The following is a 72,089-nucleotide window of genomic DNA, read 5'->3' as shown; positions in this document are numbered from 1 at the left end:
GCAAAAATGCCCTTAATAAACTATTAGTAAATCAAATCCAATGTTACTAAAAGTAGATAATGTAACATGTCAAAGAAGGACTTATTTCAGAAATTCAGTGTGGATGAACATTTTAAAATCAATTTATTTAACCATATGAACAAAATAAAGGAGAAAAACTCCTTTATCAAATTATCTCAATAAATGCAGGAAAAAACCCACAACAATGTGACCCATTCAATACATATACCAAGTAAAGTATCCTGATGGATTAGAAAAAGAGGTCTGCGATGCCTGGGTGGCTCTGTGGTTCAGTGTCTGCCTTTAGCCCAATGCTGGATCCTGGATACCTGGGATCAAGTCCCACATCGGGCTCCCTGCATGGAGCCTGCTTCTCCCTCTGCCTGTGTCTCTGCCTCTCTCTCTGTGTCTCTCATGAATAAATAAATTAAATATTGAAAAAAGAAAAAGAGGTCTTTCCCAAGCTTATAAAGAACATCTAATTAATTATCTATTGCTGCATAACAAACTACCAAAATATTAGAAGATTAAGTCGGTAGTTACTTATTATCTCATAATCTCTGTGGGTGAAATGTGAGCAGGGTTTAGTTGGGTCCTCCACAAAGCTGTGATCAAAGCCTTGGCTGGAGCTGGGACATCATCTGAATGCTTGGTTGGGGAAGGATTCAAGTTGTCAACAAAGTTAACTTCTTTGCCATTGTAAGAATAAGGCCTCATTTCCTTGTTGGTTATTTGCCAGAGGCTGTGACAACTTTAGATAAGGAATTCTTTTTGCTGCCATTATGCTGACTAGATGGTCAAACTATTGGCAATGGTCCAAGAGTCTATAAAAAGGCAAAGATGGAGCTAATTATTGGCCAGAGTACGAAGATGACTGCTTAAAGTCTGAGAAATTGTGCCTATCCTGTATCTCATCTGTGATTAGAAATGTCCTGAAAAGGGACAAAAAGCAACTGCTCTGAAGAGTTCTATCTTGTACAATGGTAGGGATGTTGTCTTTAAAGTGTAAACACTCCCTTTCCTGTACACACTTGACTCCAACTGCTCCAGGATTATCCAAAGGATCCAGGAGAGAAGGAACTCACTGAACACCATGGTCTCTAGCAAGGAACTGAAGACAGGAGAGGCCACATACTCCTGCAAGTGGGATATACCAGTGGGCTCAAGTTAAGCTTTATGTTGTAGCAGGGAGGCCTCAGTAACTGCCTTAATCTTGGGGGGTCCTGCTTCCATGACACAAGGCACAGTAGGCAGCTAATAGGGTGTCATGGGACTAGGACTTGTGAGAGCCCCTATTTTAAGGAGACTTCAGTATACACTGCAGTTATTATCTCAATGATGGGTAGTCTGGAACTGAGGAAGGTAGTTTCTTGTACTAGAAGTTCTTGGAAAATAATGGCCACCTTTAGAGAACCAGAGATTCTAAGATTCTAAGACTAATGAGGTTGCCAAAGCTTCTAGAATGAAGGACTCTCTGGGAGGCACTAACAGGACAGCCAGTTATATTATAAATTGGGCAGATTCAAGAAACTCTTTTTAAGAAGTCCCATTAACAATGGGACAAATGAGTCAAAGTATAAGTTGGCTTAAGCAAAATCAAAGATATATTGCTTCTAGAGTCCCCAAAAATCTATAAGATATTACCTTTCTTTTAATATTGTGGGTGCTAAGATGATCAATAGGTATTTCTTTATAGTGGTAGGGATAATTCAAGATGGTTTACTAAATAATCTTCAGAGGTGAGATCTTTTACATTTTGGGAGATAATGGTCCACCCTCTTTTTATGGGCTCCCTTATAAATGTTTGTATGGTAGAAATTAGTCTGTCAAATGAATCTCCTAGAAGAGGACATTTTAACTACAGTATCATAGCTATGTTTGCAGAGAGAGATGAATGCAACTAAAATCTTGCCTGAAAAAAATGTGTAGGATGGCAGGGCTGTTGGGACACCTGGGTGGCTCAGTGGTTGAGTGCCTGCCTTTGGCCCATGGTGTGATCCTGGAGTTCCAGGATTGAGTCCCACATTAGGTTCCCTTCATGGAGCCTGCTTTTCTCTGCCTACATCTCTGCCTCTCTTTCTCTTTCTCTCTCTCCCTCTCTCGAATAAATAAATGCAATCTTTAAAAAATAAAAAGGATGGCAGGGCTGTTGAGATACCCCAGGCATGGCGAAGACAAAGTGAATTATATCCCTTTAGAGTTGAAGGCAAACTGCTCTGAGAGACTATTGAAATAAGCACTGAACAGAACATATTAGCCAAATCTATGGCTACAAAATATTTAACAGTTGTTGATTGACTGAGTCAATAATTTCAATAACGTTTCCTGTGGTGGCTTTAATGAGTGGGACTATGGGATTAAAGTTGTGGTAATATCATGACATCCATATTTCCAAATAAAAGCACAGGTCAAATTGTGTTTCAGGATGGACAAGGGGTGTGGATTATCACCAGTTCTCAAAAAATGTCTTGTATAATGGGCTTAAATCCTTGGCGACCTTGTTTTATATTACGCTGGGCTATTTGAACTATTTTAACTGTGTGGGTACTAGGACAAACATGTCCCCTAAAAGTGTATATGCTGAAGCCCTCACCAATGTGATGGTTTTTGGAAATGTAGAGTTTTGGAGGTATAGTAGTCAGGGGTCTCCATCACAGCAGAATCAATATGATAAATAATGGTACAGAGATGATGATAGATGATAGATAGATAGGTAGATAGATAATAGATAGACATAAAGACATACATAGAAAGGAAAAAGAAAAGTAAAGGGAAACCTTTTTTTGTAGCATTTGATGATTTCCATGCTGTAAACATCCTCACTGTTCTTAGTTGAGGGAATAGTGTTAGAATCTATCACCAGTGATCTGCTCTAGAAGATATACTAAGGCGGTTCTTCAGAAAGAAGGAAAAAATATAAGAGAGAAACTTCAAAAACATGTGTTTGCGTGCATGTGTGTGTGTGCACACAGAGTCAATTGAGTACACCTGAAACCAGGGAACTTGGAATAAGACCAGTGGTTGGATTCATGGCAGGATCCTGGTTATGACATTAACTTATAATTCTGCAAAATGTTGCTATTGGGAGAAACTGGGAAGATTATAAAAGGGAGCCCTTTGTATTATTTCTTATATTTCATATTATGAAAATAATATATATTTATTTATATATTATGAAATATGAAATATAATATTTCATATTATGATCTAGTTTTCTTAATTTAAAATATTAGTAGGGGATGGAGACATCTGCTCTTTCTTATGCCTGCAGTCCCATTCCCTGACAATGCCAGAAAACTGTCACATACATTCTACCATAATATTCTTTTAAAGAAGCAAGAGAAATAAACATTTATCTGTTACAGCAAAAGAATTACATAAATCTTACATTTGAAAAGAAAAAAATGAATCCCAATAATCTCAGCCTCCACATTGAGAACAACAGCTTAGAATTTTGGAGGGTGCTGGAATTGTGCCTTAATGGTGTTTATGATTATACAACTTCACAAATATGTTAAATCTTGTGGAACTTACACTGAAAAGAATATTGTTTTGTATGTAAATTTAACATTTACTGTATGTAAATTAAAAATAAACTTTAAAATGCTACCAATTAACAGTCTTCACTAAGACTTTACATATGGCTTTTTTTTTACATATGCCATTTCCCTGAACTCCTCTAAAGAATATATTTTATCCGTATTAAACAAACAACATCTCTTTTTTTAATTTTATTTTTTAATAAATTTATTTTTTATTGGTGTTCAATTTACCAACATACAGAATAACACCCAGTGCTCATTCCGTCAAGTGCCCCCCTCAGTGCCCGTCACCCATTCACCCCCACCCCCCGCCCTCCTCCCCTTCTCCCCTTCCACCCTCCTAGTTCGTTTCCCAGAGTTAGGATTCTTTATGTACTGTCTCCCTTTGGATATTTCCCACACATTTCTTCTCCCTTCCCTTATATTCCCTTTCACTATTATTTATATTCCCCAAATGAATGAGAACATTCACCATGACAAACAACATCTCTTGGCCACTCTCTTAAGAAACCTCTTCCAAGATCAGCCTGCATATATAAAAATAGTCTCAGATACTGAAAGAAGGTCTGTTTTGCTCCCCAGAGGTGACTCTTTTTTTATTATGGACATTCTTATGTACTCAATCAATAGACCCTGTAGAAGGGGAGACTCACAGACAAAGATGGATGATAGAACAGAGTATGTGTGGTGTTTATGTGACAAATATCACTAAAATATTTGCGCACTACTGCTAAAATAGTCCTTTAAAGACAAGAAACAGAAGCCTGTCAAGACAAGAGGATGAATGATAATTCCTTGTGAGACCATTTGTAGCTACTTAGCAGGCTTTATCTTAAGGATGAAATATTAGTTACAGGAACTTATCGTTATGGTGATATGGATGTTCAAAGGAAAGTTAGATTGAACCATAACCATGAATCAGCACTGTTAATCATAAGCTCTTCACCTAGTTTTCCCTACTTCAGGATACTGTTTCAAATAATGGTAAAGAAGTCACATTCTAAAAAAAAAAAAAAAAAAAAAAAAAAAAGAAGTCACATTCTTTGTAAACCAAGTGATAAATTATATCTGCAAAGCCACAGATTTAATAATAATACTTTAAAAAACGATTTATTAACTTATTTGAAAGAAAGTGCATGTACTTGCAGTGGGGAGAGGCAGAGGAAGAAGCTGGCTGCCCCCTGAGTAGAGAACCAAAGGTGAGGATCCATTCTAGGATCCCAGAATCATGACCTGAGCAGAAAGCAGACACTTAACCAACTGAGCGACCCAGGTACTCCTTAACAATGTTTTTCAATGCCAAAATGATACAGGAATGGCAGCAAAGCTGATGAGAGAGTGAAATATTTTTTTAAATATAAAATATTTGTGAAGAAACTACTTGCAAATTATCAAATATCTGGCATATGATATTATAAGAGCTTAACCTAGAGAAACATACAACTCTTTGTTTTAAAATATTAATGGATGATTCCTAGAACTTTTATGGCACCGTAGGTCATAGATCCTACATGGATCTCAGTGAACAAAAATCAAAGTATGGGCAGTGCTGCACTTCCTTCTACAAGCTCTAGTGCAGATTCCATTTCCTTGCTCAATTAGGTTATTGGCAGAGTTCAGTTCTCTGAGGTTGCAGAACACCCTGTCCCTTTGCTGGCTATCAGCCAAATGTCATTCTTAGCTTCTAGAGGTCACCAGAGAAAATAGGCCACATACCACTTTGTTTTTTGTGTTTTTTTTTTTGTTTTTAATTTTTATTTATTTATGATAGACATACAGAGAGAGAGAGACAGGCAGAGACACAGGCAGAGGGAGAAGCAGGCTCCATGCACCGGGAGCCCGACATGGGATTCGATCCCGGGTCTCCAGGATCGCGCCGTGGGCCAAAGGCAGGCGCCAAACCGCTGCGCCACCCAGGGATCCCCACATACCACTTTGTGACTTAAAGTCACTATGTTCAAATCTTTTACATATGGTCTAAAGACACATGCATTTCATGTGTCATATATAATTCTTTGATAAAATAACCTTTTAAAAAGTAGTTTTTATAAAATATAACCACTACATTCTTATAGGTAGTTGTGTTTCTTAATTTTTTAAGTGTTTTCTTCAGAGGAACATTATATCCAAGTTGTTATTTTGTTGAGGAAAGAATGTATAAATAGCCTTGGGAAGAGGGAATCTTTTACATATGACAACCCTCATCCAAAATGAATTTAGACAAGAATGTTTATGTTTCCTTTTTCATTAAATATATATTGTCAATGACGTATTTACTGCCTAGGCTATTTTTTAAAGAGTTTGAAGATTTTATTTATTTATTCATGAGAGACACAGAGAGAGAGGGAGAGATAAAGTGAGAGGGAGAAGCTGTCTCCCTGCGGGAAGCCTGATGCAGGACTCCATCCCAGGACCCCGAGATCATGCCCTGAGCCAAAGGCAGAAGCTCAACCACTGAGCCACCCAGATTCCCTGACTCACCTATTTTGAAATAATGGAGAATCTAAATCCTCAGCAATTGGTACAAGCCATGTGTTGCATTCTGCATAAATTGGGTGGCCAGAAGTCAGTAAATGATGCTATCTAGAAGACTGGTGCGATATAAAAATCAGAAAAAAAAAAAAGGAAAGTTGCATAAGAATAATTTTTTGGTCTCTCTTTCAAAAAAAGTGTGCAGCCCTCACTAGCGATCATGGCCTAGTTAAAGTGTATGTTAGTTAGTTCATGTTGCCCATTAGTTAGTTGGTTCAGATGTTAATTCAGATGCCCATTTTCATGAACTATATCATGATTTCTTTTTATTATTATATTATATTATTTTATATTTGAGGGAGAATAACAGAGAGAGAGAGAGAGTGCAAGTAGGGGGGAGGGAGAGAGAGAGAGGGAGAAGCAGACTCCCAGCTGACCAGGGAGCCTTATGCAGGGCTGGATTATAGGACCCTTAAGACCTTGACCTGAGCCAAAAGCCAATCTTTTTTTTTTATAATAAATTTATTTTTTATTGGTGTTCAATTTGCCAACATACAGAATAACACCCAGTGCTCATCCTGTCAAATGCCTCCCTCAGTGCCCGTCACCCATTCACCCCCACCCCCCGCCCTCCTCCCTTTCCACCACCCCTAGTTCGTTTCCCAGAGTTAGGAGTCTTTATGTTCTGTCTCCCTTTCTGATATTTCCTACCCATTTCTTCTCCCTTCCCTTCTATTCCCTTTCACTATCTTTAACTGACTGAGTCAACCAAGCATTACTCACAGTTTCTTTTTAATCAGCCTCAATCACAGTAGCTAATAATGGATAGCAAATATAATCAAGTGAATCCAAGAACTAATTTCTGCCTCATTGTGAATTGACACACTGGGAAGACAAGGGATAGGGATACAAAAAGAGAAATCACAAAAGTCTCAAGGAATTTTTTAAAAAATATAAAGGAAACCATAATCCTATAGATGTTAATTGGCGCTGAATTCATAGTGATATAAAGATGCATTAATGTTTTATTTGAATAGTAAGAAATATTTAGCTCTGTTCCATAATCTTTGTTTAGAATAGCAAAGAGTTAAGTAGCACATTTTTGAAAGACTAACCATAAATGAAGTAAAGGAATATTATTCCTTTTAAGTAAAAGGAATGCATTCCTTAAATGTATTTAAGTAGATTTTCTTCTCTAGGTAGTTCATATGAAGGAATGTCCATTTTTCTCAAAAATAGCACTATATTGATTATATCATATTGATTGAGTATAAACACAACACAGCTAGTGATTTCACTAAGAATTATACTGAAATACAGCCAACACTTCCATTTTTGGTGCTTTAAACCTTCCCAAATGCTTCTCTATGCTAGGTGGATACTGATTGACCTTTACAATAATCCTAGAAATTCACAGAAAATAGTATGTTTTCTTTTTTTTTTAAGATTTATTTATTTATGCATGACAGGCACAGAGAGAGAGAAGCAGAGACACAGGCAGAGTTACAGACAATACAACAAGCTCAAAGTAGAATCACTTATTCTAAGTCTCACATCACCAAACCAAAACGTAGCTCCAGTTTTGGGTCTCCCAAGAATGAAATCTAAAACCATGCAATCCAGAATTGCCTGGTTAACATTAGGTATGTAATATACCTGATTCCTCCCTGCCATGCCCTGTCAGGAAAGTAACTTTGCAATAACCAATATTTTTGCCTAGGATAACTTCCTTGTTCCTGCTCCTTTCTGCCTATAAAACCCCTTGCCTTGTGTAGCTCTTCAGAGTTCCTTTCTACCTGTTGGATTGGATGCTACCTGATTCATGAAGTGCTGAAGAAAATCCAATAAGATCTTTAAGATTTACTTAGTTGGATTTCTGTTCTTAACAGAATGTACTGAAAGAAAGTGCTTAATGAACTGCTTAAGATGTTGATAAAGAGATTTAAATTGAGTTATCTGAACTCCTGGGATAGCACTGTATCTGTGACATCATGATTCCTGCTTTACTAAATTTCAGAAACAGCAAACACCACCACTACTATCTTTATCATAATCATCATCTTTATCATCATTATCATCACCACCACCACCATCATCATCATCTTCATCATCTTCAGCATCATCATCATCACCATCATGGTCTTTATCATAGGCATACATAAATTTCTTATGTAAAACATTGAATGAGAAGGGTATAAACATGTATATTTCCAAGGATAAAATACAGAAATAAATAAATGAGGTACATTATGTTAGGTGGTAGAGGATGTAGATGGCTTGATGAAGTAAAATATAACCATCTAAAGAATGGGAACTAACATTGTCATATAAGCGTATGTACAATTACAGCTAAAACTGCAGAATGTCATAATTGTCAAAGAACTGCTAATAGATGTTCTCAGGGACAGATGCACTAATCATGTCTTCATGCCAGTGACTAATGTGAGAACCTGGAACTGGGAGGATAGGCACTAGTGGTTCTGTTGACAGGTGTTCATTTTCCCTGATAAAACCAGTTCAGAGGTTTAATAATTTCAGACTCTTTAGAAAGGGTTAAAGGCATGAAAGTTTAGGCACCCTGTTACAGCTATGTGGACTTTGAGTAGTCCTGCAAATAACTTCTAACACATTCCTTCACTTTCCAACTCATGGATATTTTATTTTCAAAATATGAAGTGGCAAGGAGTAGCTATTTGGAATGCTATGAAAGAAGTAGTGAAGTAATCCAAAACAAATTACTTTGGGGCCAAAATTGTTAAGTTAAATACAGAAGGATGTTATTAGAAAAAGAGCTAAGTGAATGTAAGATTTTCTTTTGGTGTGATGATTAGAATAATTCCACATGGCTGCATAGTAGGTTGCACTTTCAATTTTTACTGATGCTCTGAAATCTCTTGATTTTGCCAGGAGTCTGTGATGTGTCATGACAATATTCATTTATCCATTAATTTATTTGGTAAATTCATTAAATTCATTCAACAAAACATTTATTGTTTAGCTGCTATTACCAATCTCTGCCTATAGAATCAAGGAATCAAAGAATGTTAACAAATACAAGTGTGAAGATTAGGAAAGCATTTAGGTAAATAATTTATATGTATTTTTTAGTATAGTCAAGCCAAAAATTTTAATAGTTTGAGTTCTGTTTTACATGATGTTTTTAAAGATTTTATTTATTTATTCATGAGAGACACTGAAAGAGAGGCAGAGACATAGGCAGAAGAAGAAGTGGGCTCCCTGTGGGATGTCTGATGTGGGACTTAATGCCAGGATCCTGGAACCTTGTTCCAAGCCAAATACAGATGCTCAACCACTGAGCCACAAGCATCCCTAGTTTATATAAATTTCATTTCTATTCAAATTTCATATGAAATGTGTGGTGCATATTAGTATTTTATTCATGAGGCAGGATTATTCTTTAAGCTTGGGCCACTGAAGACAGATTAAATTGCCTGATACATAACCAAGCACAATAAATTGTAGGTTGGTATTTAGAAGTAAGTAGAAGTACATCATAAGCTGGAAGTAGCTAACTTCTTACAAGGGAATGTAGAAATTAGAAATGTTCCTCTGATCAATGTGTGGCAAGCAGCTAAAGCATTTACAATTAATCTCATCACACTATTTTTTTAAGTAACAGTCTTCTGAGTGCTGCAATCACATCCTTGTTCCTAAGGCTGTATATCATAGGATTAAACATTGGAGTCACAATGGTATAGAGAAGAGACAACATTTTGTCAGTTCCAGCAGAATGAATGGATTTGGGCCTTAAGTAGGTGATGGTAGCTGATCCAAAGAATAAAAGCACAACAATGATATGGGAAGAACAGGTGGAGAAGGCTTTAGACCGGCCCCTGGCTGAGGACAACTTTAGGATGGTGGAAATGATTTTCACATAAGAGCCAAGTATAAATAGAAAGGGAATCATTGCAAATAATATAGCAACTACAAAGACACACATCTCATTAAGTGAAGTGTCCCCACAAGCCAGCTTGATCAATGGGGGGATGTCACAGAAGAAGTGGTTAATTTGATTAGAACCACAGAAAGGCAGCGAGAACACCTGACATGTTTGTCCTATCTGGACTGGAATTCCACTAAGCCAGGCACCAACAGCCAGTTGGACGCACATCTTGTGGTTCATGATGAGAGGGTAATGCAGAGGGTTACAAATGGCCACGTAGCGGTCATAGGCCATCACAGCGAGGAGGAAACATTCAGTGGCTCCCAGCATGAGGAAGAAGCACATTTGAGTGGCACAGCCCAACCACGAAATGCTTCTGTCCTGAGTCCAAAGGTTCACCAGAATCCTGGGGAGGGTGACAGACACATAACAGATTTCCAAGGAAGAAAAATTTGCCAGGAAAAAATACATAGGTTTCTGGAGTGCAGCATCAAGATTGGTTATTATTATTATGAGGCTATTTCCAATTAAGATAATAACATAAACGATGGAGAACACCCCAAATAGAAACCCTTGGAGGTTTGGAAGGTCAGAAAATCCCAAGAGTACAAATTGTGTTATTGTGGAACCATTGTCTTCTGCTCTCATCTCTTCAACGTCATCTGTGGGAATGATTGAATCAGAAGTCCAAGTTACTCTGATTTCTTTGGTTCTTGTTTTCTTGCACACAAACAGGATGGCTTACCTGCCAATTTTTCCCATCCTCTGTTAAAACAAATCTGTAATTACCAGCACTGTAAAGTGTGGTGAAGTGTATCTTTCATTATTATTAAATATATTTGTAAGAAAAAAAATCCATGTTTTTTTCTGATATGAATTATCATATTGCTTTGCTTCTGAAGATATGTGATTATCATTTTGCTATCCATAGGAATACTCAAAAGTACAAAATCTGAATTTATGTTCACCTGTGACAAGGATTCCATTCTTTCACCTCCTATGTTTTCTCCCCACCCCTCAACTCTGTTTTCCACTATTATCAATTCAAAATAAATCTCATTGCACAAGTAAACATTTTGTAAGCCTCCTAAATTAGCTTTCGGGCTGAATACAGTTCATTTTTAAAGTAGTGGGGTTTTCTGGGAATTTGTAAGTCTCTTGAGCTTTGACATTCTGCATGCTTAACTATTTTACTGTAAAACAAAATCGATGAGCCGAACACTAAATATTATGGGGTGTTATTTTATCTTTAAAGTGTGTATTTTAGTGTAAGATCCCTGAAATCAGCAGTCATTTTTTTAAGGTTTTGCAGAGGGAAGAAAATGAAGTTTAAAATGGTGTATGTGTCCCAAAATACCCAAAAGTAGAAGGCAGGCTAACACTTATGTTCAAGAAAACAATCCCAATTACAATGTACACCCCTCACAAATTTACCTTATAAAAGAAATATCAACCAAAACTCATCTTTGAGACCTTCCTAAATTACCCAGATCCTCAATAACTGTTATCATTCTGATGATCCCATTAATCCTTTCTCTCTTTTCCTTCCACACATATGTGTCTATGTTTATGCACATGAGTGTATCGGGGTGAATGTACTTTTCTCATTGCTATCAGTCAATTATAAACTTCTTTTGATATTTTCTACATCTTTCTATGCAATTCATATTATATATATATATTTTTTTCACATTTTCAAAATGTGATTTACTCACTTCTTGAATAAATTACAAATGAGCCAAATTGGTAGTTCTTTGCAACAGTCTTAGATGCTTATACCTTAGTGTAAACATGAGTTCCTATAAAATGCAGACGTCCCCCACTTCTCTCCCTCTTATAGATCAAGCATGCCTTCTGTGGTTTTAGTATGTGTTTGAATTATACTCTTTTCATTCACTCTTGTGGAAGTAGCAAATTGCTTCATTTTTTTCAATATGTCTAGATAACTTGCATATTATGAGTTAGCTATTTTGGAAGCCAATAGAAACTAACTGCAAAGAGAAGATATGTCTGTAACTATATTCTAAGTGTGTTTTATATGGACAATGGTCAAATTTAAGCTAAAAACATAGACTCAGGGCAGCCCTGGTGGCTCAGCAGTTTAGCGCTGCTTTCAGCCCAGGACATGATCCTGGAGACCCGGGTAGAGTCCCACGTCGGGCTCCTTGCATGGAGCCTGCCTGTGTCTCTGCCTCTCTCTCTCTCTCTCTCTCTTTCTCTCTGTGTGTCTCTCATGAATAAATAAATAAAATCTTAAAAAAACAAAATACATAACTCAAAAGGGGCAGGAACAACAGTCCATGCAAACCTTGAGCATCCAATGATTTCCTGTTGGCTAAGAAAAGGAAAAATTAATGCTAATTTCTTTTACAGTCTACAATATTCCAAACTACATATTAAAGTAATAAAGGTATTTAAATTTTACCCCACTATTAAACAATTATTTCAATGGAAACTTGGTTACAGAGAATGTAAAAATGCTATAAGTGAGTGTAAGATGGTCAGAAATTAGCAGCTGATAGGTGTTATACAACACTACACAACCAAGGCTGTTTTTCGCTATACCATCCTACACACATTTACTATGCTTCATTCACCTATTTAATTTGACATAGTGTCCAACATATGCACAATTACTCAAATTATTTGTTGAATTAATCACTGCATCTTTCTAGACTAGCATGCCTCATGCACCCACATTTGATGAATAAACCATTGCTCTCAGAAACTGCCATTCTATTTATTCTCTTTATTGGATCTGCTCTTCATGTAAGCTCTTCTCTCATTATTTGGTTTCCTTTACATTTTTTTCTTACTGTTCCAATGGACTAGTACATTTGAAAAGCAAATCAAAACTAAGAAACTAACAAACAATTAACAAGGGGAAGCAGCATCAAAACTTGCAATCAAGAATATAATGTTCTAGAGGTGCTTGGGTGGCATCTGATTCTTGACTTTGATTCAGGTCATGACCTTAGGGTCATGGGTTGAGCCCGGCATCAGGCTCAGAGTGGAGTATGCTGAAGATTTTCTTTTCCCACTCTTTCTACCCTTCACTCCAATTGTGCATTCTCTCTTTCTCAAACAAATAAAATATTAAAATATATATATATTATATATATAATGTTCTATATTTACTGAAGCTTTTCTGCTTCCCCTCCACTTTTCATTTGTAAAATGGAACAATAATTTCATGAATATCTGATGGAATTCTCAGTGTAAAACCATTTATAGAGTAAAGAAGGTTTTAACAATTAATATTTAATAATGATTAAAATAAATATTAAAATATTAACTGAATCATGTGCTTATATTCTGAACACAACCTCACCAACAAAAGCATCCTCAAATCTTGCAGCATAGCCCTAGTTTTTCTGACTTCTGGAAACCTTTAGATGCTCTACTTATACAACTCAGAAAATACTATATCATGCAGGTAAATGTCAATTCTGCTTTTGTTCAAATATTTTGTTTGTTTTCTCTGGTCTTCCACTGAAATAATTTTTTGATGTGAAGATTGGGTTTTCAATCTATCATCTGAATGTATAACATGCTTGTATTCAAAACAGGTATGTAAAATCAAATTGAAGTTAAGAAATAAAAAATCAGAATTTGGTGGATGCAATTCAGAAGGCTTTTTCCTTTAGAAGTTGCTAAAGTTAAAAAATGAAAACATGCTGACATCTCTTTAGCATCTTTAAAATCATTTATCATGGAACCTAACTCTTTTTTTAAATTTATTTTATTATTTTATTTTATTTTATTATTATTTTTTTGAAACCTAACTCTTAACAAGCAAAAATTACCTTTGGTAATAGCTGGATGCTAACCCATTTCAAAAAGGTCCACTTACTATCTTGTTCCTTAGTTATATATAATTAAATTTTCAGGAGATATGATCTTCAGATTTAGTACTGCAAACTACTTAACACATAGTAGTTATGCATGTTAGCACCAAAGATGGTGACAGTGATGATTATCTTGATGATAATACAGATGTCAGTAATCTTTGATATATTGGTCTATTATGTTACAAAGTACTTTATATTTTCTTTTATGTTATAATTATAAGTCAGAAAAATTAAAAGGCAGTCTGAATCAGTGTTTTGAAGTTAAACCAGAGTAACAATACTGACAAAAGATCCCTTTTAAAATTTTCTGTAAATAAAATTTGTTCAGTTCTTTGCTGATAACCAAAAAGATGATTGTTAGTAAAGCTAAATTTGGTATTAGACAAAAATTCATGCTTACCTATTTGGATAGAGGTTAAATACAATGCTTGCCTTTATTGATTGAAGAAGACAGAATGAGAACTGTATTTTTGACAGGTAATTTACTTTTATTTGAAACAGAAGTTAATTCCATTCTAAAATATGTTCACACCTAGTGCTCTTTATAAGGAAATATCTTATACCCTTGGGATCAGCTCCTTTCCTGTGTCACTTTCTAATTAAACTAAACCATTCTGTCTGCCAATCAAGAAGTTTGGTATAATAACCAAAAACACATCTGGCCATACCACTTTTTCTCTAAATTCTCTATGCCTCTTACTTTTTTAAAATGATCATTAAGAAATATAAGCATTGTAAAATCAGAAATTTATGGTTACATATTACTTATAATAGAAACTAAGATGTTCTAATAAAGATGCAAGTGTGTAGTGTCTTAAAGTTTATTTCTCTCTCATTAAAAATTCAGAGGTAAGAAATCTAGGGCTGTTGGGGGCAGTGATGTCACCTTCAATGTGAACCTGCCATCATCATGTCCATGTTAGTCAGGTAGTCTCATCATTTCCCACAGGATAGAAAGGGAGGAGGGGGCTGAAGGGGAGCACTCACTTATTCCTTTTTAGAATAAGAAGGAAACTAGAAGAAACAGCATGCAGGACTTCCAAGCATAATCCCCTATGTCAAATTTAGCCATAAAACCCTCCCTCTCCAAGCTGGAAGAGAAACTAGAAAATACTTTTCTAGGTACTGCCATGCAACCAGCTAAGACTCTATGACTATCATCAACTCCTCTCAAATGACCAAACAAAAATACCAAGGAGTTATGGCACCCAGTTCCCCGCCAAGTATATTTTCAGGTTAACTGTGGTTCCTTGCGGTGTAATAATGATAAAATAAGAGAATTTAGATATTCTAGATAGATGTTCAATTGTTCCAGTGTTGTTTGTTAAAATGAACACTCTTTTTTTTTTTTCCACTGAAAAGGATAATACATATTGTTCAAATGAAATTGATTCCAGGACTGCATATTTGGTTTAATATCTAGAAATCAAGATGATGCACCATTTTACCTGAACTGGACAAAAATACATGATTATCTCAATATATGCAGAAAAAGCTCTTGACCAAATGTAATACCTATTCATGACAAAAACACTCAATAAATTGAGCTTCATTTATGCCATTTTATGAAGTAATCTACAGTGAGTATCACTCTTACTGATAGAAAACAGAATGATTTCCCCTAAATCAAGAATAAGACAAGGAGATCCACAATAACTATTTATATTTGACAATGTACAGGAAATTCTACACAGGGCAGCAAGACCAGAATAAGAAATAAAAGACATACAGATAAGAAAAGAAGAAGAGAAGAAAGAAAAGAAGGGAAATAGGTACATATTTTCAGAAGACATAATCTTTTATACTTTTACTATCAAATAAATATACAATATAAATAAATATATTACCTAATAGAGAAAATATAAATATATAATAAAGATACATAAAACCATCTGAAAATGAGTGAAAATATCAGTAAGGGTGACAAAACATGAGAGACACCTAACTCTGGGAAACAAACAAGGGATAGTGGAAAAGGAGGTGGGCGGGGGGTTGGGGTAACTGGGTGATGGGCACTGAGAGGGGCATTTGGCAGGATGAGCACTGGGTGTTATACTATATGTTGGCAAATTGAACTCCAATAAAAAAATATAAATAAATAAATAAATAAATAAATAAATAAATAAATAAAACCATCTCATATATCAATTGTAAATAGACACATGATTCAATTACAATGGAACACAGGTTTAAATAGATGTTTCTCTAAATAAGATATACAGATAGACAATAAGCACATAGAAAATTCTCAATATTATTAGCCATGAGGGAATTGCAAATCAAAATCATAACATAATTATATTTCATGCCTGACAGAATTACTGTAACCAAAAATGAAAATAATAACAAATGCTTATGAGTATGTGAAGAGATTAGAATTCTTATATATTCCTTATCTGGATGTAAAAAGAAGCCATTTTGGAAAGTTTGCATACTCCTTAAAATGTTGTACATAAATTTATTTAATGACATTTCAATACCACTTCTAGGTATGTACTCCAACCACCCCCTCCCCAAAGATACATCTACATAAACAGTTGAACATGAATATCTATAGCATTTTTATTTATAACAGCCAAAGTTTAGAAAGGCCTCAAATGCCCATTAAGTGAATAGATAGATATACAAATGTATATGCATATGCTACAAGTGAATAAACCTCCAAATAATTATGGTAAGTGAGGAAAAAGTTACAAAAAGTAACACTTTATTTTCACCTTTATGTGAAAAGTTACCCGAAGACTGTAGTGAGAGACGAAGAGGGACACTATCTCATACTTAAAGGATCTATCCAACAAGAGGACTTAACAATCCTCAATATATATGCCCCAAATGTGGGAGATGCCAAATATTTAAACCAATTAATAACCAAAGTGAAGAAATACTTAGATAATAATACACTTATACTTGGTGACTTCAATCTAGCTCTTTCTACTCTCAATAGGTCTTCTAAACACAACATCTCCAAAGAAACGAGAGCTTTAAATGATACACTGGACCAGATGGATCTCACAGATATCTACAGAACTTTACTTTCAAACTCAACTGAATACACATTCTTCTCAAGTGCACATGGAACTTTCTCCAGAATAGACCACATACTGGGTCACAAATCGGGTCTGAACTGATACCAAAAGATTGGGATAGTCCCCTGCATATTCTTTTTTTTTTTTTTTTTTTTTTTTAGAGAAAGGGGAAGGATACTTTTTTTTTTATAGATTTTTTTAAATTTTTATTTATTTATGATAGTCACACACACAGAGAGAGAGAGAGAGAGAGAGGCAGAGACACAGGCAGAGGGAGAAGCAGGCTCCATGCACCGGGAGCCCGATGTGGGATTCGATCCCGGGTCTCCAGAATCGCGCCCTGGGCCAAAGGCAGGCGCCAAACCGCTGCACCACCCAGGGATCCCCCCTGCATATTCTCAGACCATAATGTCTTGAAATTAGAACTAAATCACAACAAGTTTGGAAGGACCTCAAACACGTGGAGGTTAAGGACCATCCTGCTAAAAGATGAAAGGGTCAACCAGGAAATTAAGGAAGAATTAAAAAGATTCATGGAAACTAATGAGAATGAAGATACAACTGTTCAAAATCTTTGGGATGCAGCAAAAGCAGTCCTAAGGGGGAAATACATCTCAATACAAGCATCCATTCAAAAACTGGAAAGAACTCAAATACAAAAGCTAACCTTACACATAAAGGAGCTAGAAAAAAAAAAAAAAAACAGCAAATAGATCCTACACCCAGCAGTAAAATAGCCAAATCTATAGAGGAAAAGTAGATTAGTGGTTGACTAGGGCTGGGGGTATGAGTAGGCAAGATGAGAAGTGGTGATGGTTGCATAATTCTATAAATGCACTGAAATTATTGAACTGTTTATTTTATTGAACTGAACTGTATATTTTAAATGTATGTTTTTTGTATGAGAATTATATTTCAGTACATACATTAAAAATCAATTATAATGAATGCAATTATTGATGAACAATACAAAGTAAATTAAATATGCAATTCCTTTTATTTTTTTATTTTATTATTTTATTTTATTTTATTTTATTTTATTTTATTTTATTTTATTTTATTTTATTTTATATTTTTTTCCCCTTTAAATACCATGTATGAAAAAATGCTTAGGAACAATTTCAAAAGAGAAGTACAATAGTATACTGACAGCTACACAAAATTATTTTTTTAAGTTGTAAAATTTTTAAATGTTAAGCTGGGAATATTTAATATCATTATGCTGGTAATTATCCCCTATGTGACCTTTAGTCTCTATATAATCTCAATCCAAGTCTTGGATGGCATTTTTGCAGAAACGACCAGTTGATCCCACTATTCATGTGGAAAGTCATTTGGAAATCTGACAGATGGAGTCTTAAAAAGGAAAAATGGCTAGACATGAAATTTTGTATTGATTCTTGGATTAAAGGCAATGGTTTGACTGAATGGTCAAGGACTTGGAAGGAATATAATTGAAAATTGATGACAAAGAGGTTTTTGTTATTTTTTTTAAAGATTTATTTATTCATGAGAGACACAGAGAGAGAGAGAGGCAGAGACATAGGCAGAGGGAGAAGCAGGCTCCATGCAGGTTGCCCAGTGCGGTACTGGATCCTGGATATTGGGATCATGTTCTGAGCAAAGGGAGATGTTCAACCCCTGAGCCACCCAGGCATCCCGATGACAAGAAGTTCTGAGGATAAGATGTGTGGATAGACTTCTCTGAACATGCAAAAAAAAAAAAAAAAAAAAAAAAAAAAAAAAAAAAGTGAAGATCTATGTGTTACATTGAATGCTTACCAATGAATCACTTTAGACAGGAGAATTTTAATAATCAAGCAGACAGGGTTACCTTTTCTGTGGTTACTATTTAGTCTTTGGCCAACTATACCTGTCATGGCACAATGTGTTCATGAACAGAATGGACTTGGGGGAGGGAGAAGGTTATACATATGCTCAGCAACATGAATTTCCACACACCAAGCATGACCTGATTAGAGCCACCACTTTATGTTCAAATATCAGTGGCAGAGACCAGCACTGACACTCTTAGACACATGGACGCATGTGCACACACACACACAGACTTATTTCAGGAAATTGGGTATGAGACTACTGGGGCTGGAAAAGCTAAAATGTGTAGGGCAAGGTAGCCTCCTGAAAATCTCAGAAAGAAGCTGTCTTGAGGAAGAATTTCTTCTTTCTCTGGGAAACCTCAGTCTTGCTTTTGAGGCCTTCCGACTGATTGGATGAAGCCTACATTATCAAGCATGATCTTCTTAAAATCAGTTTATTTCATTTTTTAGAATTTTATTTATTATTTAATTTATTTATTCACCCAGGACCCCAGGATCACGTCCTGAGTTGAAAGCAGATTCTGCACCACTGAGCCACCTAGGTGTCCCCAAAATCAGTTTATTTTAAATGTTTTTTAAATAATAAATTTATTTTTATTGGTGTTCAATTTGCCAACATACAGAATAACACCCAGTGCTCATCCCGTCAAGTGCCCCCCTCAGTGCCCGCCACCCAGTCACCCCCACCCCCCGCCCTCCTCCCCCTCCACCACCCCTAGTTCGTTTCCCAGAGTTAGGAGTCTTTCATGTTCTGTCTTCCTTTCTGATATTTCACACACATTTCTTCTCCCTTCCCCTCTATTCCCTTTCACTATTATTTATATTCCTCAAATGAATGAGACCATATAATGTTTGTCCTTCTCCGATTGACTTACTTCACTCAGCATAATACCCTCCAGTTCCATCCACGTCGAAGCAAATGGTGGGTATTTGTCGTTTCTAATGGCTGAGGAATATTCCATTGTATACATAGACCACATCTTTATCTATTCATCTTTCGATGGACACCGAGGCTCCTTCCACAGTTTGGCTATTGTATTCTTGGTTATCAAAATACTCATAGTTTGGGACTTTGACACAATAAATATTCATGGTGTGTAAAAGCATGATACATAACTGTACTATCTTACTTAAAAGTTTATTTTAAATGTTAACCACATCTGCAAAATACTTTTAGAACAATGCCTAGATTATCGTTTGACTGAACCCTAGGCACTATAGCCTAGAGATGCTGACATAAAGAACTACCCATCACAGTCATTGCTGGTCAACTTGGCAACTGCAAAAATTTCCTTAAGCCAGATTTAGTCTCCAAATAAAGGCAATACAAATACATAATTCCACTTAACCTGATACAAGTATTCAACCTGCAATCGCGAACATGCTTACTCTTTTGCCAGACAGAAAAGAGAAGATGCAAAGTCCTTGGGTGATGTTCACGCTGGTTCTTGATATTTTGACACATTCATAACAAAAAGAGGAAGAGATACTCATAACAATTATATTCCTTGTTTCTGAAACTAATCATAGGTCATCGCTACTATTTATAACCATCTTCTTTCAACACCAAATTCGTATTCCCTTGCCCTCAGAAAGCATTTCAGGTGGTCGTGGTTATTTCTTTGGTGAGGTGATCCAAAACTTCATTCTTGAATGGTCTGTAGCTCTGTTTCAATGCACCTGTTGCAGTTTTCCATTGGATTTAATAATTTCCTTTGAAGTTAATATCAGGGTACATTATATCTATATATCTATTATATATGCACATCTATTATATATGCATGTTATATGCAGTATACATTTTATTTGTATCATATGTGATACACAAATTCCTGAAATCTTAGTTATGATACTTTCTTTCACAAATACTTCTGATTTTATAAATTCTTTCACTTATGATCTACCTTTAATCTCTCTACATGAGTACTTCATGTATAAATAACAAAGTAGGGATCATTATGGAGGGCAGAAGACCACCGGTAAAGTAAACTGCAAAGGTCAAGAGAATCTCTGAGTATCTATGGTATAATAAAGACATTTCTTAAGAGCTCTAAAGAATACCTAACTAGTTAAAGAAATTTGATTATTTGCTAGAGTCAGATTTTTTAAAAAAAGAACAAAGCACAAGAAAGAAAATGCTTGAGAGGACAGTAAAGACATACATAAAAAAATGTTATGGCCAGAGATATTTGGTTATTTCCCAAAATATTTGAATGGCAAACATAATGAGTTAGTTCAATTAAATGGTGATTTGGGAAAGGACACATTCCCACAAGACAGAAAGACATTTTTTAAAGAGCACTATTTGCTTTGAAAGAAAAATATTGGTTAGAAAGGTATCTGCAACTCCTAATATTTAAATAGTTTAAAATTTAATTTCAGTAGTATTTAACTAGAACCACATTTTCAGAAGAATGATATTTAAACACTCTGTATCAAAGAAAGAAATAGTTTCATTTGAATCCATAAAGGTAAGTGTAAACTTTTACATCAAAGGTCTTATTTACATTTTAGGTTGGCTTTCTGAGCTATTGTATCTTCAGTATCAAAGTTCAGAAAGTCGAAATATTTATAGAATATTAAGGGAATAATCTAATGAACTTAAAACTATATTTCATGTCACATCTATACTTTTTTTGTTTTTCTATGAGCAGATCAGTGAGATAAGCAATAAAAACATTGAAAATTTCCTACTTTGAAAGGTAATATTTGTCATAATGTAACAAAACATTCAAATATTTGGGGCAGTTTTGACAAAAAATTCTAATGTAGCAAAACTTAGTAAAGTGGGAACTGGATATTTTAAACATAAGTTTGTACCCTGCCATCAATGAAATAAATAATTATTTCTAAAGAAATGCTGTCTTGAAAAGAAATCTGAAACTTTTAAGGCATTGAAAAATTATTGATATTAGATTTTTCTGATTAAGGAGATACTACAGACCCAAACTGCAAACATAACTGCCTGTTCGTTGTCCTTATCCAAGGGGATTTAGCGTTCTGAGGTAATTAGCTGGATAAAACAGAGAAATTGTCCTGTGTCCCTGAGAAAAAGAAAGTCCAACTGCAATGAAGTTCTGTCTATTAAATGTACAAAAGAATAAACTCTCTGTTTACCTTTCAGCTTGAAGGGCTTTTGAGAATGAATAGCGTTAATTTCAGAGAGGTAGCGTGACCTTCTTTGCTCTTCTCTATACATAATGGAGGAACACATACATGCAATCAAATTATGCTTATAAAACAATCTCATCTCCAATGCTAGGCATGGTTTTAGTGGATTTAAAACACTAGAAACTATTATATATTTTAATGTTTTACTAATTATTAAGGTGAAATTTTAGTTGTGAAAATACTTAGAAGAAATCTCAGGTTGTCATTTCCATCCCCTGCTTCCTACCTTCCTCCATCCCTCCTCCCTTCCTGCCTGCCTTCCTTTCTTCCTTCCTTCCTGTTGCTTGAGTTTCATCTGGTTCCTGATTCATTTATTCTTTAAGAGTCATTTGAGAAAATAAATTGTTCACAGCTTTATGGGAGATGTAAGTAATCTCTTTGCATTGCAGAACATTATAATTTCATTGGAAATTTTTGGAAATTAGACACAAAATCACTTAAATGTATAAAATCATTCCTATAAATGTATATTAAATATAAAACCATGGAAGTAGAAGCTGTCAAACAGAGTCTGAAATATATAGTGGAATTAGAATAAGGTTTGCAGTCAGAGACTGTTGGATCTTTGCAATGATTCTTTATAACTCAGTTCTCTCCAATTTTCTGGGTCATTAAAAAATTGAAGATTAACTTGTGAATCCTGCATATATCTGATCAATATATGATAACTTCCAATATTATAGTAAATCCTCAATCTTGGAATAGACTGAAAAATTATCAAATTCATAGAGAGAATGTACATATTATTAAGGAAAGATCTTTATGGTATTATAATATCTAAGAAGGGAATTAGAAATTAGATAGAAACTGATTATTCTAATTCCTTCATTTTCAGAGTCTTTATTGTGCAATGACTCATTTAATATTTATAATGTTTGTGAAATTAAGAAAATACTCATCATTACTTCCTATTCAGAACTTGCATCAAACCCCATTTGAGCAAATTAGTTACTCAGTAAGTTGTAGATTGTTAGTTTCCTATTTCTTTTCCAATTATTTATTAATTCTACTTTGTTCTGTTTTTCCAAAATGCTCACCTATTAGAATACTAGAGAAGACTAAAGGCAGGACCACCATGTGAGAGGAGATACAGAAGTAAATACAAACACAGCATGAGAATAGCATATCCTACACCAGCCTCTGATGGAGAGTATAGTGCATGACAGTTAATAATGGGAATTATTATACATTTATGAATCAAATGCATATTGAATGGTTTATGTACATTAAATACCCAGGAAGGATGTAGAATATAAATATGATATTTTATGTTCTCTTCGTTTTACTTGTTGTAGTAAAAGTAAGCTGGACTTTTGAATTGTACAAGCCTGAATTCAAACTTCAATAATGCCATTTATTTGTTGTGATCTTGGTTGATTCATATAACATTTTCATGTTGAAGTTATCTTACAAATAGAATGGTAACAGAATTACCTCCCAGCACCATTATGAGGATTGACTAAGACAACATCTGTGAATATACCTACCACAATGTAGAATCCCTGCTCTAGAAGTTACATGCTTAAATGCAATCTTCAGATACTGGAATATGTGCATGTCCTCTACTCAGTACCATAGGAATGATACCATCATACCGGAACTTTCCATTTTCCAAGTACTAGGTGAATCAAACACAGAACTTAACAAGGTGATGTTGGTATCACAGAAAGATTTGTAGGATGTACTTTAGGAGCTCGTTGGAAAGAAAGAACATGTGTAGGGAGACAATAGAGCTCAGATAGGAGTTGGATGGTCTAGGAGAGCCTGATAAATGAACTGGGAGTTTTGTGTTACTTATAGAATATTTTAGTAAAATAGGATGGAAATAGGCAAAATAAACATACTATCAGAGTAGGAAGGGCAACCTCCCTCTTGGATCCTTTTAAAAAGGGATTTTTCTCTCTTTGACTTAAGTCTTTTTTTTTTTTTTTTGACTTAAATCTTGATTGAAAACATGGCTATTCATATCAGGAATTATATCTCAAATGCGATATTTGCAATTTGATAAATATCTCTTTCCCCATTGATAGCCAGTTTTGAATGACTTTCAGTTGAAATAAACTGGCTATAACAACCATTACAAGACAAAAAAAAAAATCACAGAGACCACTCAGGAAAATCACTTTCCTCAGCTCATTTCTTAATATATAATGGCATGATGACACAAAAAATATTTGAGACAGCTTAAATCCAAATGTGAATGTATATAAATATTTTACAAGAATAACATGAAGAGGAAGTTCGGTTTGCCAAAATATAGTATAACACCCAGTGCTCATCTCATCAAGTGCCCTTCTAAACAAAATTGTCAAATGGCTTCCCTAAAATGAATATTTTTATTAATTTTATTAATGTGATACCAATTAGACATTGATATTCTGATCATCAAAGCTGATAACAAAACACAGCCTTACTCATCTCATTATTTTTTTAAAGATTTTATTTATTTATTGATGACAGAGAGAAAGAGAGGTAGAGACACAGGCAGAGGGAGAAGCAGACTCCATGCTGGGAGCCTGATGTGGGACTTGATCCTGGGTCTCCAGGATCACATCCTGGGCGGAAGGCAGCGCCAAACCACTGGGCCACTGGGGCTGCCCAATCATCTCATTATTAGTAACAAGAAAATATATCAGTTTTCAGCAGACCTAATTCCTAATAGGAATATTTTCTGATCAATAATATTTAGTGACAGAATGAACATTTTTAAAACTATGGCTTAACATTAAATGCAGATGTTTCTCTAAGACTCATTGTTAGTGACTTTATCATTTTAACAGTGCAGTACACTTATTTTATAGGTTAACAAACTACAACTCAGGCAGATAAAGCAATCTCACATGTTGAATTCTTTATTTTCACAGATGCTACCCAGGGGCCAAACTACAGAAGGCAATTTGTCTTCAGTTGTGGCATTTGTTCTCCTGGGATTTTCTGACCTTCCTCCTAACATCCAGGGATTTCTATTTGGAATTTTCTTTCTCATCTACATGTCCATCTTAATAGGAAATGGTCTTATCATAATAATTACAAGGGTAGACTCTGTTCTCCAGACACCCATGTATTTTTTTATTGCAAATTTTTCCTCCTTGGAAATCTGTTATGTGTCTGTCACCCTCCCCAGGATTCTGGTGAACCTTTGGACTCAGGACAGAAGCATTTCTTGGTTGGGCTGTGCCACTCAAATGTGCTTCTTCCTCATGCTGGGAGCCACTGAATGTTTCCTCTTGGCAGTGATGGCCTATGACCGCTACGTGGCCATTTGTAACCCTCTGCACTACCCTCTCATCATGAACCACAAGATGTGTGCCCAACTGGCTGCTGGTGCCTGGCTTAGTGGAATTCCAGTCCAGATAGGACAAACATGTCAGGTGTTCTCGCTGCCTTTCTGTGGTTCTAATCAAATTAACCACTTCTTCTGTGACATCCCCCCATTGATCAAGCTGGCTTGTGGGGACACTTCACTTAATGAGATGTGTGTCTTTGTAGTTGCTATATTATTTGTCATGATTCCTTTTCTATTTATACTTGGCTCTTATGTGAAAATCATTTCCACCATCCTAAAGTTGTCCTCAGCCAGGGGCCGGTCTAAAGCCTTCTCCACCTGTTCTTCCCATATCATTGTTGTGCTTTTATTCTTTGGATCAGCTACCATCACCTACTTAAGGCCCAAATCCATTCATTCTGCAAGAACTGACAAGATGCTCTCTCTTTTCTACACCATTGTGACTCCTATGTTTAACCCTCTGATATACAGTCTTAGGAACAAGGATGTGATCACAGCACTGAAAAAATTATTATTCAAGAAAACAGTGTGAGCATCATACAGATCACTTTTTAATACATTTGTTTCATAGCTATCACAAAAATTAAATTAAATTCCATTTTACTTATGTTTACTGATGGCACAATCAATCACTCATATTTATTATGTAATCATTGGTGATTATTGTGTGTTTTAGAGTTCTGGCCTAAAGTCACTTGTAGCTGCATCTTTAACAAGCCAATTAATTAATTTTAAAATTCTCTATTCTTTAAGACAAGTTCATTTTTTTTCACAGAATATTATAAATTTACCTACCTTAAAATTTTTCAGATGATTTTAACTTCTAGAACTATTTTTTAAAATGTGTAGAAGTAGGCCTGGACTTACCCATTTGTCAAATATTTACAAATACTATGCTGGCATTTATGACACATTCATTTCTTCCTGATAGGTTTACACCTAGATATGTGTTAAGGGAGTGAACACAAGACAAGTTATAAATCATACTGAAATTGTAAACAGAAATTAAAAACAAAATGAAATTCTTTAATTGTATCCACTTTCTCAGTATGAATTAAGAAAATGTTTCCATGTGTAACCAGAGGAAGTCAAACACCTGATCTGGCTCTGTCATTCTGTTTTAAATATAGTTCATGATTGGATGAGGAAATGGGGTAAAGTGGGTGATGGGCATTAAGAAGGGCACTTGATGGAATGAGCACTGGGTGTTATATGCAACTGATAAATCACTAAATTCTACCTCTGAAACTAATGATACACTATATGTTAATTAATTGCTTTTAAATAAAATAAAAAATATATTTCACCTATAACTTTTCTCACACTTAAAGAACCCATTTGAAACTTTAAAGGGGAGAAAGCAAGAAAAAAACGTTTACATATGATTACTCAATATCACAAATAGTAATATATGCACATTGAAGATGCCCAACACTGTCTGCCTATAAATTATATTTAAATTAGTGTAACAGTGACTATTATTTCCCCTTTTATCATTGTTTCATTTATATAAAATAAGACTTTTTTTACTAGAGAGTACAGATAAAATCAAGAACTAATCAATCATAAATATCCTACAGATAAGAAGACTTAGGGTATTTATCTTTTTTTTTAATAAATTAAATTTCTATTGGTGTTCAATTTGCCAACATACAGAATAACACCCAGTACTCATCCCGTCAAGTGTGCCCCTCAGTGCCTGTCACCCACTCACCCCCACCCCCTGCCCTCCTTCCCTTCCACCACCCCTAGTTCGTTTCCCAGAGTTAGGAGTCTTTATGTTCTGTCTCGACTTAGGGTATTTATCAACATTGCACTTAACATCCACTTCTCTGTTTTGAGTGTGCAACTCAGAGGATACTGTCATTATTTCTAAACATTTTTTGTTAATGTTTGAGGACTGTATTATTTATCCAACATTGGATATAAATTATCCAATTTATAAGTTTGTTTATCCCTGTAGATATTTGTCCCTTTCGATTAGTTTTTCTTTATAAGGGCTTGCATTTTTAAAAATTATTTCTTAATTTAAATTCAATTAGTCAATATATAGTACATCATTAGTTTCAGATGTAGTGTTCAATAATTTATTTTAATTATAATATTGGATGTTTAAGTTTGAATTTTCATTTTTAAGGACTAGCATTTTAACCTTCCACCTTAACATGATGCCCTATGTCATCTTTGTTTTTATAAGTATGGATGGATGTAAATATCTTAACCTGCCTCATGTATTTTCTTACACATATGAAGAATTGCATATATTCACCATGGTGATAATAATGAGGGTGTTGAAGATAATGACAATATTTGTGAGAATGCTGTTTTGATCTCTTCTTTGTTAAGCACATACTATAGTATAATGGAAATAGCATTAGTTCAGGAATCAAGGTAGCTGATTTTTATTTCTAATTTACCTTAAATGTTCATTCTTGAGCAACTCAATTGTTATTTGCAAAATTCTGTCTATAAAATAGTAATAATGTGTAATATTATTATCTCATAGCAATATTATAAAAATATAAACATGATCTTTGGATCCAAAAAATTTTGTTAAAAATTCAAAAATTTTGGAGAAGTAGGCAAAATCTAGTTTTCCAGAGAATTAAGGGTACACTTTTTTTTTTTTTTGAGATATATATAGAGAGAGGGCAGCCCTAATGGCCCAGGGGTTTGGTGCCGCCTTCAGCCCAGGGTATGATCCTGGAGACCCAGGATCAAATCCCATGTCAGGCTCCCTGCATGGAGCCTGCTTCTCCCTCTGCCTGTGTCTCTGCCTCTCTCTCTCTCTCTCTCTGTCTGTCTTAAATAAGTAAATAAAAGCTTAAAAAAAGATAGATAAACCATTAGCCAGCCTTATTAAAAAGAAGAGAAAAAAGACTCAAATTAGTAAATTCATGAATGAAAAAGGAGAGATCACAACCAATACCAAGGAAATACAAAAATACAAACGATTTTAAAAACTTATTATGAGCAGCTATATGCCAATAAATTAGGCAATCTAGAAGAAATGGACGCATTTCTGGAACACCACAAACTAATAAAACTAGAACAGGAAGAAATAGAAAACCTGAACAGGCTAATAACCAGGGAGGAAATTGAAGCAGTCATCAAAAACCTCCCAAGACACAGAAGTCCGGGGCCAGATGGCTTCCCAGAGGAATTCTATCAAACGTTTAAAGAAGAAACCATACCTATTCTACTAAAGCTGTTCAGAAAGATATAAAGAGATGGAACACTTCCAAACTTGTTCTATGAGGCCAGCATCGCCTTAATTCCAAAACCAGAAAAAGACCCCACCAGAAAGGAGAATTATAGACCAATATCTCTGATGAACACAGATGCAAAAATTCTCAACAACATATTAGCCAATAGGATCCAAGAGTACATTAAGAAGATTATTCACTGTGACCAAGTGAGATTTATCCCCGGGATGCAAGGCTGGTTCAACACTCATAAAGCAATTAATGTGATAGAACATATCACCAAGAGAAAAAAACAAGAACCATATGATCCTTTCAATAGATGCAGAGAAAGCATTTGACAAAATACAGCATCCATTCCTGATCAAAACTCTTCAGATTGTAGGGATAGAGGGAACATTCCTCAACATCTTAAAAGTCATCTATGAAAAGCCCACAGCAAATATCATTCTCAATGGGGAAACACTGGGAGCTTTTCCTCTAAGATCAGGAACACGACAGGGATGTCCATTCTCACCACTGCCATTCAACATAGTACTAGAAGTCCTAGCCTCAGCAATCAGGCAACAAAAAGACATTAAAGGCATTCAAATTGGCAAAGAAGAAGTCAAACTATCACTCTTCGCAGATGACATGATACTGTATGGAGAAAACGCAAAAGACTCCACCCCAAGATTGCTAGAACTCATACAGCACTTCGGGAGTGTGGCAGGATACAAAATCAATGCCCAGAAATCAGTGGCAGTTCTATATACTAACAATGAGACTGAAGAAAGAGAAATTAAGGAGTCAATCCCATTTACAATTGCACCCAAAAGCATAAGATACCTAGGAATAAACCTAACCAAAGAAGTAAAGGATTGATACCCTAAAAACTACAAAACACTTCTGAGAGAAATACAGGGAGACACAAAGAAATGGAAAAATATTCCATGCTCATGGATTGGAAAAATTAATATTGTGAAAATGTCAATGTTACCCGGGGCAATTTGCACACTTAATGCAATCCGTATCAAAATAACATGGACTTTCTTCAGAGAGTTGGAACAAATCTTCTTAAGATTTGTGTGGAATCAGAAAAGACGCTGAGTAGCCAGGGGAATTTTTAAAAAAGAAAACCATATCTGGGGGCATCACAATGCCAGATTTCAGGTTGTATTACAAAGCTGTGGTCATCAAGACAGTGTGGTACTGGCACAAAAACAGACACATAATCAATGGAACAGAAGAAAGAATCCAGAAGTGGACCCTCAACTCTATGGTCAACTAATGTTTAACAAAGCAGGAAAGACTATCCACTGGAAAAAAGACAGTCTTCAGAAATGGTGCTGGGACAATTGGACATCCACATGCAGAAGAATGAAACTAGACCATTGTCATACACCATACACAAAAATAAAATCAAAATGGATGAAACATCTAAATGTGAGACAAGATTCCATCGAAATCCTGGAGGAGAGCAAGGCAACACCATTTTTGAGCTTGGCCACAGCAACTTCTTGCAAGATAAATTCATGAAGGCAAGGGAAACAAAAGCAAAAATGAATTATTGGGGTTTAATCAAGATAAAAAGCTTCTGCACACCAAGAGAAACATTCAACAAAACTAAAAGACAAATACAGAATGGGAGAAGATATTGCAAATGACCTATCAGATAAAGGGCTAGTTTCCAAGATCTATAAAGAACTTATTAAACTCAACACCAAAGAAACAAACAATCCAATCATGAAATGGGCAAAAGACATGAAGAGAAATCTCACAGAGGAAGACATAGACATGGCCAACATGCACATGAGAAAATGCTCCGCATCACTTGCCATCAGGGAAATACAAATCGAAACCACAATGAGATACCACCTCACACCAGTGAGAATGGGGAAAATTAACAAGGCAGGAAACCACAAATGTTGGAGAGGATGTGGAGAAAGGGGAACCCTCTTGCTCTGTTGGTGGGAATGTGAACTGGTGCAGCCACTCTGGAAAACTGTGTGGAGGTTCCTCAAAGAGTTAAAAAAAAGATCTGCCCCACAACCCAGCACTTGAACTGCTGGGGATTTACCCCAAAGATACAGATGCAGTGAAACGCTGGGACACCTGCACCCTGATGTTTCTAGCAGCAATGTCCACAATAGCCAAACTGTGGAAAGAGCCTTGGTGCCCATCGAAAGATGAATGGATAAAGAGGATGTGGTATGTGTACAATGGAATATTGTCAGCCATTAGAAATGACAAATACCCACTATTTGCTTCGACGTGGATGGAACTGGAGGGTAATATGCTGAATGAAATAAGACAATCGGATAAGGACAAACATTATATGTTCTCATTCATTTGGGGAATATAAAAAATAGTGAAAGGGAATAAAGGGGAAAGGAAAGAAAATGCGTGAAAATATCAGGGAGACAAAACATGAAAGACACCTAGCTTTCGGAAACGAACAAGGGGCGGTGGAAGGTGTGGTGGAAAAGGAGGTGGGCGGGGCGTTGGGGGGACTGGGTGATGGGCACTGAGGAGAGCATATATATATATATATATATATATATATATATATATATATATCTTTTTAAACAAACAAACTATATATATATATATATGTATTCTGTATTTGTCTTTTAGTTTTGTTGACTGTTTCTCTTGCTGTGCAGATATATATTTTTTTTTAATTTTAATTTTAATTTTTAAACAAACAAACAACAAACTATAATATATATATATATATATATATATATATATATATATATATATATAGAGAGAGAGAGAGAGAGAGAGAGAGAGAAAGGGAGAGCAAGGGGGGAAGGGTAGAGGGAGAAGGAGAGAGAGAATCTTAAGCAGGCTCCATGCTCAGCACAGAACCTGACACAGGGTTGAACTGAAATCAAGAGTCTGACTCTCAACCAACAGATATCCAGGCACCCCTACACATTGTATTTTTAAGGCTAAAAGTTTAAAGATGGAAATTATTTTAACTTCCACAATGTTAATGCAAATCCTTCTACAACAGCTTCCAAATTTCCCCTATCTTTTTAAACAAACAAAAATCTATTTTGATTTGGCTTCTCAAGTTATACACAAAAAGGATTTGGGTTCCTGGGCATCAGTGATCTATAATTGTTTACAAACATGGAATGTCATTTAGATTTATATCAGGTCTTCATATCAAGTTTTTCTTGTCATGTCTCTTCTTGCTTCCAGTCAATTGATTTTCAGAGTATAGATTTCTAGAAATGTTTTCCTATTAATTAGTTTCTTTTTTTGTCTAATGTCCTGCCCATTGTCATGTATTATTTTTCCATATCATTCTGAAAGAAAGCAGGCAGTTGTTAAATTAGTCACCTCATTTTACTTGCAATTCTAAATGTGGCCCCACTTGAAAAGAAAAGAACACAGATTTCCTGAAGTCTCTTTTCTTTTTATTTGACTTAGGATATGAAATAATTTCCTAATGTTTACATATATTTTCAGTACTTAACAAAATGTATGGAGAAGCCTGTTGATTATTTAATGGACTCACTATTTTGCCAAATATTCTGGCTGCCATAGAATAATGACCCTCAAAGAAGCATCATATATATCAGTGTATGTGTATAGTAATAATTAATTATCAAAAGTATAATTAATTGTATGAAACCATCTAGAAATTAACATCTAGAAATGTGCTGGAGTACACACACAAACATCCAAAAATTCTGTCATCTTTCCTATATATCTAGTTAGCTAGCTAGTGATCTATCATCTGCCTTATATACCAAAGGTAAACACAAACACACACCTAGGTACTTTTTGTGCATACAGCTTATTATGGAAAAGTTTGACAATTCTCCTTTGAACTTTTAGCAACATTTTTCCAAAACATTTTGCTTTGTAATCATATATATATATATATATATCATATCATATATCATATATCATATATCATATATCATATATATATATATAATCCATCAGAAAGGATGAATACTCACCATTTAAATCAATGTAAATGGAATTGGGGAGTATTATGTTAAGTGAAATAAATCAATCAGAGAAAGACAATTATCATATGGCTTCACTCATATGCAGAATATATGAACAAGTACAAGGGACCCTAAGGGAAGGAGGGAAAACTGAATGGGAAAAAAATCAGAGAGGAAGACAAACCATGAGAGACTCTTAACTCTGGGAAACAAACTGAAGGTTGCTCAAGAGGAAATGGTGGGGGATAGAGTAATTGGGTGATGGGCATTAAGGAGGGCAGAGATGTGATGAGCACTGAGTGTTGTATGCAACTAATGAATTGTTGAACACTACATCTGAAACTAATGATGTACTATATGTTGGCAAATTGATTTAAAAAATAAAGAAGAAACAAATAAAGAAGAAAAGTTAACTTCTTAGCACTATGAATGAAGTATTCTAGATAACACATTCTAAAAATAAAAAACAAAGTTTATCTTAACAATAAAGATTTATAATCTACAAAGTACATATGTTAGGTGCACATATTCATTACATTTTTAAAAATTTGTGGGACACATAAGTTTTCAGTGTGTTATTATCACTGAAAGTGGTGTCTTGTTTGTTTCAAGTTTTTATTTAAATTTCAGTTAACATACAGTGTATACTTTCCTTGTAAGATGACTAGGTGAGAAAATAATTGTTGATACTGTTCACAGATTTGGAGGGGGAATATATGGAAATTCATTATGTAGCAAAAAAGAATCACAGTGCCCCAAGAATATAACTCTTATCTGCCCTTCTATAAGAATGATTAGTTGACATTTATTAGAGTTATTAATATTTTTAAATGTTCTCCCCCTATTTTATCTTATATCTCAATTTTCTTTTTTTCTGTATTAGAAAGGATAAGGAAAATGGAGGGAAGTTTTTATATCTGTCTCATTCCATTCCACATATAATAAATAGCTTTGGGAATTATCTGATTTCTGATTGGAAATTTTTCTGGAATTTTTTATTGTTGATATTATCTTTCTATTTTTTAATTTGTTTCTATAGCGAATTATTTCTATTATATCTTTTATAGTTTTGATATGTTCATATGCAAGTGAATAGAACTGAGTTTTTCACTTATGGACTAAAGTTCTAAAAGCAGGTGCAAGCTTCAGTGTACTCTTTTTTAATTGGAAAAACTAGTCATAAGTCATGCTTCCTTTGAGATCTGTTGCCTACATATACAAAGGATTCATTATATAAACATAAATATTGACAATTAATAAGGTTAGTTGTATCAATACAAATAGAGAAAGAACATAAGTTATAATCATAACCTAAGCAAAACCATGAGTTGGAGGCTCAATCAAATGAACCACCCAGGTGCCCCTATAGTAGATATATTGCATACAATTTTATTTTCTTTTCCCTAATTTTCCCATCACACTATCATCTTTAGAAAATCATATTAAAATATATATTCCCATAACTTTCTCCACTTTATATATGAATTTTAATAATAATATTCACTTTTATCAAATCATGACTCAATTGTATAGAAATGATTAATCTGATAGTAGCATAAATTGTGCTTAATATTGACTGATATTGGTGCACCAAAATCATTTAGAAAACTATGTTTCCAGTGAACAGTGCTTTTTTCTTTAAGAAATGATTTCTTGAGGTACCTGTGTGGTTCAGTCAGTTAAGTGTCTGCTTCAGCTCAGGTCATGATCTCACTTTTGTGGAATCAAGCCCCACATCAGGCTCTCTGCTCAGTGGGAAGTCTGCTTCTCCCTTTGCCTGCGGCTTCCCATACTTGTGTGCTCTCTCTCTCTCTCTCTCCTCTCTCTCTCAAATAACTAGTCTTTAAAAAATGATTTTTTTTGTAGAGTCATTGCTAGATATACACATTTCCTTATTTTAATGTTCGTTGTAAAAAAAAATGTTCATTGTCAACCTGGTTCTTAAAGTATCTGTTACAATTCCATGGAAATGAATGATATGGTTTCCAGTAAGTGATATAACAGAGTTTATATTACAGCTACATCTATTACATCAATCCTTGTCAAAAGTTCTTACTAAGAGAGGACAATAAAATACAATAAAACTATAAAATTACCAATGGAATGACTTGGTATTTGATGACATGTACATAAATGTATGACTTGACACATTACAATATTATAAGTAACTTTTAATTTGGAAAAAAATTACCATTGTATAAAAAGATATTAAAGTTTATTTATTTTTTTGATATTAAAGTTTAAAATAAATACCAGTTGATATTTCAACACCAATATCTAAGGAAACAATTCCTGCAAGTATAACATTTTTAATAAAGTGAATTATTTACATAGCAATTTTCTCAAAGCTGTTATGACTTCCTTGTTCCTTAGACTGTATATGAGAGGATTAAACATGGGAGTCACAACTGTGTAGAAAAGAGAAAGCACTTTGTCAATTCTTGCTGAGTGACTGGCTTTGGGTCTTAAATAGGTAATAATGGCTGATCCAAAGAACAACACCACAACTGTAAGATGAGATGAACAGGTGGAGAAGGCCTTGGCCCGACTTGTGGCTGAATGCAATTTAAGGATTGTGGAGATGATTTTGCCATAGGAAATAAGTATCAACAGAAATGGAACTGAGACAATCAACACGGCAACTATGTAGACCATCATTTCATTCACAAATGTGTTCCCACAAGCAAGCTTGAGTACTGGGGGGATGTCACAGAAGAAGTGGTCAATTAAATTAGAGTCACAAAAGGGCAGAGAGAAAATCTGGACTGTCTGCCCTATCTGGACTGGAATTCCACTGATCCAGGAGCCAGTCGCCAGCTGAATACAAGTTTTGTGGTTCATCGTTAAAGGGTAGTGTAGAGGGTTGCAAATGGCCATGTAGCGGTCATAGGCCATTACTGCTAGAAGGAAACATTCGGTGGTTCCCAGCACAAGAATGCAGCACATTTGGGTAGCACAGGCAACTAAAGAAATTGTTCTTCTCTGGGTCCAAAGGTTCATGAGCATTCTGGGGAGAGTAACTGATACATAGCAGATTTCCAAAAAGGAAAAATTGCCTAGGAAAAAGTACATAGGGGTCTGGAGAGAAGGGTCCAGTTTTGTTATTAGAAATATGATGCCGTTACTCATCACAATAATGATGTAGATGACTAAGAACAGTCCAAATAGAAGCCACTGGAGATGGGGAACATCAGCAAAGTCCAAGAGAACAAATTCTATCAGTTCAGTTAGATTATCTTCTGGTGGTTTTTCTTGGTGTTTCATCTGTGGAAAGGGTAAATTTAGCATGTACTGTTATTTTACCTTAATGGATCAGTTCCCATTCTCTAAGTTTTATTAGGTATCTACATTCTGTTTTTATAGTCACTGTAATTGTTTCTAATTTAATAATGTTACTATTTGTGTATTTCTTTCTCAGTTTAGATCCTGTGGATTATCACTGAACACACTCCCTTGAAATTTCCTTTAAGAGCATTCCATACACTTTCTGAAAAACCAAACTATGCCTTGCTCAACATAGACACTGGGAAAATTGGCAATCACTGAAAATAGACCTCCAGCTATGCCATATGATCTAATTATTAATTATATTTCTTGATAATCCTGTTGTACTTCCCTATGATTTTTCTCTACCATACTTTAGTAGAACTGTATCAGACTTTGTCTTCCCCATACATTTGCAACTTTCTACTTGAACTTTTCATTACTCTATCACTCTTCACTTGATGATCTTGATCTTACATTTTCTTATTATACAGATCATATTATTAGGCAGTCTACAAAAAAAGAGAATATTTTATCACACATAGGGAAATAAAACAAATACCTTTTGGTAGGATACTAAATGGGGCATATTATTCAGGAAAAGTTGCCTGGGAACATAGATACAGATGGACATAAGAGAGTAATCCTAGGAAAACAAGAATAGCCTGGAGTGTGTTCCTTATCTGGGGTATGTGTGTGGGAGCAGTGGGAGAAAAGATGTGCGTCTGTGTGCGGTATGCATCTCCACTATCTCTGCTCTTCCTCAAAAACTCTCCAGATAAAATTTATAAACTCATTTCTCTTAGAGATAATATTGAGACTCACTAATGATAGATACTTTGATGAGGTGCACATAGGTGTTCTGAATACAAATCAGTGCCTATTTTTTAAAGATTTTATTTGTTTATATGAGATAAAGAGAGATTGGGAGAGCACATGTGAGTGGGGGGAGACACAAAGAAAGAAGGAAGAGGGAGAGAATCCCAAGCAGATGCCCCATTGAGCATGGAGCCTGACGCAGGCTTATTCCCAGGACCCCAGGATCATGATCTGAGCAGAAACCAAAAGTCAGATGCTTGACCAACTGAGCCACCTAGCTGCCCCAGTGCCTACTTTTCAAAATTGGACTTGAGTTTGAATCCTAACTCAATAATTTATTATCTGTGTGGTATTAAAAAAAAAAAGACTTTATTTTTCATGAGAGACACAGAAAGAGAGGCCAAGACATAAGCAGAGGGAGAATAAGGCTTCCCACGGGAAGCCTGATGTGGAACTTGATCCCAGGATCACGGGATCGTGCCCTGAGTCAAAGCAGATGCTCAACCACTGAACCACCCGGGTGTCCCTGTGTGACATTAAGCAAAATTGTTTAGATTTTTTAAAGTTTGCTTTCTTATTTGTGATACTTCAATGAAATAATACTGGTAAAATTACCTATCAATTTTATTCTGACTTTTTATTATTTATGGTTTTATAATTATAATTATGAATATACTATGAATATATTATGTTCTTAGGTCTTTAGTCTCCAGGGTTGCACCACATTGTTTAGTGAAATTATACTTAATAAAATTATTGAGTTACTTGTTGGTGATCATGTTTATTTTTTCATTCTTTCCTTTCATCAGGGCCAGGACTAGAGTAAGGTGAGTGAGACTCCTCAGATACAAAATTTAAGAGACACTCACCATTCTCAGAGCTGATTCTGTGTTGCATAACCATGAAAGTGAATGAATTCTTAGACATTTCACCCTTGGAATTTCTGGGCTCAAGATTCATCCTCAGGCCTTCCATTTCTCCATCTGGTGTGTTTGGACTTTGGCCACCAAACTGTGTACTACAGTGCCATGGATAGCCCCGGTGGCGCAGCTGTTTAGCGCCACCTGCAGCCCGGGGTGTGATCCTGGAGACCCGGGATCGAGTCCCACGTCGGGCTCTCTGTGTGGTGCCTGCTTCTTCCTCTGCCTGTGTCTCTGCCTCTCTCTCTCTCTCTGTCTCTATGAATAAATGAAATAAAAAAATCTTAAAAAAAAAAAAAAAGGATACAGTCCTGCCAAGATGGGCTGGATTTAAATTACGGCTCCACCATCTGGTATCTCTGTGATCTGAAGAGAGATGCTTCATCCTTGTGCCATAGTTTATTCAACTACAAAACTGGCTAACTATTGTACCAATCCTTAGTATTTTTATATTAATTAATTCATTTCATATGTGTAAATCAACTCAAAGCACTTATAAAACTCTCTCTAAAGGTAGCTACTATCACTTATTAAAAAATAAAATTTATTCTTCTGAATTGTATTCTCTTTTCTAAGCAGCATGAAAAAGGTTCTCTAATTTACTTTTTCTTTGTTTCACATGATTAATGTGGAATATTGAATAAGATCTCAAAGCAATCAACAAAATGTTATAAAAATGTCAAACTCTTAAGATGTGAATTCTACATGAATTCTCTGCTAATAATTTTGTTTATATTATTATCTCTATGAACCTAATGTCAAGAGTACTTATCACCATTCAGCCAAGAGTGTTGCAATCTGGCTAATTCCTTTTATATGCCTTTTCTTCCACTAATACTATATAGGCCTTGGGAAGTAAGGACTGTGACTGTTTTCCTAGTTGGGATTAAATATGGATCTACAGATCTTGTACACCTAAGAGAGTGCTGAGTATTTAATTCTGAAATTAGGTAGAGCAGCATACATGTTTAAAAAAATCATTGTTCTCAAAGGAGAGAAATGGATAAATAAACAAGACAACAAAATTCCAATCTTTATGTATCTCTTTTATGAATGGCATTTATTTAACATAAATAATCCCATGCTTATTATTGGAAGAAAATTACTTCCTGTGTTAAATAAAACGTAATTTCTAACTGTGCAAACCCAACATCTTGATGATGAAATAATTGATTTATAACATGAATTAGTGAGATTTATGTATGTATTTCTCAAGAGCAGAGCAAAGCAGGGCACCCCAGGTGGCTCAGTGGTTTAGCGCCGCCTTCAGCCCAGGGCATGATTTGGAGACCAGGGATCAAGTCCCATGTCAGGCTCCCTGCATGGAGCCTGCTTCTCCCTCTGCCTGTGTCTCTGCCTCTTTCTCTCTGTGTCTCTCATGAATAAATAAATAAAAATCTCTTTAAAAAAAAGCGGAAGAAAGCAGAAAGAACAGAGATTTGCTTCATGTGCTCCCACAAAATTATGCTACTTTACTTCTTGTAAATATTTAAGTTCTTATTGATAAGGGGAAATAAAATTTAACGTTGTAATAGTTTTATTTAAAACCAAGCTTTGACTCTGTGAAAAACTCCAACTGGTTAAGGGAAGATATAACAGCACTCTACTTCAGTTAAATGCTGGAAGCCACCTGAGCTTCAGCTATATTTATATATTTGATAGAAATTATCAACTTAAACCTTAAATTAATTTAAAAACAATATTGAATTTAAAACTATTTTCACTATTTTATGTCCTTAATTTTATTATTATTATTTTCTTTAAAGTAAACATTCTTTGGGTTCCCCAATGGTTGTAACATTATTTCATGGATTGCTTTACTTTGAATCTTTCACTGAATTATCAAGTTGCATGCATAAATATAACACAAATTTGTTACAGTGTATTGGCTCAAAATGAAGTTTCCTATAATATTGTCTTTACCTAGAAAAAATACTTCAGATATTACAGTTTTCAGTATTTCAAACTGACTTAATACTATTATTCATTACTATTATTTCATTGTAAATTTTATCTAATAAAATCAGAATTATATAGGAGTTACTGTTATAAAATGATATGTTTGTTACTTTGCTAAAGACTAATTTTAAATTAAAAATATGATCTAAGTTTAATATCATTATAAATTAGCTCATATTTACCTTTCTTCTTTGGGATGTTGCTGATTTCTTTCACTACAAAGGGTTTAATGGTTCAGTTACTATAGTTGAAAATCACTTGTTTCATCAAAGATATGCAAGTTACCTTTATAATACCTTGTTCTTTCTAAACATGAACTGCTTTTTAAGTGAAAGTTAGGTAGCTCTACCCCAGGGATCTCTTCCCCCTCATAAATTGACATTTCTAATTAGAAGCATCACTATAGTACTCTCTGATGTGTGGTATTTTATTTTTTTCTACATAGCTCTTGGTCTTCCCAGAATATTGTCGCTTCAACCCCTCCATGTAACAGTGCACAAGACATCTTATTTCTTAGACATGAACAGGGTGTTGAACATTACTGAGAACATCCAAAATCGACACACAACCAATTCTCACTTTATCTATCATAAATGCTCCATAAGGAACCTTTGTTTCTATCAGATTGAGATCTTGAACTCATTTTTCTTATGTTCTCCTCTATGATAGGTTCCTTGATCACTAGTTAGAGGCTGGCCTGTGCAACCATTGTATTAAATATTCTGATGACAAATGTTATTTTTATATACAAAACTATTATACTATTGGTTTCTTCATGGCCACCTGCACATTCTGAGATTTAGCTATAGAGTGTATTACACAAGTTTCAAAAAATTGACATTTTAACTCAAGGTTCATCTGAATAGGGAGGTTTTTTTTGTTTGTTTGTTTCTTTTGCAGGCATACCACAGTCTTTTTCCAATTTCATTTTACATCATTAAGGTGTGAATATTTTCAAGTTTTATTTAGGATAAAACCAGAATCTGAAATAAGGCCAGCTGAAATCATGAGAAAGACTGAGCAAATGGTTTGTGAATTCTGTTTTAATTCTGGGAAAGGCAATTTTTTCCAACAGATTGTTTAAGAATTATGACTTGGGATCAATTTTTCATGTCAAAAATAGGATGTTCCTTCCAGTTATTTAGTAAATAATGATGTCTATGAGTTTGGGATTAGGTAGGGAAATTATTTCAGAGAGAAGGAACTCCTATAGCAATGTGATAACAGGCAGTGATTAAGAAAGCCAATTATGTCTACTAGGAACACACACCTTAGATCATGGAAGGCAGTGAGGAGGGGGACAAGGGCTGCACAGGAGGCCAGATTGTCACAGAGCTCAGCAAGGAAGTGAAAGGTCAGCCAGGCTGGGGCTACTGAGGATGCTCATCTATGAAGCAACACTGCTGAGGACTTAAAGTCTATTGGCAAGGTATAGTGCTCAGCATGGGTACAGAGGTCTTCTGATGCCATAAAATAGAATATTGAGGAAAAAATACTCAAATACAAATGAGAATTTGTCATTCAATAAATATAGCCTACCAAATTGGCAAAAAAAATGGACATTTAAACTACATGCTCTTGGGATAACTGGGCAGCCAGAGAGCATATATTACAGCAGGAAAACTCACTGCTAACATAGGCTCAAAAACCTTGGTGAGTGAAGTAATGAAAGCATTCTAAGGAGACGGTCTTATAATTTTGGAGTGATGAAAGCTTAGGACTTAAAATTTAGAAGTCAGGACACAAAAATTGAAAAAAAAAAGGATGTGTCAAACTAAATAATACTGCAAGACAAAAGAAACAATCCTCAAAGTATGATCATTAGAATTGATACAATAGCAAAAATAATTATAAATGATATCTCAAATGACGGACTCTTGGCTTGTTCTTAAATATCAGCCCAAAATCCAAAATATAAACAGAAAAATGTACTAAACAGATGAAGTAACAGTTGACAGAAAAGAGAGAAAAAATAAGGACAGATATTCAACCTCATTTATTAAAAATAATTAAATTTTATTATTTATTTATTTATGTTTAATAATTAAATTTTAATCTGAGTAATGATTTAGTTTTAAAAATATTAGGGGCATTTTTCTATGCATTCAAACGTGGAGAGGAAGTGGGGACCATTGATCAGTCTCACAATAGTGTTTCCTTTTTTTTTTTTTTAAGATTTTATTTATTTATTCACGAGAGACACACACACATACAGAGATAGAGACACGGGCAGAGGGAGAAGCAGGCTCCATGCAGGGAGCCTGACATGGGACTCGATCCCGGGTCTCCAGAATGACGCCCTGGACTGAAGGCAGCGCTAAACTGCTGAGCCACCCGGGCTGCCCTAGTGTTTCCTTTTTGTATCAATCAATAAAACATGCACACACATGAAGTTACACAATCCCATGATATAGCAACGAGTGCGCACTTGCAAAATATTTGAAGTCCCATAAGTGTGAAAAATCACTAACTTAAGGAGCCTTAAGTTTGATACTTTCTTCAGTTTTTTTTTTCTCCCATAGCGGTATTGTGCCTCTAAAATATGAATTTTATAATTCACTCAAATTTTTCCAGTTGCTTGCAACAAGAGCGGCTTGCTGTCACACGGTACATCTGAAACAGAAATGGAAATTATTTATTTGATTTCAATGTTGGAAATAATATGTGGCTTATTTTTAAGAAAGTCCATTTATAGAAGCCTTAATTCATTTCTTCTAAATGATTCAGTACTATCAACAATCCCAAACCACTTTTGTTGTCAATTTTTTTCAATGAAAAGCAAGTCATTTTTCTGAATTAATTTCAGCAAAAAATATAAGCATGACATAAAAATAATAAAAAAGTATTAGTTTTTTCTTTTCAGTGCAGACATGATGTTTATTAAAGAAAACTTAGCAAATAAATATATGTATAAAATTAGTGGGCTTCCTAAATACTTCTTTTAACCTTAACTAAAAGTTTATGTGTATATAATACAGTTATGGCTGGTCTTACTCAACAATATGCTTCATCCATGTTATATATACTTGTGTTTTATTCATTTTTTATTACCTTCTGGTTTGCCTCTGTGTTAAGAATCATAATTATTTCTCATTCTAATTTGATAAGCATTTACTCTTATGAATGATGCAAAGATGAGCGTTCTTGGAGATGTCTCCTCGCACACGAATGTTTGCATTTCTGCTGGTACCTACCTAGGAGTAATTTCTCTAGATAAAAGCAGGCTTTCTGTTAAAGTTGTGTACCAATTCATACACTGGCATGGGGAGAGAGTTTCCATTACTCCACATATTTTACACATGTGATATAGTTAGTCCTTCTTGTTTTAAATTTTTGTCCTTCTGATGGGTATGCCATTCCGATATTGTGATCTTAATAGGAAGATCTCATATTGATCTCTGGCCTTGACTGCTGACACAGGGCTCCTGGAACTCTTGTAATTTCCTAAGCTATGAGCATACTTGGAGTATCTTTTCTTCTAATATTTGGTCTTTGATCCTGGTTCCTGACACAGTGCTCCTGAAACTTGTAATTTCTTAGGTAGAAGGAGTGTCTTTTCTCCTAATGAGGCAACCTTGGGTGGGCTCCTGGATGGCTTTCAGATGAGGATTGACTGATCACCAGAAAGGACCAAGCCATGACAAGTCACTTAGAATTTTCAGCTTCCTTTACCTATATTCTGTGGAGAAGAGAGAGGGGTTGAAAATGGAGTTAATGGCCTGCCATTCCTATATGGTGAAGCCTCCATAAACAACTTCAAAGCTAGGGCTCGGAGAGCTTTCCAGGATGGTGAAACACCCACATGTCAAAAGATTGTCCTTTCTGCCCCTGGACGCAGCCGAGTAAGCATCGTTAAAGTCTCCCCTCCCACCGCCATCATGTCTAAGTCATAGTCTCCCAAAGAGCCCGAGCAGCTGCAGAAGCTCTTCATCAGAGGTTTGAGCTTCAAAACAACCAATGAGAGTCTGAGGAGCAATTTTGAGCAACGGGGGATGCTTAGGGACTGTGTGGTAATGAGAGACCCCAACACCAAATGCTCCAGAGGCTTTGGGTTTGTCACATACACACCGTGGAGGAGGTGGTCACAGCCATGAATGCAAGGCCACACAAGGTGGATGGAAGAGTCATGGAACCAAAGAGGACTGTCTCCCAAGAAGATTCTCAAAGACCCGGTGCCCACTTAACTGTGAAAAAGATTTTTGTTGGTGGCTTAGAAGACACTGAAGAACATCATCTAAGGGATTATTTTGAATAGTATGGGAAAATTGAAGTGATTGAGATCATGATTGACCGAGGCAGTGGCAAAAAGAGAGGTTTTGCTTTTGTGACCTTTGATGACCACGACTCTGTAGACAAGATTGTCATTCAAAAATACCATACTGTGAATGGCCACAACTGTGAAGTGAGGAAAGCCCTATCGAAGCAAGAGATGGCTAGTGCTTCGTCCAGCCAAAGAGGCCGAAGTGGTTCTGGAAACTTTGGTAGTGGTCGTGGAGGTGGTTTTGGTGGGAATGACAACTTTGGTCATGGAGGGAACTTCAGTGGTTGAGGTGGCTTCAGTGGCAGTTGAGGTGGTGGTGGATACGGTGGCAGTGGGTATGGCTATAATGGATTTGGTAATGATGGAAGCAACTTTGGAGGTGGTGGAAGCTATAACGGTTTTGGCAATTACAACAATCAATCCTCAAATTTTGGACCCATGAAAGGAGGAAATTTTGGAGGCAGAAGCTCTGGCCCCTATGGTGGTGGAGGCTAATACTTTGCCAAACCACTAAACCAAGATGACTATGGTGGTTCCAGCAGCAGCAGCAGCTATGGCAGTGGCAGAAGGTTTTAATTACTGCCAGGAAACAAAGCTTAGCAGGAGAGGAGAGCCAGAGAAGTGACAGGGAAGCTACAGGTTACAACAGATTTGTGAACTCAGCCAAGTACAGTGGTGGCAGGGCCTAGCTGCTACAAAGAAGACATGTTTTAGACAATACTCATGTCTATGGGCAAAAAACTCGAGGACTGTATTTGTGACTAATTGTATGACAGGTTGTTTTAGTTTCTGTTCTGTGGAAAGCGTAAAGCATTCCAACAAAGGGTTTTTTTTAATAATAAATTTATTTTTTATTGGTGTTCGATTTGCCAACATACAGAATAACACCCAGTGCTCATCCTATCAAGTGCCCCCCTCAGTGCCCGCCACCCATTCACCCCCCCCAACCCCCCCCTTCTACCACCCCTAGTTCATTTCCCAGAGTCAGGAGTCTTCATGTTCTGTCTCCCTTTCTGATATTTCCCACCCATTTCTTCTCCCTTCCCTTCTATTCCCTTTCACTATTATTTATATTCCCCAAATGAATGGGTTTAATGTAGATTTTTTTTTGCACCCATGCTGTTGATTGCTAAATGTAATAGTCTGATCATGACGCTGAATAAATGTGTCTTAAAAAAAAAAAGATTGACACATCTCACTGCATAGGGACAGAAGTTCATGCACTCAGGAACCTCCAAGACCTCACAATATGTATGTATCTTTCATCTGGCTTTTCATCTGTAATCTTTATCATATGCCTTAATAAACTCGTAAACAGAAGTAAATATTTCCTGGAGTTCTATGCATCACTCTAGCAATTTAATTGAACCCTAGGAAGGAGTCATGGGAACCTCAAATCTATAGCTAGTTGTGGAGGGAAAAACCCCATCTATTTGGTGACCAGAAGTGTCAGAAAGGAAGTGCTCTGTGAGTAGTAAAGGAGATTCACAGGGAAGGAACACACAGTAGAGAGGGATGAGTTTTTCCCTATCATAGGAGAGAAAGACTGAGTGTTTCCAAAAGAGTCATAGTTTCTCATTTGGTTTACATTTGCATTATGATTCTTTCTTTCTTTCTTTCTTTCTTTCTTTCTTTCTTTCTTTCGTTCTTTCTTTTTCTTTCTTTCTTTTTTCTTTTTCTCTTTCTTTCTTTCTTTTCTTTCTTTCTTCTTTCTTTCTTTCTTTTCTTCTTTCTTTCTTTCTTTCTTTCTTTCTTCTTTCTTTCTTTCTTCTTCTTTCTTTCTTTCTTTCTTTCTTTCTTTCTTTCTTTCTTTCTTTCTCTCTTTCCCCTTCCTTCCTTCCTTCCTTCCTTCCTTCCTTCCTTCCTTCCTTTCTGCTGGCTATTTGGATTATTCTCTTTTGTGAAATACTTCCTTAAGTTCCTTGTCAATTTTTTTCCAAATTTTCCTTGTTTTTAATCTGGAAAACTTCTTTATATATAATGGATTTGAACCCCTTGTGTTGAAAACTTCCTATCTGAATGGCTCCCTTGAATGAAGAAGTACTGATGTAACACAGTTCAACTTATCAATGTTTTCGACTATGGCAGCTAATTTGATTAAAATGTTTTTCTTGCCCAAGGTTATACAGATAATACACATTACCTTTAAAAAGCTTCATTGTGTTGCATTTTGTATTCAGTTTTACAAAGTATCTAGAATTTTTTTTATATAAATGACATGAAATAAGGATCAAGTTTTTTTCTTTCTCTCTTTCTTTCTTTCTTTCTTCTTTCTTCTTTCTTTCTTTCTTTTCTTTCTTCTTTCTTTTCTTCTTTCTTTCTTCCTTCTTTCTTTCTTTCTTCCTTCTTTCTTCTTTCTTTCTTTCTTTCTTCTTTCTTTCTTTCTTTCTTTCTTTCTTTCTTTCTCTTTTTCTTCTTCTTTCTTTTCTTTCTTTCCACACTTGCATCCATTTAAATCAATACAATTTATTAAAAGGCCATCTTTTCTGCAGTATTCTGTAGTACAAACTTTGACATATTCAGGTGTATCTATATTCTATAGTCATTCAACAAATATTCTATAAAAGCTTTCCACATATGGGGTGCCTGGGTGGTTCAGTCAGTTAAGCTTCTGTCTTTAGCTCAGGTCATGGTCTCAGGGTCCAGCATCCAGAGTCCTAGCAGGGAACCTGCTTCTCCTTCTCCCTCTGCCCCTCCCCACCACTTGTGCTTTCTTTTTTTTTTAACAATTTTTTTAATTTTTATTTATTTATGATAGACATACAGAGAGAGAGACAGGCAGAGACACAGGCAGAGGGAGAAGCAGGCTCCATGCACTGGGAGCCCGATGTGGGATTCGATCCCGGGTCTCCAGGATGGCGCCCTGGGCCAAAGGGAGGCACCAAACCGCTGCGCCACCCAGGGATTCCCCCACTTGTCCTTGTGGACAGTCACCCAATGGAATTCAAGTCCCCTGGCCATCCACCTTGCCCCCATACTAGATCTTGGCAGGGAGAAAGAAAATTCTTGAGAAAACAGCACCACTTAATTGTCCACTAATATTCACTGGAGAATATCTAAAGTCAAATTGTGCATGTCAAACCTTTTCTTAATCCACTTTCCCTAATATTTTTCATTTGATCTTCCATCTGGGCCTTTAAATACAGAAACACTAGAATTCTATTATCATTACATGTGCATGTTTTATTTGTGATCTATTCCTTTTCCTTTTTTAAAATAAATTTATTTTTTATTGGTGTTCAATTTACCAACATACAGAATAACACCCAGTGCTCATCCCGTCAAGTACCCCCCTCAGTGCCCATCACCCATTCACCCCCCCCACCCTCCTCCCCTTCCACCACCCCTAGTTCATTTCCCAGAGTTAGGAGTCTTTATGTTCTGTCTCCCTTTCTGATATTTCCCACACATTTATTCTCCCTTCCCTTATATTCCCTTTTTTTAAAAAAATATTTTATTTATTTATTCATAGAGACAGAGAGAGAGAGAGGCAGAGACACAGGCAGAGGGAGAAGCAGGCATCATACAGAGAGCCTGATGTGGGACTTGATGCAGGGCCTCCAGGATCACGCCCCGGATTCCCTTTCACTATTATTCATATTCCCCAAATGAATGAGACCATATAATTGTCCTTCTCCAATTGACTTACTTCACTCAGCAGAATACCCTCCAGTTCCATCCACGTCGAAGCAAATGGTGGGTATTTGTCATTTCTAATGGCTGAGTAATATTCCATTGTATACATAAACCACATCTTCTTTATCCATTCATCTTTCGATGGACACTGAGGCTCCTTCCACAGTTTGGCTATTGTGGACATTGCTGCTATAAACATTGGGGTGGAGGTGTCTCAGCGTTTCATTGCATCTGAATCTTTGGGGTAAATCCCCAACAGTGCAATTGCTGGGTCGTAGGGCAGGTCCATTTTTAACTCTTTGAGGAACCTCCACACAGTTTTCCAGAGTGGGTGCACCAGTTCACACTCCCACCAACAGTGTAAGAGGGTTCCCTTTTCTCCGCATCCTCTCCAACATTTGTGGTTTCCTGCCTTGTTAATTTTCCCCATTCTCACTGGTGTGAGGTGGTATCTCATGTGGTTTTGATTTGTATTTCCCTGATGGCAAGTGATGCAGAGCATTTTCTCATGTGCATGTTGGCCATGTCTATGTCTTCCTCTGTGAGATTTCTCTTCATGTCTTTTACCCATTTCATGATTGGATTGTTTGTTTCTTTGGTGTTGAGTTTAATAAGCTCATGGATTGGCAGAATTAATATTGTGAAAATGTCAATGTTACCCAGGGCAATTTACACGTTTAATGCAATCCCTATCAAAATACCATGGACTTTCTTCAGAGAGTTAGAACAAATTATTTTAAGATTTGTGTGGAATCAGAAAAGACCCCGAATAGCCAGGGGAATTTTAAAAAAGAAAACCATAGCTGGGGGCATCACAATGCCAGATTTCAGGTTGTACTACAAAGCTGTGGTCATCAAGACAGTGTGGTACTGGCACAAAAACAGACACATAGATCAATGGAAAGGAATAGAGAACCCAGAAGTGGACCCTGAACTTTATGGTCAACTAGTATTCGATAAAGGAGGGAAGACTATCCATTGGAAGAAAGACAGTCTCTTCAATAAATGGTGCTGGGAAAATTGGACATCCACATGCAGGAGAATGAAACTAGACCACTCTCTTGTACCATACACAAAGATAAACTCAAAATGGATGAAAGATCTAAATGTGAGACAAGATTCCATCAAAATCCTAGAGGAGAACACAGGCAACACTCTTTTTGAACTCAGCCACAGTAACTTCTTGCAAGATACATCCACGAAAGCAAAAGAAATAAAAGCAAAAATGAACTATTGGGACTTCATCAAGATAAGAAGCTTTTGCACAGCAAAGGATACAGTCAACAGAACTAAAAGACAACCTACAGAATGGGAGAAGATATTTGCAAATGACGTATTAGATAAAGGGCTAGTTTCCAAGATCTATAAAGAACTCTTTTCCTTTTTTTTTTTTAACTGACACAATCCTGACTGGAATATTAATTAATTACTCTTTTAAGATTTAATTAAGTAATTTATTTATGTATTTATTATATAGTGAAATCTCAAAGAGAGAGAAAGCAAAAGAGTGTATGAATGGTGGGAGGAGTAGAGGGAGAAGCACAAGTAGATTCCTCTTTGAGCATGGAGCCCATTGTAGGGCTCCATCCCATGACCCTGAGGTCATAACCTGAGCTGAAATCAAGATTCAGATGCTTAACTCTCTGTGCCACCCAGGCACATCTAATTAATTATTTTTTATTTTTTTATCAGAAAATATGGATTCTAGTTCTATTTATACCTCAGTCTGTGTTCAAAATAAATATTTTAAATAGAAAATACATCATAGGGAAAAAAAAAACCTATAGGGCCTGCTATTGTTTCCAGTCTACTTCCTTAATCTGTGTGAAAATTTTTTGTTGGCTATAACTCAGATGTATTAGCTTATTTCCATATCACATTTTAATTTGCAATTAAATATTTGACTTTTTTTCCCCTTTTCTCTCTCTTCTTCTGGTTCCACGACAAAACTCCCCAGGCTTGCCTCAGTTTGTAAGTTTTTAAATGAAACTATGATACGTACATATTCAACTGATTTTCAATATTTTTCAAGAAAATCTTTTGTCTTTTTCTTTGAGTTATTATTGCAATAAATTATATCATGACCTTAAAATTACTTTAAAGGCATTGGGCAGTTGTAATTAAGGTCAAATACTAGTTGAATTTAAATTAGGGAGGTTATCCAACTGGGCCTGACCTAATGACGAAAGTTCTTAAAGTCTAAGTACAGCTGCGAGATCCAGGAAAAATATCAGAGATTGAAGGTGAGGGAAATGGAAGAAGGAAGAGGGCATGGAATATCTTTGGCTTCCAGGAGCCCAATGTCACCCAAGTAGTACCCAAATTTCAGCCTCTGAGATCCTCAGCAGAGAAACAAGCCACATCATGCTGGACTTCTACCTATACAAACTGAAATAATAAATTTGTGTTAAGTTGCTAAGTTAGTGGCCATTTGTTATACAGCATTTGAAAACAAATGCAATAGCTTAACAGGTATTGAATTTAATTGTTAGCATTGAATAGACTTTTTTGGAAAAATCTAATCTCTACTTTGGGAATGTCTGAATGCTTCATTTTTTATTCTTGGTTAAGATAAGACCGGTGGACTTTTTGATATGGTAGGTAAGATCTAATACTACCCTGGAGACTCCAATCAGTTTCGTTATTGATGATTTATAACTACCTAACAGGTCTGGCAATCCTTGCTTGATTACATGACCCAGACTCAACTCCACCTTCTCTGTGAACTCTCTAAATGTGTAGATTCCTTGCAGGATTCATTTGATTTCAAGCAAGTGAGCACTCCTCAATATAGGAAGGAAAAGGGACCTGGGAGGCTCTTGATCTTATCTCAAAATTCTAATGCTCCCATGTGTTAGAGAGAAGGGCTCCAGCGCAGCGGTGCATGCTGGCCTCTGGAGGCTCCGGAAGCATGCCTCTGTGGCTTGCCCAGGGCTGGGGTGTTGGAAAAGATAGAACCTGGTACACATTATTTGCCTTTAAATAAAATCCTTGTGAGTACATTCTGTGGCATATAATGAAACCTTCCATAACCAAACTGGAGAAAGCAATGCAACTGTGTTTATTTTCTTTTAGGGTTAATAATAACTATTTTCATGGATAGAAAATATTTGATTCATGATTTGGCATAGTCAGAAGGATGTCAATAGGAAGTCTCAGAAAATTTATTTATTTATTTTATTGTCATTGAGTTTAAATAGACTTACCTTAATTTGTTGTTTCATAAGCTTTATTTCAAAAGATATTTAATTTTTAACGTTTTTAGAGTTTTAAAAAAATATTTAAATATTTATTTATTTATTTATTTATTTATTTATTTATTTATTTTACAAATTATTATTGTCAGCAAGTACCCCAAAGCATTTCTATACATCGTTTTTGGTACTGAAAGAGAGACATGCCCAATTTATAAATTTACCATCTATATGATCTTAGATAATCATGCACATTCATTTTTTAAATTTGATTTATAAATCTACAAAAAATCCCTATTGATCAATATTTGTGTAATTTTTATATTCTATATTATCTGTCTGATTTGTCAAAACCTGAGAATCCCTTCATTAACTCTATACTCATTGACATTTTTCTCTTTTCTTCCTTTGTTTGATTTCAAGATTGTTTTATTTATTATCATTATTTAATGATTACTAAGAGGCATTTATTTTTGACTATGTCCAATTTATAATCTTAAATTTGTCTCTTTGTATCTATTGTAAAAGGCCTTTTGGTTGTTTTTATTTTTATTTTATTTTACTTATTTTAAAAAGAAATGACTGCTAATGTTATGTATCTTGAATCCTCTTAGTAAAAAGAATCTATTGATTCTTTCAAAAGTCAAAGATGATTTGATTGATATTGAAATTTCTCTGCTAGATGCTAAATATTCCATAAGACATTTAGTAGCAATGAGAAAAGGGTAATGCAAGAATTTTATTTGCTATATAGTTTTATATATTCAGAGAAAAAGTTATTTCTTATAATTTACATATTTTATTATCTTGTAATAAATCTAAAATACAAATAAAAATATAATAAAAAACAGAAATCATTGAAATTCTGCCACTGTCAGGAAGCCAGTATTCTCTTCAAATCCACATCCTCTCAGATACAAAGTAGGCTAACATGCACAATACCCACTACCAACTTGCACATGTAAAATGTTGTATGAGATTATGGAGTGCTAACCTCTATTTTACAAAAATAGTTATGTTTTTTTTAAGATCTTATTTATTTATTCATGACAGAGAGAGAGAGAGAGAGAGAGAGAGAAAAGCAGAGACACAGGCAGAGGGAGAAGCAGGCTCCATGCTGGGAGCCCGATGCAGGACTCGATCCCGGGACTCTAGGATCGCTCCCTAGACCAAAGGCCACACTAAACCACTGAGCCACCCAGGGATCCCCAATAGTTATGTTTTATACATACATTTACTTTCTCTCATGTCAGGAAATCTTGGAATTTCCTCAGTGAAGCAGCTATAAATCATTGTCTTGAAAGGCTGTGTTGTATTCTATGGTGTAGATGTATTCTATTGTCTTAATATGTTCCAACTGAGAGAACTTTCCCTTTGCTTCTTATTTTCTTTTGCACTATAAAAAAACCTTTAATAGACACTCTTGAACTAACACATTTAATACAAATTCTTAAATGCAGGTAACAATTGTTCTTGGATAAATATTATTTCTACAAGATGAGTTTTCATTGATAGAGTTCTTAAAATAAAAGGGTATTTTACTTTTTCATTCAAAAGAAAAAAATGCCAAATTACTTCCCAAAAAGATACAGAATTTATTCCAGAGGATTTCAATACAAGTGCTTCAATGCAAAGACTATTTACATGGTGCAATACTTTCCTAGAGCTACTGTAACAAAATATTACAAATTGAGTGGCTTAAAACAATAATAATTGAATCTCTCACAGTTCTAGAATCCAAAGTCCCAAATCACAGTATTGTCAGGCTCTCCTCATTTCCTCTAAAAGATCTAAGGGGGAATCATTTTTTGTTTCTTCTAATTGTTGGGAGCTCTTGATTTTTTTTTTTATTCTTGGTTGTATCACTCCCATATCTACTTCCACCTTCATATGACTTTCTTCTCTGTGTATCTATCTATTTTTAAAAAAGATTTTATTTGTTCATGAGAGACACAGAGAGAGAGGTAGAGACATAGGCAGAGAGAGAAGTAGGCTCCGTGCAGGGAGAACGATCAGGACTTGATCCCGGGGCTCCAGGATTACACCCTGGGCTGAAGGCAGGTGTTAAATCACTGAGCGACCCAGAAGTCCCTCTATCTATTTTTTAAACTTCCTCTATTTCTCTGTTTCATAAGGACACTGGTCATAGGATGTAGGGCCCATGTTAAATGAACACAATCTCAATTCCTTGGACATTATTACATCCCCAAAGAACTTTTTCTTTCTTTCTTTTTTTTTTTTTTCAAATGAGGCATATTTGCAGATTCTAAAAGGACATCTATTTTAGAGAGACCAACATTTCAATGTGCTACACATTCATTTAGATAGTTTATGGTGTTTGGGATCCCTGGGTGGCTCAGCGGTTGAGTGCCTGCCCCAGGGCGTGATCCTGGAGTTCCAGGATCGAGTCCCACATTAGACTCCCTGTATGGAGCCTGCTTCTCTCTCTCTGACTATGTCTCTCCTTCTCCCTCTCTGTGTCTCTCATGAATAAATAAATGAAATTTAAAAAAATAATTTATGGTGAAAATTCCAGAGATGTGTAATACTAAAGAGGTATTACCAAAGCAAAACCTGAAACTGTAACGGAAGGGAATTATGTCACCAGAGTAAAGGGGAAATCCTCCAGATTTGTAGTCTTAAAGCAACATGGGCAGTGACAAGAGATAGACAGGAAGGCAAATGCAAAGAAAACACTAAGATTCTCCTGCTTTCACCATCTCGGCTGCTGCTGGGTTTTGTTATTGGCTAAATTCAATCATAGGTACAAAAGAGTTAGCAAATATATCTGAAGCAATGGGAAAATTAAAAAAAAAAATGATCACGGCACATGACCCTAATCCCTGCTTATAAGATACACTGAGTTCAGTATCATTGTATTGCTCATGGAATCCCTTAACTCCCTATTTCACCATAGAGGACAGATGGGTCTTCAAATCAGATTGTTGCAACTGAGATTATTTGTCTTTTGATTACACAGAAGCCCTTGACTTAATCCTATGAAACTAAGGTTCCTTAACATAATGTGAGGTTGATATGATTACATTAAATATTACTGTGGAACAAAACTAGAAGACATTTTTTTTCCACGGTCTCTACATGACAAACATATAAGCAAATTCTTTCTGTAATTTCAAGTATCTGAGTCACAGTAATAACTTCGTTAGCAGTTTTCTCAGTGCTACCATGATATCTTTGTTCCTCAGAGTATATATAAGGGGATTCAATGTTGGGATCAAAATGGTGTAGAAAAGAGAAATCAATTTCCCAACTCCTTCAGATTGATTTGGTTTGGGTTGTAAATAAGTGATAGTAGCTGTTCCATAGAATAAGACTACAACTATCAGGTGGGAAGAACAGGTGGAGAAGGCTTTAGCCCTTCCTTTGGCTGTTGACAATTTCAGAATGTTGGAGATGATTTTGCCATAGGAAACAACAATCAACAGAAAAGGAATCATGACAAAGACCACTGCAACAACATAGACTGCTATCTCGTTCAAAAATGTGTCCCCACAAGCAAGCTTGAGTACTGGGGGAAGGTCACAGAAGAAATGATTAATTGTGTTAGACCCACAGAAGGGCAGAGAGAAAATCTGGCATGTTTGTCCAATCACAACTGGTACTCCACTGATCCAGGCAACAGTCACCAGCTGGACACAGACCTTGTGGTTCATGACGAGAGGGTAATGCAGAGGGTTACAAATGGCCACGTAGCGATCATAGGCCATCACTGTCAGGAGAAGACATTCTGAGCCTCCAAACATAAGGACAAAACACATTTGTGCAGCACAGGCAAAGAAAGAAATATTTCCTTTCTGGGTCAATAGGTCCATGAGCATTCTTGGGATAGTGACTGTTACATAACAGATTTCTAAGAAGGAAAAATTGCTAAGAAAAAAATACATGGGGGTCTGGAGAGCAGGGTCAATTCTTATTATCAATATTATTATGCTATTACACATCAGTATAGTTAGGTAGATGACCAAAAATATCCCAAAAAGAATCCATTGGAGATTGGGAATATCAGAAAACCCCAAGAGAACAAATTCCACAATGGTAGTAACATTAAAATTTTCTGTTTTTAATGTGTTCTCCATCCACAGATACAGTAAATTCAAGATGGTTAATTCACTAACTTTTTTTTTTTTCTGAGAAAGAGAGAGTGCAAGTGGGGGCGGGGGAGGTGGAAGGGGAAGGAGAGAGGAGAGAGAGAGAGAGAGAGAGAGAGAATTAATTTCAAGCAGGCTCTGCACACAGCATGGAGCCTGACACAGAGCTTGATCACATGACCCTGAGATCATGAACAAAGTCAAAATCAAGGGTTGGAAGCTTAACCGACTGAGCGGTGCCCCAATTCACTAACATTTTTGAACCACATTTTTCTCTCCTGTTACTGGAGTAGATGCATGATTGAATTTATGTAATCTCTTAAATTATTTCCACCATCACTTTGCTCTGTTTCTAGGAAACCTCAGAAATGAACTGATGTGCATTGTCAATCAATTCAAGAAATAAAATCCTAATATATATGTTTTATACTTGAATATAATAACAGTAGAGATAATGAGAAGTATACATTGTTATTTACAGCATATGGTACAGGAATAATATGTAGTTATTTTACTCTATTAAGTGAAATTATTTTTCTATTGCTTTTGTCTGGGTTCATCTTTTTTTTTTTTTCTGTATTGGTTGGCTTATTCTGTCTTCTTTCAATTCAAATATTTGCCCTCAAAATTTTGTTCACTTCTCATTCAAAATGAGGTTTAAATCTTCCCATTTATATTCCAATGAGAATCAATTTCTTAAACCGATCTTTTGTTCCTGGGGGAATAAATATATGCAATATTATTGTTCTACTCTATATATCTCTCCCATCAATCTGCTAAATATTGAGAGCATTAATCTCATCATGCTATTCAATAACTTTTCCTGTTTACACACTCTGTGTAATGTATGATAAATTCCAATTAATCTTTAATCCAATCAAGAAAAATGACTCATTCATCACAATCTTTTTCCATATATTCCTTCTTACCTATGTAAGATTCTGCGATGCACTGTCATATAATTCAGTTGGATTTGAAATCCAACTCACTTTCTTTATATTCCCTGGGTAATTTAGACTATTAAAGTACAACTTCCATTAAACCTAATTATTATTTATTCTGGGCATGCAAATGGCCAGAGGATAAGAATGGGACTAACACACATATGCTGTACACACACACAGAGTCTTACTTCACTTAATATTGCCATCTAATATTAGACAGTCAATACCACTTAAGAATTCCATTACACTTTATTAATATTTGTTCTCCAACTTTCCAAAACAAATCTTATGCATTTTTCTATGTCATCAAATCCATTACTCCCATCTCCACTTTATCTTTCTTCCTATCAGCAGATGTATTTGGGTTTACTATTTTGATAAATAAAAGTGAGCAAATTTTTATTTCCCATTTCCATTAGAACTAGTTTTTAAAATTACTTTAAATGAATCATTTTTATTATAAATTCATTATTATTGATTTTTTTTACATATATCTAATTTTGCTTTATCATTAAGAAGGTTAAAATTATAGGTTCATGCTAAATAGAGCTGAGGCTGGCCCCAAACCTGCCATAATAGTATAATGATTATTTGTATTAGAGTTACTTAAGAAGCAGCCAGTGCAAGAAGAGCACCCTGAGGCTCCTTTGTCTCCAGAAACTATAAATAAATTTCCCATATGAAAGTTACTGTCTCTGTGCCAAGAGGTAGAGAGACATTCTTCTCTTTAGAAATAGGGAACTCAGGGTGGAAAACCATCTACAAACAAACTTTGTAACTTTTACTAATTTACTACCCCAGTCCAAATTCTGTTTGGAATTCCTTTGTCTAAAATGTATAAAAGCAACATGCTTTGATCACTTCTTTGAGTCGTTTTTTTTTTTTTTTGTTTTTTTTTTGTTTTTTTTTTTGTTTTTTTTTTTTGGTATTGGGCATCTGTGCATGCAAAATTAAATCTTTTTTTTTTTTTTTTTACTCCTGTAATCTGTCTCATGTCAATTTCTCTTAAGCCACAGAAGAATCTTGAAGGGTAGTAAAAAATATTTCCTCCCCAAGAGTAGTTAACTCATTTTCAGATAAAGATCTAGACACTGTATACTTTTCTATTTTGTTCTTTGTATTTTGAGCCTCAAAGTTAGATGTATCCTTAAACAAAATAGCCCAGCAGCACAATTACAACTTACCTTTAAGGATTTGCACGAAAGTATCTATGTCAATGTAGGTGTTTTGTAACCTGTAAACTTTGTCAATAAGTCACTGTAATTCGACAATATTTTGCTGGCTTCAAACATTAGCTGCTTTTAAATAAGAAGTAGTCATGTTCATCCTGGGGGACGTCTTCTCTTGTGTATCGTTTTGATTTCCAGGAGACTGCTTCTGTTTAGTAATCATTTGAGTTTTTTTTTTTTTTTTTAACTTTATAGATGACCTGTCCTTCTCTTCAGGCCCTTCTTGGCATAAAGCTCCCCTATTATGGGGGGAGTCCCTTGGGAGAGAAATTCTATTTCATTGTCTAGTATTACTTTCAGGAAAAGATTAAAAACACTTTTATCTACTATATTTCATATCCTTAATAATTGGCGTGGATTTGCTTTTCTGACTTTTATTCTGTAATTCACCCAGATTTAGATTATCCTCAGCCTTAGAAAAATGTGTCACATATTTTATCACATGAACATGGTATGCTTGGTTCTTAAATATATTAAGGGGTGAGATCCATTTTCTAAAGTGGAGAACTGTGTTCCTAGATTAAATTTTGTGAAAATTGAAGCATGTCGTGTCTGCTGGCAGAAATCCAGACATGGTTATGGTATCTACTCAGGCATCAGGGAAAGTATATCTAGCTGACTCAAAATATAAACTACCTAAAAAATAAGCATTTTAAACAAAATTATTTAAGAAAGAAAGAGGGAAAAAACAACTTTCCTGTTAAAAGCCTTTTCCTAGCTCAGCTACTTCTAGGCAGGTATAGAGATAAAATTATCATACATAAAGTTGCAAACTCAATATTTACTCCTACTTGTTTTTTTTTTTAAGATTTTATTTATTTATTCATGACAGACACACACACACACACACAGAGAGGCAGAAACAAAGAGGGAGAAGCAGACTCCATGCAGGGAGCCTGCGGTGGGACTGGATCCTCGGTCTCTAGGATCACACCCCTTGCTGAAGGCGGCGCTAAACCGCTGGGCCACTGGGGTTACCCTTTCCTACTTGTAATTATATTTGTTTCTTCCTTTTTGGGGTTCTTTGACTATTTGTTACTATAGTGTGCTTCTATTTGTCATAATAATGTGTTTCTGTTTGTCCAGATAGTATGTTTCCAAAACTGCCGTTTATTTTTGTATTTTAAGTCTGCTTTTCTTCTCTATAACATGATTCTTATACATTGGCCCTCCGTACTCTTTTATTGTGACTGATTTGGTATTGCTGAGGGATTTCATTCATGTTTACATACAAATGGGAACTTCATTCATGATTTGCCTCAAATAAGATCTCTGTTCCTATAGGCTGGGACAAATTGAATGTCCATCCCCCATTGGAGTAGACTGATCTAATCCCCATCCTATTCTTAAGACAGAATTAAGGGTTTCTTTATTCAGTTAAATATTACCATCATGAAAAAAAACTTAATTTAAAAACTAAAAGAATGGCTTCAATATACCAGTTGCTTCACAAAATAAACACCTTCTACTCTTACTACAGTACAATTTTGTGATCAGCAATTAAGAAATTCTGCTTTGTTTCATGTTAGAATCCCATTGTTTACTAGTTTGTTCATTTTTTTGATTCCCTATTGCACCTTCAGCATTCAGACAGCTGAGAATTAAAGATAGAAAATAAGGAAACAAATACACTCTTAGCAGCCTCAACACAGAATAGACACATCACTTCTGTCTTTGTGCTATTGTAGAAACTAATCACATGGTCTAATGTTAGTCTGAGAGGGCTAGGAAATATTGTTTACTGTAGGTTAAAGAAATGGAAATACATTTGGAGAGCATCAAGCCAGCTTCTGCCACCGTGCTCAATTCCAGTCACTAGCAGTATGCTATAGCATGCTATAACCTGTAAACCTTTAGTTAAAGCTCTAATGTGGCATTTACCTAAAAGTAATTATTTGTGGTACATATTTATATTTTTGCATTTTTTGAAGATATTATTTATGTCTAATGCAATCTCATTTTATTTTTATTCTTAAATTAGCAACATTGAGACACAGTTTACATAAAGATTGCAACCTTCAAAATATATTCAATGAGATTTAAAATTTGATGAAATCTGACATGTATATATACACTTGTGAAACTATCACCCCAGTCAAGATACAGAATATTCACATCATCTTGAAACATTCCATGGGCATCTTCACAATTTATTTCCCTTCTACCCCCACTTCCGGGAAGCCACTGATCTGGTTTCTGTAGCTTTAGATCATTCATAATCAGTTAGAATGTCCCCTTTTATCCTGGAGTCTTTGCTCAGTGTGAGAAAGATTCATCTATGGTGTATATAACAATATTTCATTCATTGTCACTAAAGAATTGGACTCCATTGGATAAATATGCTTTAATGTGTTTGCTCATTCATCTGCTGATGGGATTTTAGTGGTTTCTATTATAGAGGTGCTGTGTATATTTATGGACAAGTTTTGGAGTGGGGTATATATTTTCATTACTTTTGGGTAAATATTTAGGACTGCAATGGTTGGGTTAGATTTTAGGTATAATGTTAAGGTTTTTATGAAATTGTCAAAATGTTTTTCAAAGTGGTTATAAAATTTTACACTTCCACCAGCAGTGTATAAGAGTAATAATAGCTTGACATCTTTGCCAACACTATATATCATTAAGTTTTCACTTTTTGCCATACTAATGGTGGGTTGTGGTATTTCTATGGTCATGATTTGCATTTATCTAATGGCTAAGTATGTGCATATTTTTATATTCTTACTGCCTATTTGTATACTTTTTTGATGAGTGTTCAGTTCATTTGTTCTTTTTTTCTTCGTTGTTACTATGTTGACTGACAAATATTCTTTATGTATTCTGAATACAAATTCTTGGTCAAAACACACATAATAAATATTTTTCACATAATACAATGCTCAGTTTGTGAAATGAATTAAAAGTCTATCTAATTGAAACCATTGCCTTAAAAGGGAAAAATTAATATTCAAAAAATCTAGTCCTTCTGTATCACTTTTAGGAATAGTAGCATTTAATAATTACACTCAATAATTAAATAAAATGATGTCAAGTGCTAAATAAATGTAATTTCTAAATGTATGTACAAACCCAACTTTGGGCAACCAAATTATCAATGTATGGCATGAAATGCATAAGATTTGTGTGTTTTTCTCCACCAGGTAGAAAAAAAAATGCACTTATCTTGGATGCTGTCACAAAGTTACTTATGTAACTATACTTTCTTGTGAATTATTTTGAATAAATAAAATTTAATGATCTAATATTTCTATTTCATTTTGTTTCATTTTTTAAAGATTTTACTTATTTATTTGAGAAAGATAGCAAGATAAACTGAGTGCAGGGGTTGGGGGTGGGATGGGAGGAGAAGCAGCATCCTGGCTAAGCAGGAAGCCCCACATAGGGCTGGATCCTAGGACTCTGGGATCATGAACTGAGACAAAAGCAGATGCTTAACTGAGCCACCCAGGGACCTCTAATATTTCTATTCTAAATCACCTGAAAAGAATCCAAGTGGTTAAGAGAATGTGTAACAGTATTCTAAATCAGTAGATATTAGTCACGGTCAGGATTTGTACCTAATCTTCAGCCATGTTTGCATACTATATAAATTAGCTATTTAAATCCTGAAATTTATTTTAAAACCAGTTTTGAACTGAAAACTCACTTTCACTATTTTATACATCTTTAACTTTATAAAATATTTTCTTTTCTTTTAATAAATGCTCTTGGATTCCCTAAGAGTTTATGTTTTTATTTGCTGGATTTTTTAGTTTTAATTCTCTTCTTAAAATATCATCGAAATAAAGATGAATAAATACAATACTTATTTGTTATGATCTTGACTCAGAATAAAGTTTTTTTCCTCTTTTACTATGTACTACATTGACAAAAACTATATGTTATTCAAATTTTCAGGATTTAAAATATCAAGAAGTCAAAAAGAAAAAAGAAAAGAAAGAAAAGAAAAAAGGAAATGGGCTGAGATGAAGAAATAGCCTACAGATAAGGGAAGGAAATCATCCTCTAACCATATGAGAAGATACTCAAATCTGGTCATGAAAAAGGAAAGAAATTTTAAATTGCACTGAAATTCAGTTTATTAAAGAAAAATAAACATGTCTATGCATTCCCTTGGGAAAACACATTATTTACCTTGATCACATGGGTGAAATGCACAAGCCCTGTGGACAGGACCCAGGCATTAACCCCTATTCCAATTGTGTTCACTCTGAATCAAACCAGCTTGTGAGTTTACCCAGATTTGCTTTTGGCAACATTGTTGTACTTACAAAAGATGGTGAGCCAACGACTGTGATCATGTCAGTTACCTTTCTCTGATTTAATGAGTCTTAATTTTGATATTGTCATCTATTGTTTTTCACAGCTAATCAGATGCCTTCCAAATAAAACTTTCATAGTTTGTCTAAATTTGTCTAGTGCTTTCAGCAGGAAAATAGGCTTGCTGTGACCATGTGCATCACAACCAGAAGTGGACCTTAATTTTTATTTGTTTAAATATTGGAAATTATACATAACTTGATTTGAAGGATGTCTACTATACACTTTTGATTCATTGATCCAACACAATTCAGTGGTATCACCAGTGTTGGATCATGAGGTTTTTGGTTGGTTGTCATGATTTTTGAGGAAAAAATCAATTGACTTTATTGACTTGGTTTCAGGGCAAGACAAAATTATTACATTGAAAGAATAAAGAGCATTAGGTTTTTGTTTTCATTACTGACAAGATGTGTTCATTAAAGAAAATGTAGAGGAGAAGAAGAAAAATAAAAACAACAAAATTGTCTCTCATGTGTGAACATTTTGGTGTATTCCATCTTTTTAAAACATAGTTGTGTTTGATTTAAATCCTATGGCAAAAATATTTATGAATTGAGAGTCATATGAATCCTTATAAAACAAAAATCTTTGCAACCACTGCTCAAGTCAGCTATAGAAAAATATGAAGGTTACAGGTGCTTCATTCATTCTTCTCCAATGGGAGCCATTAAATCAGTAGGAATCCCCAAATATTGTCTTTTGACATTTCTCTAAAAGGACATATACAGTATGTTTATGGTTTATTTTGTTCATTGATATATTTCATTCAGGTTGTACACAACTGTGTTTTGTTCATTTTGATAGATCTCTGTTTTTCCTTTCTATGAAATTTACACTGTTATGTTACAATTTTTATTTGATAAGTGTTTGCTGTTATGAAGGATGATAAAATAAACATTCTTAGAGGGGTCCCTAGCACTCATGTGTATGCAGTTCTGCTGGATACACACCCAGGAGTAGGATTCTCTAGACGAAGGCAGACTACATGGGGTAACAAATCACATGCTAACAACAGATGAAAGTTTCCTTGACTACATCTTTTACACATTTTCTATGATAAGTACAATGAGCATAGGGCTTTTATTTATTTGAGCCTTTCCTTAGGTATTTTCTAAATCATAACAAAGAAAATTCAGTTTGACGAATGGTGAAATATCTAAAAGTATAAGCATATAAACATTTACAAATATTGCCCAAAGGCTTACCATACCCTTTACAATCTAATAATTTCATGAAAAGAAAAAAATTACATCAAGAGGAAAGTATCAAAAACATTAACTAGGGATCCCTGGGTGGCGCAGCGGTTTGGCGCCTGCCTTTGGCCCAGGGCGCGATCCTGGAGACCCGGGATCGAATCCCACGTCGGGCTCCTGGTGCATGGAGCCTGCTTCTCCCTCTGCCTGTGTCTCTGCCTCTCTCTCTCTCTCTCTCTCTCTCTCTCTCTCTCTGTGTGACTATCATAAATAAAAAAATAAAAAAAAATTAAAAAAAAAACATTAACTATACTATTCCTTAGTTTCCTATTTCTGAAATAAAGCCTATTTGCTATAAGTAAAAAAAAAAAAAAAAAAAAAAAAAAAAAACTATAGTTTTAGGGGGAAAAAGTATATGATGTCAATTACTTGATAAGCTATATATACTTTTCAGTAAAAAGTCTCCATCACTACTAACTTTAAGGGAGAAGTAGAGTGGTGCCCTGAATATAGGATTGGCTGGATACATAGTTTCTTGATGTCTTATCAGCAAGACAAACCTGTGGATATAATCCTGGTATCAGAGTCCAGCAAAAAACAACAAGATTAGCAATGAGCAGAGGTAATAAATATGTAATAAAGTAGGAAAGCAAACTGAACATTGATTTTTGATTACACAATGGTAGAATTAAATAAGAAAACTGACAATGAGTTCAAATCAGCAGCTAATACATTAAATATTAAGGCAACAATTTTCTCAAGGCCATCATGGCATCCTTATTTCTCAGAGTGTATATCATGGGATTAAACATTGGGGTGACAATGGTATAGAAAAGAGAAAGAAATTTGTCTGTTCTGGAAGAATGTTTGGATTTGGGTCGTAAATATGTGATGACTGCAGAACCAAAAAACATGGCCACAACTATGACATGAGATGAGCAGGTGGAGAAAGCTTTGGTTCGTCCTGTTGCGGATGGCAACCTCAGGATGGTAGAGATGATTTTACTGTAGGATCCAAGTATCAACAGAAAGGGGATCATAACAAAGAGAACAGCGACTGTAAAGACTAACATCTCATTCAGGAAAGTATCCCCACAGGCCAGCTTGAGCAGTGGGGGGATGTCACAGAAGAAGTGATTGATTTGGCTCGACCCACAAAATGGCAGAGAGAATATCTGGCATGTCTGCCCTATCTCGACTGGAACCCCGGTGATCCAGCAGGCGGTCACCAGCTGAACACAGACCTTGTGGTTCATGATTAGAGGGTAGTGCAGAGGGTCACAAATGGCAACATAGCGGTCATAGGCCATCACCGTCAGAAGGAGGCACTCTATATTCCCAAGCATGAGGACAAAACACATTTGTGTTGCGCAGGCAAACAACGAAATATTTCTTTTCTGGGTCCAAAGGTTTGTGAGCATTCTGGGAAGAGTGGCAGATACAAAACAGATTTCCAAGAAGGAAAAATTACTAAGGAAAAAATACATGGGAGTCTGGAGAGCCTGGTCAGTCTTGGTTATGAGAACAATGATGCCGTTTCCCATCAAAATTATCACATAGACAAAGAAAAATATTACAAAAAGAAACATTTGAAGATTGGGAATATCAGAAAATCCCAAAAGAATAAATTCCGTCATCAAAGTGAGATTTACTTCTGCTGTTTTTTTTTCCATCTGTGGAAATAGTGAAATTATTTTTATCTTTTATAAAAAAAGTTTATCGTTTATCTTTTGGGGGCTGTTTTCTAATATCTAATAGACTAATAGATTTTGGGGGAATTAGCACATAAAATTTCTATTGTTTATTAATTTCCAGCTTTTTATAAACTAGGCTCAAAGAACACAGCTGAGGCCTAACAGAAAATATATGCTAAATTCTAAATATATCTCTCTATTTAGTATTTAATACTAGGTTTAAACTTGAATGAAAGTGATGTGTTTTAGAATTATTAGTTTTCAATTTTTGTATGTTTGTGTGCAGACCAAATTAGTCAATTTTTTTCATATTGACAGAGTCCTGAATCAGAAACTTTTACACCACATTTTCTCAGTGGTATGTACCATCAAATTTTGAGTTATATACGTATTTTTAAAATTTCTGTTCTTCCATGAAGTCTTCTGTAAGTACAAGGGTTACCTTCATTCCACATGGTACAGCAGTGTTGCTATTCGTGCAAGCATGTTATTTGAAACCATTCTGGTTTCATTTATTTATCAAAATAAAATAAACAATATGGTTATAAGATATATAATGCAAGATCTTTTACTTATCGTATTCAAACATGCAGTAGATATTTGATATTATTTAAGTAATAATGACAATATTGAAGGAATTATAGTGATGATATGATTTCTGAAACTCTGCCTAGTAAATTTATTCTCCAGTGACCTGCTGCATGCCATTGGCCATTTTCATTTTAAAACTATGTCAGAGATTAAAACATGAAAATCGGGCACCTGGGTGGCCCAGTTGGTTAAACGTCTGCTTTAGGCTGAGGTCATGATCCCAGGCTCCTGGGATCAAATCCTGCAATGGGCTCCCTGTTCAGCAGTCTGCTTCTCTCTCTCTCTCTCTCTCTCTCTCTCTCTCTCTGCCCCTATCCCCCACCCTCTACTCATGCTCTCTCTCTTGCTCTTGCTTTCTCTCTCGGTCTCAATAAGTAAATAAACAAATTTTTAAAAACACAAAAAGCATAATGGAATGCTATAAATTATTATAAAATATCACTTTTAGACTCTTCCCAGAAATATCAAAGGCAGCGAATATATATTTTAGCTAGAGAGTGAGCAAGTATATTTTGATCATGAGTAATTAATGAGAACTACAGAGACCCAGTAACTTTCTCATGTATTGAGATATAGGTGGACAATATAGAAATTTAAACAAGAAAGGGAATTACAGTGTCATTAACTAATATCTGGGAAACAAAAGACAATTGATTTTAACTAAGATATCATTATGTTGCTCAAAGGTGTGCAATAAGATCTCTTACTTAGTATAAAATAATCTTCTTGAATTAAGTGTTGATATCTTCGTGGTACTTTATAGATGGAGGTACTTATTAGGTTCAATGAGTTGCATGCCTAAAAAAAAAAAAAAATTCTAAGATTCATGAGCATTCCGGGAGGGTAACAGATACATAGAAGATTTCCAAGGAGGAAAAATTGTCAAGAAAAAACAAAACTACACGGTAATCTGGAGAACTAGGTTCAGTTTTTTTAATATGGTTTCATTATCCATCAGCCTTATGATATGGACGATGAAGAACAATCCAAGTAGAAACTGTTGAATATGGGGACTTCAGCAAAATCCAAGAGAACAAATTCATGAATTTGGTTAGATTTTTCTTCTGGTCACTTTTCCTGGCTTTTCAGCAGTGGAGGAAACTTAGTGTGTACTTTTCAATTTACCTCTCCTGACAGCTTGTTCTTCAGACTGTCTCAAAGTGTCCAGATGGGCTTTCATGATCATCGAGCTGGTTACTAATTTAAGGGTATTACTATTTATATGTGTCCCACTGTTCCAGTTTAGATCCTGTGGATTATCACTGTAAAAGCTCCCCTGATAGTTACATTAGGGCCATTTCACAATACTTTCTGAAAAGAGCCCATGATAAAGAAATGATATTCCACTCAGCACAGGCTCAGGAACCTTGACTACTGTGAAGACAGACCCAGAGCTTTGCCATATGACCTGACAATTAACTGTACTTTTTGACAATCCTACTGTACTTCATGCATTTTTCTGTTCAGTGGCTCTTTTTTTCAAAAAGTGTCCTTTCACATATATTTTCAGCTACTGATATTAGGCCTTCATTCTTCTATTCTCACTTGTTGATCTTGAGCATAAATATCCCTATTATTCAGTCCAAATTATTAAATTTTAAAAACATATATTGTTAGAACTGTTATTGTGCATATTTAGAAGGCTACTAAGTGGAAAATGTAAGGGAGTTTTATTCAGAAAAATTAACTTGAGAATACTGATCCAGATAAAAAATATTAAAGAAGGTGGATCCTGGGAAAAGAAGGACAGCCAGGAGTGTGTTCACCACCTGTGGTTTGTATGTGTGTGGGCGCAGGGAGAAAAGATATCTGCCATCTGGTTTAATCATGCATGCTATATGCCACCCCATTGTCTTTGTCGTCCCTCCAGAGAACACTCCTTCATCGCCTTTTCTAAACTCACCATCCTATAGAGGTGAGGATACTGAGTCTCATGAGAGGTAGATCATTGACCAATTGCACCCATGTTCCGATTGTAAACTAGTGACTTTTTTTTTTTTTGGTGTGAATTCTATTTCCATGATTTATCATCTGTATGATGTTAAGCAATTGTTTAACCTTTCTAAGTTCTGCTTTCTCATTCATAAGAAATGAATGGGAGACTATTGACAACACTATTACCTATCAAATTTAAACTTATTGTTTATTAGTTGGGATTAAGTTATTACAGTCATGATTATATTTTGCTCTTTGAACATACTCTGCAGGGTTATAGTGCAAACTCTAACAAAATTGTATGTAATAGAATTATTGCATCTCCTTGTTGGTGATCAGTCTTTTCCACTCTTCCCTTTCACTGGGGCCAGGACTAGTGAGAAAAGGGAGACTCTGGAAAGTGACCTTAAGAGGGGCTCAGTCATGCTCAGGTCTGCTCCTACACTTGTACAGATCTATCTCCCTGTGAGTGCCTCCTCGGACATTGCACCCCCATGTCTCTTGGCTCACCACGAGGTCCGCCCAGCTTGTCTTTCATCTCTGAGTCTTGATGGGGCGGCACATTGTCTACAAAATTTAGCATCAGCGCAGTGTTGTGGCTAAGGAGTACAGTCCTCCACAGATGAACGGAACTGAAACATGGTCACACCACTGCTAGTTGTGTGACTTCATGCAAGTGACTCTATTCTCTCAGCTAAAAATGAGCCAGCTGTTGTTCTTATGCTTCAGGTCATTACATAAATTAAATCATTTAATATATGCAAAAACCTTAAAGAAGCCCTGGCATTTATAAAAGTTTATGCAAGTGCTAGTTATGATAAAAAAAAAGACTAGGTTTTATTCTTCTGGATTATACTCAGAGTTCACAACTTGGAAAATACACAACTTGGAAAAACACCCCATAAATAACTTATCTTTGTGTCACACAAGTACTATAAAATGCAATGAGATTTTGAAGCAATCATGAAATCTTATAAAAATTCTAAGCAATTCAACACTCAAATTGCAAATTCTTGATAAATTCTCTGCCAATATACAGTTTTTCTGCAGTATTATTTTTGCCTACAGGATGCATCTCTGTTCAAGACTTAGTGCTGCAATTTTCTAAATTCCTTTTGTTTGCCTTTCTTTCACTGACACTAAATTATCTAAGAGGATGGGCTATAATTCCTTTCCTACTTGGGATTTATATAGATTCCCCCAAATTATAATATAGCTAACACAGTGCTGAGTATTTGATTCTCCAATGAACTGAAGCAGTAGATACTATTTAAATGGAATCATCACTCTTAAAAGGGATAAAAGAATTAGTACAAGCAAGAATAAAATAATCCAATATTTGTGTCTCACTTTTAAGAATGGCAGCATTTAATTTAAATAATTTCACTCTAATTATTTCAATGTAATAACCTCCAGTGCTGAATAAAATACAATTTCTAGTTGGACAAATCTGACTTTTTGACACTTAAATTATCAAGGTAAAACACAAAACATGTAAGATTTGTTTATGTTATTCTCATGACGGAATGGAGTAGAAAGAGCAAATATTTACTCCGTGTGCTCTAACAAAATCATCGATATTATTCTCCTTTCTTGTAAATGTTTAAATATTTATTCATCAAGAAAAATAAAACCTAATGTTCTAATATAGCTATTTTTACATTCAAACTTTTATTCTCCTGAAAAATCCAAATGATTGAGAGGGACTGGACAACAGTACTCTAAATCAGTTTGATTGGTCATATCAACGTCTCTACCTACTTCAGTTATCCTTGTATATTTGCTATTCATTAGCAAACTAAACCCTCTAATAATTTTAAAACTTTTTTTATTTTAAAGAATAAAATATTCCTTGGATTTCCCTAAAATTGTGATTTTTATTAGCTAAATTGTTTTATTTTAAGATCTCTTAGTACAGTATCATTAAAACTAAAATTAAGAAATAAATGTGTATTCATTACCAGGGCTTGGCTCAAAATGAAGTTTGTCTCTGTTATTTATTTACCATACTTACAGAAAATATATCAGTTATTCAAGTTTTCAGTATTTCAAAGATATTTAATATCACTATTTAATATTATTTGACTGTAAATTATATTTAATATCAGAAATATGTAGCACTTGCTTTAATATGACACATTTTCTGCTATATATTAAATATTAGTTTTTAAACTTAAATATATTATGATCAAAGCTTATAACAGTATAAAATAGTTCATAATTACCTTTCTTATTTGGAAAGATACTGATTTTTTCTCACTGTTTAAATATTCATATTACTTTAGATGCAATCACTTACTCCACCATTCAACTATTAATTGTTCTGTTCTTTCCAAAAATAAAGTGCTCTTTAAATAAAAAAGTTATCTTTACACTGTGGGACTTCTCCCATCAGACACACTTATATTTCTAATTAAAAGTATCACTTGGGCACTCTGTGATTTGTTACATTTTTTCCAGATAGCTCTCACTCTACCCAGAATACTTCCTCTCAGACACTCTGTGGAATAGAGCATGGAGCGCATCTTATTTGCTACCTATTGATACGATGTTGAGCAATATCATTTAAGTCCATCCAAAACTGACATACATCCAATTCATCTTCTGTTATGAACACTCCATACCGAGCTTCTGTTTCTATTAGACTGCTCCCATCACACTTTCCTGAACTGTTTTCGTCTTACTCTCCTCTATAAAAGATTTCCGGATCCATGTTTAGGGTTCTGCCTATAGCTATAAATGTTTTGATGACAAGTAATATTTTAACTCATCAAACTGATATTGTAGGTCAGCCTGGGTGGCTCAGCGGTTTAGTACTGCCTTCAGCCCAGGGTGTGATCTTGGAGACCCGGGATCGAGGCCCGCGTCGGGCTCCCTGCATGGAGCCTGCTTCTCCCTCTGCCTGTGTCTCTGCCTCTCTCACTCTCTCTGTGTCTCTCATGAATAAATAAATAAAATATTTTTAAACACTGATATCTTATTGACTTCTTCATGAGTACCAAGGCAGCCTGAAAGCCAGCTGTTGGATGTATTATACCTAATTTAAAAATTAGTTTTGTAACCAATATGACTATTGACAGGGAGAAATTCTGCATAATACAGCATTTTGCCACCTTCCCCTAATTTTATTTCCAATGTGAACCCACCTTTAAGTGGAAATACTATCCACCTCATGTAGGATAATAAATGACCTGAATTTTCCAACTGAAGGTGGTGGAAAGATGCCACTAAAACAGTTGGTAACTTCTAGGCTTCAATTCTGGAAAACACAACGGTTTCCAACACTTAGATTGTTTAAGAATCCTGGCTTGGAATTGATTCCTCAAGTCAAAAATAAGATGTTGCTTCTTATTATTCAATAATCAGTGATTCTACAACTTTATGAGTAAGAAGAGAAAATATTTCTGAGGAAGGGAACTCCTACAGTAATGTGATAGCAAAGAGTTATTAGGAAAGCTAATTGATATATCAGGAACATGTGCAGGAGAACATAGAAGGCCAGAGAGGAGAAGGTGAGAGTCCTCGCAGGGGAGTCAGATGTGGTAGAGCACAGCAAGTGAGTGAGAAGCGGGCTGGGCAGGAGCTACTGCGGAAGCACATCTAAGAAGCAGCTCTGCTGAAGAGTTCAAAGCCTCATAATCAGCACTGTATAGTGCCAGGCATAGGTACAAAGATCTTCTGATGCTCTAGAGTACAATTCCAGAGAAAGGCTCAAATACAAAAAGAATTTGTCATTCAGTAAAGATAGCCTACCAAACTGGCTATTTTAAATATGGACATTTAAAATACATGCACTTGGGACAGCATGGAAACTTCTGGAGGAAAAAAAATACAGATTTTTTTAGTAATACATTACACTACAGTAAGGAAATCTAATGATCCACATGGTTAAATATTTTAGAAAATGAGATAATGAAAAAGTTCTAATTTTTTATAGTTTTGAAGCACAGGAAAGCTTTGGCTCAAGATTAGAAATGCAGGACATCAAAACTGAACAAAAAATAAAACAGCTACATAAAAATAAGTAATTCTATGTTATAGAAACAAACTTGGACCAAAAGTAAAATCAAAATATTATTGATAATGTTGATATAATGTAGTATCTCAGATAAAATGCTATTTGCCATTATGAATAACCTCTACTTAAATATCAAGAAGTCCAAAAAGAAGAGGAAGAAAAAAGGAAGAGGAAAGAAGGAAGGAGGAAGGAAGGAAGGAAGGAAGGAGAAAGGAAGGAAGAAGGAAGGAAGGAAGGAAGGAAGGAAGGAAGAAGGTTGGCAGGTGGGCAGGCAGGTGGGCAGATTGGCCAAATAAATGAAGTGATAATTTATAGAAAGGGAAAGAAAATCATCCTTTAAACACATGAAAGAATCTTCAATTTCATTCAAGAAAAAAAGACTAATTGGGGAAAATAGAATTTTGAAGATCAACTTTGTGCAATTTAGAATTTGTGAAAGCTATTTTTGCTTTGTCCTAACTTTACTGTGCTGTCAGAGAAATCCCCTCTGACTCAAGGTATGTCTAGGCCAGGTGATTATCAGAAAAATCTTAGCATTATCTTTAGCTTCCCAGAGTGCCAAACTTTCTGATACATAAGGATGGGACAGATGATGGAACGATGGAATTACAAAGTCATCATTGTGGCATTAGGAATTAAATTGTTTCAAAAATGGCTTAAGATCAATAACATGTGATTTGAAAGGGAGAATATTCATGGCCAAAGGAGAAGTGGTCTCCAGATATTTCTGTTCCCCAATCAATTTTATTAAAAAGCTTTTTAGCACCTCCCTCCAAAAAAAAAAAAAAAAAAGAAAGAAAAGAAAAGGAATAAATGTTTAAAAGGGCACAGATACTTAGTTTATAAGAAATCTTAGGACATTTTCCCAATGTAATCACTTGGAAATACACATTTTATATACTAATGGTGAGGGTGCACAAGCCTTGTGGGAAGGGATGGTACACCATCATTTATTCCTTGAACAATGCAATTTACACACATATAAGTCTGTGTAGTTTTGGAAGCATTGTAAGCAATTCTGCTGGATACATATCTAAGGCTGAGAGTCCCTAGATGAAGGCAAGCTCTTTTTTAATTGAGTTCCAGTTCATATACCAGCATTGAATGAAAGTTCCCATGGTTCCCCATCTGATTCCGGTAGACGGAGTCCTTCCATTTGCTCTTTGTCAAGCATGCCTTAGCTATTGTTGGCTGTCATCTCTTTCACAACTTTAGAATTGGCCTGTTAAATTACACACAAATACACCCCCACACACACAGATGGGATTCTACTCTGTCATTGAATTTGTGGTTCATAGTGAGGAAAACTGGCTTCTTTTCAATGTTGAGTCTTCCAGTACATTGTTTTAATATTATTTATTTATTTATTTATTTATTTATTTATTTATTTATTTATTTATTTATTTATCTATCTATTTATTTATTTTAAAGGTCCTCCAAATTATTTCATAGTTTACTAGATAGACTTTCTACATATTTTTATGAGAATCATAGCACTCAAGTATTTGATATATTTGATTCTATTTGCACAACATTTTTGGCACAGTGCTTTATATATCAAACTGTGTTTGCCTCTTTTAATAAAAATAAATTGATTTCTGTTTATTGACTGTATTCAGCAAACTTGTTAAACTCATTGAAGATTCTGGAATATTTTCTCTATAGACATACATTTATATCATATGACAATTATAGTAACTGTAGAAATTTTTACCCTGCCTTTCTTCTCTTTTCATCTGCACTTAATTATC

The 72,089-nt window shown here is 35.1% G+C and overlaps 5 protein-coding genes and 1 pseudogene across 5 annotated transcripts; 2 read left to right on the top strand and 4 right to left on the bottom strand.

The window, feature by feature from the left end:
* Positions 1 to 9,630: 9,630 nt before the first annotated feature.
* On the bottom strand, positions 9,631 to 12,511 carry LOC129514957 (olfactory receptor 10AG1-like). Its single transcript, XM_055333648.1, has 2 exons — positions 12,502 to 12,511; positions 9,631 to 10,568 (listed from the first exon to the last, which is right to left on the bottom strand). Exons 1-2 carry the CDS (start codon positions 12,509 to 12,511, stop codon positions 9,631 to 9,633), a joined length of 948 nt encoding a protein of 315 aa, XP_055189623.1.
* A 12,133-nt stretch (positions 12,512 to 24,644) lies between these two features.
* On the top strand, positions 24,645 to 25,622 carry LOC129514951 (olfactory receptor 10AG1-like). The gene has a single exon (XM_055333643.1). It carries the CDS (start codon positions 24,645 to 24,647, stop codon positions 25,620 to 25,622), a length of 978 nt encoding a protein of 325 aa, XP_055189618.1.
* Positions 25,623 to 34,568: 8,946 nt separating this feature from the next.
* LOC129514955 (olfactory receptor 10AG1-like) lies at positions 34,569 to 35,534 on the bottom strand. Its single transcript, XM_055333646.1, has one exon. The coding sequence runs from the start codon at positions 35,532 to 35,534 to the stop codon at positions 34,569 to 34,571; it is 966 nt and encodes a 321-aa protein (XP_055189621.1).
* A 7,552-nt stretch (positions 35,535 to 43,086) lies between these two features.
* LOC129514961 (heterogeneous nuclear ribonucleoprotein A1-like) lies at positions 43,087 to 44,223 on the top strand (annotated as a pseudogene).
* A 9,222-nt stretch (positions 44,224 to 53,445) lies between these two features.
* LOC129514954 (olfactory receptor 10AG1-like) lies at positions 53,446 to 54,396 on the bottom strand. Its single transcript, XM_055333645.1, has one exon. The coding sequence runs from the start codon at positions 54,394 to 54,396 to the stop codon at positions 53,446 to 53,448; it is 951 nt and encodes a 316-aa protein (XP_055189620.1).
* Positions 54,397 to 62,840: 8,444 nt separating this feature from the next.
* LOC129514956 (olfactory receptor 10AG1-like) lies at positions 62,841 to 63,788 on the bottom strand (the record flags this gene model as incomplete). The annotated part of the gene is made up of 1 exon (XM_055333647.1): positions 62,841 to 63,788. A coding segment is annotated over one exon (948 nt), but the record flags the coding sequence as incomplete, so codon positions are not given.
* Between the last annotated feature and the right edge of the window lie 8,301 nt (positions 63,789 to 72,089).

The sequence above is a fragment of the Nyctereutes procyonoides genome, unplaced genomic scaffold (genome assembly GCF_905146905.1).
Source record: "Nyctereutes procyonoides isolate TBG_1078 unplaced genomic scaffold, NYPRO_anot_genome, whole genome shotgun sequence".
In the NCBI taxonomy this organism is placed as follows: domain Eukaryota; kingdom Metazoa; phylum Chordata; class Mammalia; order Carnivora; family Canidae; genus Nyctereutes; species Nyctereutes procyonoides.
This window is presented reverse-complemented; position numbering and strand designations above follow the sequence as displayed.

Excerpts from the sequence above, each read along its gene's own strand:
- LOC129514951 (XM_055333643.1), top strand. The coding sequence starts at position 24,645 with ATGTTGAATTCTTTATTTTCACAGATGCTACCCAGGGGCCAAACTACA.
- LOC129514955 (XM_055333646.1), bottom strand. The coding sequence starts at position 35,534 with ATGCTAAATTTACCCTTTCCACAGATGAAACACCAAGAAAAACCACCA.
- LOC129514954 (XM_055333645.1), bottom strand. The coding sequence starts at position 54,396 with ATGGAGAACACATTAAAAACAGAAAATTTTAATGTTACTACCATTGTG.